Source organism: Python bivittatus, unplaced genomic scaffold, assembly GCF_059951505.1.
Source record: "Python bivittatus isolate LINGU-HERP-01145 unplaced genomic scaffold, Pbiv_v1 ctg000980_np1212, whole genome shotgun sequence".
Taxonomy (NCBI): Eukaryota; Metazoa; Chordata; class Lepidosauria; order Squamata; family Pythonidae; genus Python; species Python bivittatus.
In genome coordinates, this window is record NW_028277125.1 from 15,220,138 (window position 1) to 15,277,371 (window position 57,234).

Genomic DNA, 57,234 nt, shown 5'->3' on the forward strand with positions numbered 1-57,234 from the left:
AGAGGAACAAGTTTTACCTGACATGATTGAGACTGATTTGGAAGTGGATTTAAAAATGACAGGTTGCAAGAATGACATGGAAAAAGATGTTACACTGGACTTACAAAAGAAATGGGCTGATGTCTTAATAGTTAAAAGGGATACACAAGTAACATACAGAGAGAGTGACCTGGATAATTTTCCTATATTGGATTTACAAAAGAGGCTTGTTAAAGTTCTGAAGAATTTTGTGAGAAGGGACAAAGAAAAAATGAAAAGAAATCAAGTTCTAGGACATTATTTGAAGGGACTAAAGATCAAGATTGTTAGAAATAAAAGGAAGCAATATAAAATTGGTTTATTTGATCAAGGTTAAAATAGATATGTTATCTCTGGTAACATTTAATGGACTTTTGCTGACATCAGAATGAAATGATGAGGTTTTATGGATTTGTTTATAGATAAGAGATGGGGATATGGGAAGAAGAGATCATTTGTTGTGTTTTAAGAGAAGGTGATAAGTTACTAAAATTGTTTATATTTGTTGTGATGAAGGGGGAAGTCTTCTTTACATATTTCTTTACTTTTTCTTTACTATATTCTTATTTTTTCTTTCTATTTTTCTTTCTATTTTTCTTTTCTGCACCTTCTTTTATTTTTTTTTTGTTTGGATTCATTTTTATTGTTGTAATTTGTAATATTTAATAAAATTACTATAAAAAAGGAGTCAGCAGGAATATTAGATCCACGTGATACTGAAATATAACAATTGGGAAGGTCCATGCTGTGTTATTAAAATTATGAGACAGAATTGTGGTTAGTGGACAGATCTACAAAAACTGGATGTCTTGATTTGAACGAAGAGTTTTTTAATTTTTCCCAAAGGGCATTCCTGTAAATTGAGTGAAAGGTATGTTTAAAACCTAGAAAGGCCATGAAGGAGGATGGATTTCTTTTTATGAGTGCATTTTTGTGAAAGATGGTAGAGCACCAGAATGTGGTCTCCTGTTGGCCTCCCTTCTCAGAATCCTGCCTGCCGATCCTGGACTATGCCCTCTGTCTCTATCCAGTCTTGGAGCTTGTGATTTAAATTTCGCATATAATTTGCTAGCAACACTCAGAAGGCTGGTAGGCCTGTAATTGCATGGATCATCCTTTTTGCCCTTTTTTATAAATTGGGACTATCATTGCCAGCCCCCAATCTTTTGGAACATGACCAGTCTGATCTATGAATGCAAATAGAGATGCTAGCAGAGGCACCCACCAGCTGGGCTTCTTTTTCATTATTTCAGGCAAAATACAATCAACACCTGGAGCCTTGTTCATCTGATGGGATTCAATCAATCGGGTTACCTCCTGCACAGAGACAATGGTCTCTGATCTCACTCTCATTTATGTTACTAGCAGGGTCCATGTACAACCCTCTAAAATCCCCGCCCCCCCAGGCTTGAATTGGTACTTGATGGGGGGGGGGATGTAGCAGTTTTCCTAGTCCTGTGATAGTTTGCCAGAAGAGGGAAGAATCCTTCTTCCTGACTGATTGAATTCGTTTCTGGTCCTTCAGGTCTTCCACTGATGTACCTGTTGCTGCTGTAACTGTCCGAAGTAGGATCATTTGAGCCTGGTCATTTGTGCCTTGCATGAGAACTCTGGGTTGATTGGTTCAATGGTCCATTGGTTTGTTCCCTGTTCTATCCCTGGTATTCTCCAGATGGTTCTCCAACACAAAAGTTCAAAAGTGTCAATACTCTTCCTATCCTGCTTCTTCAAAGTTGAAGTTGCAGAACTTGCTCAGGCTGGGGAAGGCTGAGCAAGTTCTGCATCCTGCAATAGGACTATAGCAGCACACAACATACTCTGCATAAACTAATAGCCAAGTATTAGTTTCAGAGTTTTACAACTAGTGTCTAAAATGTGGAGTGGCGTGAGATACATGTTTTAAATAGTAGCGATTAAAACACCTCAGCAGGCAGCACCATCTACCTGGTTAGGCTTGGATGCTAACCAAGGCAGTCTCGGTTGGTACTTGGATGATGGGTAAAGGGGCGCCTAGGAATCCCAGAGCCGTTGCCCAGGTTACAAAGCTGAAGAGCACCCCAGAACAACAAAGCACTTCTGCAACTCTGTGAAGAAAACCACACGAATGGAGTTATGCTCAAGTCCCGGCTGTTGTTACCTTACCCGAGTTTGGATGAAAATAATTATAAGTAGCTCTCTAAAGGCCCTCCTCACTCTGTGGCAGGCAGTGAGAAGGGAAGATGCCTCTTTGAAGATGGCAGCCACTGCTAAAAATGAGCATACAGGCTAATTTAATAAATCCACTAACGTTAACAGAGTTGCCTAAAATGCCTTTAATTGGCTGACCTCCTTTCTCATGATGCAGTTTTATCCAACAAGACTAAAGTACTGTACAACGTTAATTCAGATTTGTTTCTATATATTTCCAGAGAGGTAGAGTCAATTACATTCTCTCTCTCTCTCTCTCTCACACACACACACACACACGCACACGCACACATCATCCCCACTGCAGGAATCCAGATTTAAGTATCCCCAACTGATGGCTGTTCATTCTCTGCTGGAACAACTCCAGCCAAGGCGAGTCCACCAACCCTGTCAGGGACAGTTCTGCTGTAGAACTGCTTACTGTTAGAAAATACTAATGTTCAGTTGCCTTCCCATAACTTAAATCCAACCTTCTGTGTTCTACATTCCGGAATGACAGAATAATCTTGATCTTTTTTCAGGTATTTGAAAATTTGCTATTCTCTCCCCCTAAACATGTCTGACTAGACTTGTTTCAAGTTGCTTATTCATCTTCACTGCCATTCTCCAAACCTGTCCTGGTTTCTCTGAATCCTTTGTAAACTGCAGTTCCCAGAACCGCGCATGATACAAAAGGTGGAGTCTGACCAAAACAGAATAAAATGAAACCAATACTTGCTGCGATTGGAAACTTGTGTCAGTGCAGCCTAAAATTGCATTTGCCTTTTTTGCAGCCAGATCACACAGTTGGTTCGTGTTCAGTGATTATTCCAAGATATTTTTCACAGTAACTGTTACCAAGCCTGGTATCCCCATCCTATACTTATGCATTTTTAAAAAAATTCTTAAATGAAGTACATTCCATTATATTAAAAATAGGCCATTCTATTTATTGTAGATACACTGGGAATATGTTTTTTGGCAATCCTCCGGAGCAGTGTTGCTCAACCTCAGCAACTTTAAGATGTGTGGACTCCAACTCCCAGAATTCCCCAGGAATTCTGGGACTTGGAGTCCACACATCTTAAAGGAGTCCACATACCTTTAATTTGCTGAGGCTGAGAAATACTGCCCTGGATGGACAGAGATATTTTTGGCCAGGATTCCACTACATGTGTATGCATGAATGCAGTTTATGCTATGCAATATTCTTGCCCTAAAATTTATGCAGATGGGATTCCCAGAGTCTTTAAAGTATGAACTAGGAAACTTTTAGGTAACACCAGAAAACAGAGAGAAGTGCCCCCCTCTGCCTTTTGTGAAATACTTTATAGAGAAAAATTCAGATGTCACATTTATATTTTAGGTCGATAGAGCAAAATAAAAAGAACAAACTTTCTTTGTTAAGAAAAGTGATTTAATGGATCTTGACACTGAACATCATTGTTCCAGGGAGTCTGAATAGGATGAGGACACCAGGTATTTACTTTTGATTTGGGAATTGGGGTTTTTCTTTTTTTCTTTTTTTTCTTTTTCTTTTAAATGTTTCTCCCTCACTTCTTTCTTCCTTCCCTTTCTCTCTCCCCTACTTCCTTCCCTGTGCCCTTCAAGTCACTTTTCACCAGTTCTTTTTTCTTAGCTAGATAAATATTTTTCCTTAAAAATTCAGCAACAGCTGGTGAAAACTCTGTGCAAGTCATATTAATGCGTCCCGTTTCCTAACAGCTGCCCTTTTTCTACCATTTTAGCTAGCAATTTTGAAAATGTAGTAGCTCTCCACCAAGTCGACAAAGGTAAGGGGTTAGTTGTTCTTAATGAATCTTTTTTGCATTTTAAACTTAGTATATATGTAAAAAGTGATATTGCTTAGATTTATAGGGAAGTGTTTTTTATTTACCCTGATTAGGAAATTATCCTGAGTGCATTCCAAGAAAGGATTTTATCGCTAACCCCTTAATGAACGTTTTTATTGGTTTAAATGTGTGTCAATATGTTGAAAGACCTCAGGCCCTTTTCAAATTTCCAGAGTGAAAGCAAGCTATGCAAGTGAATTTAGAACAACACAACACAACATTTCACGTGATTGTAACTGGTGATTGGTTTATGTTTCGACTTTTATTTTTGATAGCAGGAATAAACATTCAAATCACATTTTCTTTAGGGATGTTGATGTCAGACCAGCAATATATCTGAATGCTTTTATAACACTTTTGATAACAGTTATATATTAATGCTTCTGAATCATAGCAAGAGAGGGCAAATGCTTTGAACTTCATTGCATTACAAACGTTGCAAAGTTTCAGTAGATTTTGCCCAGCTGGGGGTTCAGCTGCTTATGGGGATAGCTTCAAATGCATTCTGTCTGATGTATCTGTGCAATATTCATGTAACTGAGGTGTTGCTTAATAAAGGTCCTAGAACCTGTTTATGCAAATTTGTCTACCATCATGCAAAAATACTTTGGACATGAAAGTTTATCGTTAGTGGTAGACAAAAAAGAAACAAGAGCCATATATTTTTTATGTACCGAAAAAATGCCCTTCTGAAATGTGTTGTACCTGATCAATTAAGTTTTCTTACCTGACATTTGGGACTCTATTACCTCTCCTCCACCCACCCACCCACCCTTTTTTTTTTTTTTTGCTCCAGAGGTTTTAGATCCTGCCTTCTTAATAATCACATATCTGCACATAGCCAGTGTTTCTATATTGTTCCTCCACCCCTTGACTGCAACTTGCTTTCTTCTTAGGCAACTCAGTTACAGTATTTGGAGTGCTATAAGCCTCTTTAGAAATTTAGCCAGTAGGTATGCTCCCAGACAATAATTTCAGGAATAGAAGGAAAACGGGCGGGGGGGGGGGATTGCCACTCCCTCTGCTAAAGTTAAGGTCATATTATATAAATGATTTTAAGTTTCCAACATAGTAACAGTTGGTCTTCTGTAGCAAAACCAAGAGAGACTTGTGGCAATTACTACAGGTATGTGGTGTGTCGCATTCAACCATATAGCAATTATTTGAATCCAGACTTAGGAACTACATCCAATTTTAAGTAGATGGATTCTCCTCATTGCTTTATTCACCACTTCTGCTTGCCCCAGATCTGTCCTACGTCCTCCAGTCCTCTAGAGCAGAAGGTTTCAAAGTTTTTCAGGATGCAGAAACTGTTAAAAAAATTTCTCAGAACCCCTGATCAAGAGGCAAAGTTTTATTGATAGAAAATTGGCTGTGTGAACCTTCCCCACCCCATAGCCTCTCATGGAACCCCATCAAGTTCTTGCAGAAGAGTTTGAAAAACTCTGCTCTACAGCAGACTTGGGGAGGGTACATCTGCAATTAGTGGAACAGTCTGTTTTCCCTAGTTAAAGATGTTTTTATGCTAGGTTCCAGGTTAACTGTGCCAGTTGTCTGAAGGCTCGCTGAATGTGCTATACTAAACCTACAGCAAGAGTTACAGCTGCATTGCAGCAGGACTTGAGCAACCCATGTCAACTACGAATTTAGGCTAGACAGAAAAGAGTAGTAGCTGCCATGCTTATGTGAACAGATCCCCTTCCATTATATCCAAGAAAATAAAAAGTTGTGAAAGCTTTACTCCCATTGTAAAACACCGACATTGCTTTCTCCTTCCAAAAGTAGGATTTGATTGTTTTATAATTCTCGACTATAGGTGAATGCTTTCATTTAGCAGTGGCTGCTTACAAGGGAGCATTCCAGGGAGCAATTTCAGCCTGGATTTGTGTTGGAGGATTGTGCTTCAGGCTACAGATCTGTATCGACTTTCATCACCTGAACACTGTACTGTCTGTTCATGATTTAATACAGAGCACCCAAAATGTTTGTATGTACAGAACTGTAAAATTAGGTTTAACAAGAGCAATAGGCCCAATTACAGTATGGAGTGCTTGCTAGCAGTTTGTATTTCCAAGCAGGAAAAGCTGTGGCTGAAGAACAAAGGCATGGGTTGCTTGGCATCTCCCCTCCAGCAAGCGCTTAAAGGCCTTGACAGAATGTGAACAAAGTTTTGCAAGCTCTTTCATCTGTTTCCTTTATATGTACACTATTTATTGGCTGTTTAAATAAGTCTCAGGGAAAAAGATTATGCAAATAATTATAGTTGGGGAGTAGTGAATAAGCAGCACTCATCATCAGTGTGAATTTCTTCTGCCTCAGCTGAGCAAATGTACTGAGATTGAAAATACATATTTTGTATAAAGGTAAGCGTTTTTAAATAGCAGTGTAGGGCAAACTTGGGTTTTCAAATGGAAAATCTTTAAATAGTGCTAAGACAAATAAATGGAATTTGCGAGTGTCATAAAAATGCTACCAAGATGAGCAGAAAGTATGAAAATTTGATGTTCAATGACAAAAAAAAGAGGTAATAAGCAAATCAGACCACATTTGTGAATGGTTTTTATCAATGCACACATAAAATGTATATATTTGCACAATCAGAAAAATTAACATCTTCAGTCAGAACACTGTTGACGGAAAAAAAAGCAGATTTTCAGGGAAAAGAGGAGATCTGTTAAGTCAACTGTTGAAAATGCAAGCAAATAACTAACATTATTGCCTGACAGTTTGACAGGAAAGTACTGAATCTGTATTCATAATTTCAGTTTCAGGCTGAAATTCAATGATTCAGAGGAATGATGTAAAGCCTTAACTTTAAAAATGTTTATAGAACTAAACACACAATGGTCTCCCAAGTCAGTAAAATAAAATATGTGCAAGAGAGAGAAAGAGACTAATCAAGCTCCTTCAAGATTTCAAGAAATTATTTGGTCTTGGTTACCTTTTGTATGAGATTTTTTTTTTTAATCTTAAAACCTATTCTTCTGGTGAACACTCTCTCGTGGCAGTGTCAACTCATCAAATACAGTACTCTGTTGTTTCAAGACAGAAAGAAAAGATTAACATTAAGGCATTACACCGAGCGGCACTGTCTGCATTTGTGAAATCAGAATTAGTTTACTTCAACTTGAATACATGGAATGTTGGCACAGGAGCTGCAACACACACAGCTACCGATCTCGCCGATTCTGTGAAATTGTCCTTACATACATACATTCTGAAATGGCTTTTAATTATACAAATTGAAAACTGGATAAAACTTCCAAATAATAACTAACAGGTAAAATAGGGGTTTGCTTTATTTGTATGTTATGTACAGAATACATTTCTTGTACTATGATGGGGCAGGTCAAGTCAACAGCTATAATCTCTAAATTATGCTGGTTTTTTTTTTTTTAACCTGCTAGAGATGATGCGTTCCAAACCAGATGGACAGAACAGACTGGATTTCCTAAGTTGGTTGCACACAATTAAAAAGATTCTTAAAATCTACAGCCAAGTCAACAATTTGTTGGTCTTAAGAAAAAAAAAGTTATCTTCTTAAATGAAAGCATTCTAACTAAAGTCTTACAGCTTTATGAAGATTAATGACAGTTAACAGTAGGTGAACTGAAAAATTTGTTTTAAGTACCAATCAAATGAATCTGCTGAGAATAAATTGAGTTTGTCATTCAAAATTACTGTGTTAAATTACTATTGTAGAAATGTTTACTTACTGAAAACATGCAACCTCTCAAACTATTAAGAGAACTATATTCCTCTATATGTTTGATGACTCAGTTAAACAAAATGTCTACTGACTGACAAGTTGTTAAACTTGTGAAACTTTTATAAGTGTACATTATTTAAAACTGATAAGAAGTTATAGTTTTCTTTAGTTTGTAACTCAAATTATGAACTATTTTATAAAGATGTTTGGCTAAGCTGTATACTTCAGCAAATGGGGGAAAACGCTGTCAAAAGAGTGCACCACCCAACATAGAAAATCCAATTGTTTCTGCACAATATTCAGTCCCAAATGATAGTTGAATTATGATTGTTCATGTAAAGGCCTAGTTTCTTGTTCCTCCTCTTCATCTTCTTCACAATCCCCTTCATCAGTCTGCTGGTCAAGTTCCTCTTTTGTGATCATTTCAAAATCATTCCCATTGCCACTACTGTGCTGGGACCGGTCATCCTCCCGCCTGTCACTGTCTGTATCCGAATTCCGCTCTCCTCCAGAACCTTCTGATCCCAAGCTCCCCTGTACATCAGGTTTGACATCCTCCTCTTCCTTTTTCTCACTATCAGATTTCTCTTCACTGTCAGATTTTGACTGCTTTTTGGGTTCTAGTCGCTCCTCTTTCTTGGAGTCAGCCTTTGGTCCTTTGTACTCATGTGTGTATAGGGGCCGGAAGGAGTCAATGAAGCCTACATCAGCGGTCAGGTTGGGTAAGAACCAGAAGTGATGCCTTCCTCCGGTTATCAGCCAGATGATAAGGAAGAGGATGCAGCGGGCTGCAAGAAGAAAATGCCCAAATAATTAAGTTGTTTGTAGGATACAGCTGCATTTATAGTGGTGCACAGTCCAATGAAATAGGGAGCTGAGAGCAAGAAAACTCTTACTCTAAATCCAAGAATGAAAACAATGGGGGAAGGGGGAGCACCCCAAATAGAAAATAGCAGCAAAATCATAGTAGCATTATTATTTAATGTATTTTTTTATTGCTCACTCTATAAAACATTGCAAAGCAGTTGACAAAATACACAGTATCAAACTGGTAGCTGCCCTTAAGTACTTTAAGTATCTTGTCTATAAAGTATCTCATCAGCTCCCCCTTCCCCCATTGTTTTCATTCTTGGATTTAGAGTAAGAGTTTTCTTGCTTTCAGCTCCCTATTTCATTGGACTAAATAACACCAAACAATGAGAATATTCTTCCTGTACAGGAAACTGTTGCTGGGAAAATATGGCTTAACAACTGGAGAAAAGTTGATTCCAAGTGCCTGAAAAATGATTTACAGACATTCAAGGAAGAGGGCTAGTTCAAATCTTATTGTGTATATATCTACTATTCACCATTGCCCTATATATAAATGGTTTCCCATACAGCCTAGATTTTATCATGAATGAAAAGGAATATTTCTATCTGATAAATAATTAAATGTGTGCTTGACTGAGACATTATTGTTTAAGAAACCATAAATGTAGACAAAATGGAAATAAAATAGAAAGTTTACTTCTAATTTCAAGAGACATTTTGAAACCACAGATTTTTACCCACCCTATAAACTGCTCGATTCTGTAATGTATTGATTTGGTCTATGGTCACATCATATAAAACAATTAAATGTGAATGAATAAAAGAGCAAAGGAAAGGGGAAAAAAACAAAGGTGTCTCTCTGTGTGTATGTGTTATGGGAAAGTTGATTGAGTTATGTTAGCCAGTGCAGTTGTCAAAGGCTGTTCTTGTCAGACCCAACATCTTCTAATTATGCCTGCAATGCCACAGAATCAACTTACATAGTGATTGCATGGACTCATCTCTTGACAGAAAAAGCAAGATTTCTGCTTGGGGCTAGTCTGAGCATCTGCTGATACCGGCGGGGGGTGGGGGGAGATTGCCTCTGTCAGGCCTGGTACAGAGGGCAGCTCAGGGAACATGCACAACTGTCTCAACCTCTGGGTCTGAGCAGATGCCAAGGTGTTTTTGACAAGGGCTATTATTGAATTGTCCCTCAACCATCCAAAGTAGGGCATTAAATCTCACCTCTGGGGCAGAGAGGGTGTTCTAGAGGTATTTAGCACAGGGAATGTGAACCAAGGCAATATAGTATGGAGATAAAGATTTGTATCCATCATTTTGTAAGTCCGAACTGAATATGCTCTGCTTGATCTTATCCATGGGTTTTCCTAATCCCAAAATAAGTAGAATATGGCTTGAGAGTCCATAGTGAGCCTGTGGGCAGAAACTGCTTTTTCTGTATACTGTTAAAGATGTAATTTTGCAATAAACACACCCAAAATAGAACTGGCAAACTTTAGAGAAAGGAAGTTAGAGCCTCAAACCATATCTTACATGCCTTCAAAGGACATTCTGAACGTTTGTTAAAATTGCTGTAAAAAACACAGAAAGGTACAGTTTGCTACTGTTTGCTAAGGGTTATAGATCAAAGCCATCCATTTTGTTTGCCTGGGAGGCTAAAGAAAGCTACATCTAATGCATAAATATTTAGAATGAAACCTGATCTCACAAAAAAACCATGTTTACTGACTTTTGATTGTTTGATACATTCATTGTCCCCTTTTATTAATCTGCACACTGCTTTTATTAATTCTGCACACTGCGCACATTGATCAATAAAGAGATTTTTTTAAAAAATTCTGTCTCCCCTGCTGTTTTTCCCCCTTTTAGGTTTTTGAGCTTTTAACTTCTAAGTTTTACTTTAATGTCAAGTATAGATTCCATTTAAATTGATCCACGGTGAATTGTTTTGAGCTCAAATAAATAAAATTATTGAAATGAAGCAGCAGACAATGGTTACAGAACTGTATAGTTATCCCCCAACAGCACCCCCAAACTTGGCTGCATAAAAAGCTAGTTCAGGATTATGAATATAGAGCAGAAAATACAATAAATGGATATGCAAGCCACAGTTCTAGCCTCTCAGGAATGCCAGACCAAACACCCTTTCTGCGGTCTAAGTGCAGTTAATTGACAACAAGAGGGGAAAATGTAAATTTTTCCTAGAACAGCAGCAAAGCTAGGGGAAGAACAGTCCTAAAACAAGTCATTGTTGCAAAAGCAATCAGAGAACAAGCAGGCAAGACTTTTCTCCTGGGATTGGTGCACTTAGTTTATCCCGGGAGACAGTAAAAGCAACCGAGTGTATCCGAATTACCTCTTATAGCCCGAAAGAAGCTCATTTGCAGCCAGCTCAGTGCTGACATACAGTGGCCACTGTGCAAACTTTCAAGAGGCTGAGAAGTTGTCAAGAGGGGCCACAGAAAGAGAAGAGAGAAGCAAACCAACGCTTACCAACAGCCAGGAGAAGGATGCTTGCCACAAAACAGCCTGCGCCTACACTCAAGTAATAAACTCCCACACGCATCTCTGCAGGCCAGAGTGGGAAGAGAGTCGCAGCTATAACAGCAGTCACTGTTAAAAAAAGAAACTTAAATTAATTTTGATTAATTTTCTATTTAACTTAATTAAAACATTACATGAGAATTACTGAGCAATTTAAATTTGATTTTGGAGCTTTCTATTTCATGACTCATATATATCAAGGATGTTCAGGAACATGCTACTGTGACTGGTTTTAACCTGGTATATTCATTGTATTATTTGCTTTTATTTGCAAGGGGAAAAAATCCCAGGACCTCACAATTGCCTTGAAATGGTAAATGCTGCGTACATTTTCATTTCAATGGGACTGGACCAAGAGAACTTTGTGGAAGGGTGCCCTCTCAGAACTGACAAGATCTCTTCAATGATTAGAAGCAAGAACACTTACACCATTTTCTGTAATTTTTCCTGGACCTCAGTTGTTATACTTTTGATCCCTAAATTGCTACTTAAAGTTCTGTGAAAAAGTGTTTGCCTTTTTTCAGATGTTCTGAATTTTTGCATATGTTCACTTCTGGAGATGAGCAGAACTATCTGGGTCTTACTGATATATAAATAGGGACTGAGTAAAAAAACCGACAACCTTGCTTCATTTATTTCCTACATAAAGTCATCTGACATGCACACGTGAAAACATAATTGCCTCCTTAGATTCAGTAACTGGTTGTGTCATCTCTAGTTGCAGTAATTGCAACCAAACACTTCCAGTAATCGGTGATCAGTTTCTCACCTCACTGTGGAGGAATTCTGGCCCATTCTTCTGTGGTGAACTGCTTCAGCTCAGTAACACTGGGGGTTTGTTAACATGAATTGCTCATTTTGTGTCCTGCTCCAATATTTCTGATTATGGGCCCTTCAAATCTTTGTGTGAGAACTTTACTGTGATGAGGGGAGCCTAAGTTTCTGACATTTAAAGAGAGCAGGTCTGATTCTGGTTGTTTAAAGAAGTACTCACTCAACTGGCCCTAATTATCTCTTTAATTGAATTGATTGGTTACTTTGTCACATACAGATTGCATTTTGGATAACTTTGTTCATGTAATGAATGAAACAAGCACCACATTTTGGTATGATTTTTTTTCATTCATATACTCTTTAGGACCCCTATGGACCTCTGAAAACATTCTGTTGCAAAGATACACAAAAATTCAGAAAACTGAATGGGGGCAAGGGAGACAAAGTTTCTATCGCTCATATCCCATTTCTATATCAACCTTGCGATTTACAGACTATTGGTGTAAGGCTTTAGATTGAACAACCCTCACCCGTGTCTTTAACATTCAGCAAATCTGGAAAGTGGAAAAGTGTTTCTGCAGAGATCTCTGAAGATTATAAAGAATGCTATGATAAATTTTTCCTAAAATAGCTGTGTTACATGCATACATTAAATTATTATTTATGTAACTACGTAGCTAAACTACTTAATAGAATTCCTCACATCTGAATAATTTGGTGAGAAAAACCCTTGCTACTTTCAGAAGTATACTTGTCATCACACTAGAACTCTCTCTTGCAAATATCATACATTTGGAAGGAACTAACAACAAAATTGGGGCACGCAACTTACTAGCTCTACTATACTGAAATATTCCATTTAACAGATTCAAAACTATATTTCATATTCTAGTATTGATTTCAGACTCTTAAAAAGTTTACTACCAGCTTGTGGAAGGTTTTTCTTTCTTTCTTTCTTTCCTAGTTCTGGGATCCTGAAGCAGGTGGTACAACATAGTTTTGATGGAACAAGTAAACACTTTAAAAAATGGCCCTTGGGAAAGACACAGATGTGTTAAGAAGCAGACGGCTTGTTTATAGGTTTGGATATTGAACTCATTAATGCTCCTTCTTACTTACCAAGTATGAGGCCCATTGCAAATGTTTTAAAATGAACTGGGTCATAGATCCATACATATACCTGAAAGGAGAATGATTATGCAAATATTAAACCAGATCCTGAAAGGTAAAGAGAATAGCTTATGAGAAAGATATTATATCATTTTCTAGCATTAGTTTTGATAACTTCTAGAATGGCAAAGAACACAAGAAAAATTCTATTGGACAAGACCAAATTCCAGGCTAATCAGGCACTCTGTTTTCCATAGGAAAATATCATTTTAGGGTCACCCAACATACATGAATTATTTGGATTACATAAACATAACCAGGCTGTTTGGATTCTGTCCAAACAGGATAAAATTCAGACTAACTAAATCTAAGTTATGCAAACAAGCAAACCTCCTCCAACTTCATATATAAGTGCATTTAAATTGACCCTGATTTTTCAGGAAAGAGGCATTATTAATGATATCATTGCTAGTTCGGTGAAAACATTAACTAAGGGTGAATTTATAGGAAAGGAACCATAAATTTAAAAAGCCAGCCTCATAATACCATTACATATATTGATAATGTGCCTTAGTGTCATGCATTGTTCTGCTTGCCCATGCTCAAAAAATAATCATGAGGTTCCAGCTGATCATGGAGCACTTTATAAAGGAAATGAGGGAAAGTAACCAATTAAGAAGGGGCAAGATAAAAGTCTGTAAAATTAGGGATGCCAAATAAAAATTTTCTCCTTTCATAGTACTGGAAGAGCTAGTCAGCTGAGGAGCAGTAGATTCAAGGCAAAGAAAAATAAATCAAACAAGAAACAACATACATTAGACTGGTATCAGATGTATTCATGAAGAATGTCAATTCATATTAATAACAATAGCAGCTGAACATCCAGATTCAGGGACTTTACACATCTGAATACCAGTTCCAAGAAGTCAAATTGAAAGACCCCTTCCTCTGTGCCAGTTTCTTCAAATTTATGGAAAATCAAGCTCTGAAGCTGGCAACAACTTTCAGTTAAAACCAGACAGCAACAATTCCTCAAAAATAAAAGCTAGTAATTTTTAAAACATAACAGCACATACAGAACACCTTCATCAGAAAATTACAAAAACTGTACTGGGCAAGAAATGGGGGCGGGGGGGGAAATACATGCAACAATGAGTATACCCTAAATGAAGAAAACTTGTGATAATCTGTCACTATAAGAGGTCATGTAGTCTCCAAAACATGTAAAAGGACTTCCACAGCTTTCCTCTGCAATTCTGGGACAGATGCAGTCTGTTTTTCAGCATGCACTGAAACACTGCACTGTCTAAATATTATTGCTTGCTTAATGAATGCAATTCAAGCTGGAGAGAAAATTCTTTAAGCAAAGAGAAATTTAGCAAATGCTGATATTGGTGAACTGTAAGACACTTCCTAACTGTAAACTTACATAAAAGTATATTTAAGAGGATATAAATGACATGACAAATGGGAATATCAGTGTATTGTTCTAATATACTATTATCTCTCAAAGACTGCATTGCCAATGCCTACAGTACCAACTTTTGCTAAACAGAAATATTATTCTAATGAATCCTTAATATACACCCATTTTCTGCATGTTAAACTTACTCCTAGAAATATATATAAATATTTATATAGCATATTTATTTATTTATTGGATTTACACCCATTGCAATTAAGAGAGACCCTTGGCAGTTACATAAATATTCAATAATATATGCACAGTATGAAGACACAATAAAATAAATGCAATTCGACACAAAACAATCTACATCTATCACCTTATATGTATGATATGTCCACATCCCAAGGGGTTATGTGTTAAACACAGGGATACATAGGAAGGATGAAAAATCAGTCATAAGCAAGTAGGGAAGAATGCATGATTATTTCAATTATGCACATGATATAGGAATTAGGAGTATGAGTAAATGTTTATTGGAAAAACTAATTTTAAGACAGGGTTGAAAGAAAATGAGATGGCTGCATGCAGGCATTCTGGAAAGCATATGACAAGTGATTAGTGTGCATATTAGATTTCTTTTATTGTTGCCAGATAACGAAAATGTAACCGTTTTGCTTCAACAGCTGTCTAATGGATATGCTAAGCTTATGGTAGATGTAATACAATTTTAAGAATCTGACAGAGTTATTCCTGAAAATACAACTCTTGAAATATAAACATTGATCGTATTTAGATATACTTTTGTTGACACAGAGAATTCACCTTTATATTTACGGACAAGCAGCCTGCTATAATAGCAACATCTTGTGCGGTGACATGTTGGGTGCTGCAACAGATAAAAAGGGGTCACCAACAATATTGGTGATCCAGCTCAACAGTTGTAGAAAATAATTGCCTACTGCTTTTATATTATTATCTATTATCTGTTTATACAGTACTTATTGTCTAGCTGCGTTAACATTCATAGGCTAACCTATGACCCTTGGCCAGAACAAAGAATTCATTCATTCACGCAGAACTATACCTTCCAGTTTCACCTACTGCTTATCGATCTGCTACTAGCACATCAAGAACAAACCAGTTAGAGAATTCTAGAGAATTCTCCATATTTCGCATAAAGGTTGAACACCAGTAAAATATTAAGTCTTGGTTGAGGGAAGCTTGACTTCTAGTGTCAACACAGAGGAATCCACGTTTTCTAGGCAACAATGGTTGTTATCATGGTTTGCCACTGTGTTTTAGGGGCACAATTCTCATCTAGACTACAACCTTGGGATTTCCTGGAGGTTTCTCATCCAAGTTCTGACCAGATCCAACACTGCATCGCTTTTCTGAGTTCAGCTAAGTGCTGCCACTGGCTGTGACAGCAAACATTACAGACAGTTTCAGAATAGATGCCATACCTCATTTCCATCCAGAAAGACTTGATCCTCATGAGGCTCAAGTTTAAATTTTCTCTTTGTCTCTTTCTTCTTAGGTGTGCCAGGGGTCTCATCCTAAGAGTATATATTGGAAACATCAAGAATGAAATAAAGTTCGTAAGTGTATCTCTGGTAAGACAAAAGTATTCAAATTATTTAGAGGTATAAAAAGCCATCCTACATCTCTCTACTGCCAGTTATTTGCCTGAAAAAGCTAAATTCAGGATAAAGACCAGATTCAATCTTTCTGCCAGGATATACCTTTAAAATTAAATGCCCTTAAATTCATAATTTCCCACTGCATTTCTTCTATACAGATCAAGGAACTTAATCTTAGTTAGAAATAAACACTGGATATTTACTATGCAATCTTATTTATTTATTATATTTATATTTATATAGCTGCCCATCTCATACAAGGTGACTCTGGGCGGCGTACAAAAATTAAAAAAATAAATACATAAAAATAGTAAGAAAGATAGCCACTGATTGTTCTGCCCACGGAGTCTCTTCTTCTCCTTAGAACACAATATTATACAGTATGGTGATCTCTTATTAGTTGAATATTAACAAGAACCAAATAGGATTCCTCTGAAACAACAAATTGGCTGTATTCACTGGAACAAAATTTGAAAGAACTCAGATGTTTTGTTCTGACCTGAAAACAAGGCTTTCAAAGCATACAAGCTTTATGTCATGCTTGGGATATTCAGAATGGATGTTTCCTAAGATTGGAATGCTTGAAACATCACCACTCAAAACTGCCAACTTTTGTTTCAAGGTCTTGCTCTAAGTTTTATTTCAAACTGAGAACACTCAAAATGGCTGCTTCAAACTCATTTTGCCTAACTCTACTATGAAGTCTCTCAATACTATATCACCAACTACCGTTTACCAAAAAAGGATGATGATTTAGCACTTGATCTAGCACTAGTTAAGCACTGATATGGATCATTTAAAGCAGGGAGAACCTGGTGCCAGCCAGATGTCTTGGATCTAGTGTTATTTTTGAAGATATAATGATATCAGGGATATGAGTGTCTTAAAAATACTGTGACCAAACTAGTTATGTCAAGACTAAAACAATTATGTTACCTGTGTACAGTAGATTATCCTTTAATGCAACTTAGAAATTTCAGCTAATACAAAATTATGCTGTTAATACACTTGTAGGGCAGTTGAAGTTTCATTATACTACATCAATTTTTCATAGCTACACTGGTTAACAATTGCGTACAAAATGTTCCATCACAGAATGCACCACCTCAGAATGGCCTGTTCAAAGTGTTCCTAAAATGGCTCATCCCAAGTATTATCAGAAATGGTCTGATGAGTCCAGGGTGAGAAAGTTCCATCAAATAAAATTTTGCACATCCTTGTAAGTTAATCATTTGTTTTCAGGAGTACATTTACAGTGATGCTGCAAATATTTAGAGCTCTAAATAGTGCTGTCTAAAACTGTATTGCTACATGAACTTGAAAAGGTTGGTTACATATACTATAAAATCTCCCCACTATATCTTCCAGAATCTTTTACTGGGAATCAGAGCATATGCATAGGATTGGGTTGTAGCACAGGGAGGGGTGGCATTGCTGGTGTTATGTAGAGGCACTTGCACAACTGATTCTATCTCTATCCATTTTTTGCCAGTTTTCTCATTTTCATATTATATCCAAGATCTTTCTTGAGATACGTAAAGAATACAGGGAGGGGCAATAAGGAGGCAAAAGACGAGCCACATGGTACAGGTGAGTTGCTCCCTTAACACTGTAATACACCCCATTGTTCCAATAAACAAATATTAACAATCTATGAGTTTATCTGAAATTTAAACAAAACTTTGAACTTCATCATTTCTAATGTTTGTCCAATGTTATTTATCATTTCTGATGTTTGCCAAATGTTATTTAAATAGCCAACAGTTTGAATCCGAAAGTAAGTTAATTTAAGGAATTTCACAAAATTAGTTCCCCATAATTTTCCTCTATTATTCACCTTTAATACAGCCTCCATTACTCAAGAAACCAAAAATACTTTTTCCAGGGAATAAATGCCTGTACAGAAAAAAGGATGGAAACTTTTCTTCCATAAAATTCTTTATCTTGGGATCCAAATCAGAAATTTTGGGGTTTGTGCACATTCCAACCAATATCTAACTCCATACCAGTTTTATAATTTCTTCCTTAGGGTATGCAAAAATGTTCTCTAAACATAGCTTACATTATTTTTAAGGACCTACAATCTTTTTCAGCTGGGGATGAAACCATCAGATTAAGAAATAAGTATATCAGCAATGTTCTCCTTAAAACATTAAACTAACTGAATGTTACTCTGATATAAGAACACACTTTATTTACTACTGAAATTGTACTAATGGCATTTGTACATTAGATGATCATCAATTTGAAGACAACATAATACAAATATACCCCCTACAATGCAGATTCTATAAGTCTGAATAAATTTTAATTACAAATTTGTTATTTGATAGCATAAATCCTTGTAAACTGAAATGTAAACTGAGTATTTCACTGTTTATCTAGGTGAAAATATGATGGTGTATCGAGATACTTGCTCTAATAGTACTGATACTCTTCTGTACTTGTACACTACTCTTCTGTGTAAGAGCTCAAATCTATAAAATTTATTTCCCCTCTCCCTCATATGACTAACAAGGATCCCCATATGTTAATCAGGAGCATAAACTGTATTTGAATAATGCAGTAACTTTTATAAGCAATGAGTCGGGATGTGCTGATATTCAGACCTGAAGCAGAAATATGTTTTGGAGGCAATGTGGGTGAGCTCACTGCATCTGTTGGTGCCTCCTTAAGGCCACGTTTTCCAGGACTTGTGCAGCAGGTTCACAATACCAGGAAAATACATATATGAATTAAGGAAGCAACAACAGGAGCGGTAAGTGCATCTGTTCAAAGCACCTTTTTTGCAATGAACTTCCAAGAAAAAGAAAAAACACCAAGCAGAACTTGAAATATATTCTTACTTGGAAATGTATTACAAAAGATATACTGTTCTTTCAAAATATTAGTATTTATTTATTTATTTAAATTTATGTGGCCACCTATCACATTGTTGTGACCCTAGGCAACAAACAAAAATTAAAAATATAATAACTTAACAGTATATTCATAACTGGCAACCAGGGTAAAACTATAACAAACATCCAAAATCCAGTATCAATATAACCATCTCACAGGCTCTGCTATACCTTTTGAGCCCCATACCCAGTTACATAGACATATCTGGCTGTTATCCATAAAGCCCTACATGGCATAGGGACTGGTTCCTTGAGCAACTGCCTGCCTCTTGTAACATCTGCTCAGCCAACTCCGGGTTCCTTCGCTTAAACAATGTCATCTCTCAGGAGCATGGAAGCGCACTTTCTCTGTAGCAGCACCTGCACTCTGGAATGAGGTTCCCCCTGAGATCCAGATGGCCCCCACTCTACGGTTGTTTAGAAGAACTGTGAAGACCTGACTCTTCACCCAGGCCTTTGGTGAGGGAGAGAGACCCCTTGCTGCATCACACTTGCCATCTTTTTTTTTTTGTTTTATTGTAATTTCTTTGTTTGATTGTTGTGAGCCACCCAGAGTTGTTGAGAGATGAGCACCATACAGATTTAGTACATCATCATCATCATCATCATCTTCAAGATCTTACAAAAGGCCAACAGGGTTGAGGTAATCTAATCTCCAGGGGGATGAAGTTCCAAACAGTGGGCGCCATGACAGAAAAGGCTCTCTTCCTGGGTCCTGCCAAACGGCACTCTCTATGAATAGGGCCCGCAGCATGCTTCTCCTGCTGGATCTGATGGAATGGGTAGATACAACAGGGGAGGGGCAGTCCTTCAAATAACCCAGCCCCATGCCATGAAGAGCTTAACAGGTAACTACCAGCACGTGAATTGAACCTGGAAGCACACTGGCAACCAAGGCAGCTCATGGAGCAGAGGTATAACATGCACTGACTGAGGAGCACAGGTATGCTGCTGCATTCTGAACCAGCTGCAGCTTCCAGATTCTCTACAAGGGCAGCCCCATGTAGAATGCATTGCAATAGTCCATTTCGGAGATGACTAATGCATGAGTGACTGTGAGCACAGCCTCCTGGGCCAAGGACGGATGCACAATGAGAAACCTGCAAAAGGCCTTGTGGCCATGGCTCTCACCTGTTCCTCAAATGCGAGTCGTAAGTCCAGGAGGACCCCCAAATTGCACACTGGTTCTATTTGGGGTAGCGAAGCCCCATTCAGAACTAAAGATGGAAAGCCCCTGGAATCTGAAGGCATTAGAACCAAGAGCCACTAAGTCTTGCTAGGGTTGAGCTGAAGCCTGTTCTTCCCCATCCAAATCCCCAAACCCCACAACCGCCAGACACTGAGAGAGAACCTCCAGAGAATCACTTAGATGGGCTGAGATGGAAATATAAAGCTCAATCTATGCCATTGGATGACATATATGTTAAACAGGAATGGAGAGTGTGCTGAGTCCTGTGGAATGAAGGGGCCGCAGGCCAGATTTCCAGAATAGTTTTAGGCTAATATTAGACTAGTAGGGTTTTGTTCTCTCCTAGCACATAAACAAGGTTATAATAATAGGCTGTAATAATCAGTTTATTTGAGGCATAGCATTTTCTGTGAAGATAGCAATTGTACAGTGGTACCTCGGTTCACGAATGCTTCTGTTCACGAACAATTCGGTTCACGAACAGCTCTGTTCACAAAATTTTGCCTCCGTTCGCGAACACCAGATCGGGTTACGAACAGGATCCGCGGCCATTTTCCCTCCCGTGACACGTGGTCGCGGCTTCCTATAGGGAGGGGGACTCTCCCTCCAAGCAATATCCGCCTCCCCACCCATCTTCCTGTCCTTCACGCCAGAAGTCGCATCAAGCAAGGTTAGCTTTCTCTCTCTTCGTGCTGTACTTTGTGTCATATTTTTGCGGTTTAAAAAAACAACAACATATGGTTCAGAATGGATTAACCGTAATTACATTGAACCTTATGGGGAAATTTGATTCGGGACGCGATCAAAAATCGGTTGGCGACCAAATTCGGAGGGGTCAGAATGGATTAACCATATTTACATTGAACCTTATGGGAAAATTTGATTCGGTTCACGACGAATTCGGTTCGCGACCAGAGTCACGGAACGAATTAAGTTCGTGAATCGAGGTACCATTGTATTTGATTAACCTAGATTCAGGATTTAGCAGGTTCTATGTATGAGAGCCAGTTTGGTGTAGTGGTTAAGGCACTAGCTTAGTAACCAGGAGACTGTGAGTTCTAGTCCCGCCTCAGGCACAAAGCCAACTGGGTGACTTTGGGCCAGTCACTCTCTTTTAGCCCTAGAAAGCAGGCAATGGCAAACCACTTCAAAAACGTTGCCAAGAAAACTGCAGGGACTTGTCCAGGCAGTCCCCAGGAATCAACACTGACTCAAAGGCACCCACACACAGGTTCTGTGAACCTAATTATACAGTAGGCAGAAAAAAATCAAGTTAGGAAGTCTAAGTGCATAGATGCATATTTAGCCTTGGTTTTACTTTAATGTTTTTTAAAATTAAGGTTCCATTTTAACTAAACAAATTTCTTACAGCATGGCTTGATCTCGGCTAAATGTAGGGAACTGCACTCACCTTCTTGCCCTCTTCTTTTTCACCATCCTTTTTTTTTTCTTTCTCTTTTTTAGTCTTTTCTTCTTTTCCACTATCCTTTTTGCTCTTCTTCTCATCTTCCTTTCCACTCTCAGTCTTTCCTTTCTCTTTTTCCTTTTCTTTCTTTATGTCCTTGTCGGGTTTCATTTTCATCACTTTTAGTGCTCGGTGAAAAAACTGTTTCTTTAGAAGTCTTTAAAGAGAATTAAATTTGCATTTCATTTGAGATAATGTACACTGGAATTCATTTGAGATAACGTACACGGGCAAAAGGAGAAGGGGACAGCAGAGGATGAAATGGTGAGACAGCATCACTGAAGCAATGAGCATGAAACTGAGCAAACTCTGGGAGGCAGTGAAGGACAGGAAGGCCTGGGGTGATATGGTTCATGGGGTCACGAAGAGTCAGACAGAACTTAAAAAATGAACACCACCACCACCACACTGGAATTATATGGTATTGTAGCTTTTGAAATAAAACTCTGACCAAGCGAACTGCCAATTTTTATTCCTATTTCTCTTGGTGGATTCTCTAGAAATATAGCAAAAGACATACAGTGGTACCTCTACTTACGAACTTAATCCGTCCTGTGACGCTGATCGCAAGTCGAGTTGGTCGCAAGTCGAAGTAAATTTTCCCATAAGGTTCAATGTAATTACCGTTAATCCATTCCGGCATCCACGGACCAAGCATCAGGGGCGGAAAAACGGCCGCTGACCACGCGGCAGGGCGGAAAAAATGGCCGCGGACATGTCAGGGGTGGAAAAATGGCCGCGGACCACGTGGAACGGGCGGAAAAATGGCCGTGGACTACGTGGAACGGGCGGAAAAATAGCCGTGGACCACATGGAACAGGCGGAAAAATGGCCACGGACCACATGGCACGGGCGGAAAATGGCCGTGGACGTGGCACGGGCAGAAAAATGGCCACGGACCACGTGGAACGGGCGGAAAATGGCCGCGGACCACGTGGCATGGGCAGAAAAATGGCCGCGGACTACGTGGCACGGGCAGAAAAATGGCCGTGGACCACGTGGAATGGGCGGAAAATGGCTTGTAAGTTGAGGCGAATTCGTAAGTAGAGGTAAATTTTTGGGGCTGGAGCTGATCATATCTCGAAAATTTCATAAGTAGAGGTACCACTGTATATGCTTAAAAAATTTTTTTTAAAGGCAATTATTGGAACAGAATTTGAGCTTGTCTGCACTCTGGCACTCTTTATAAATCATCTTGGAAATATGATTAAGAAAAAAATCTAAAAATATATCTATCTTCGTATAGTTTTATATTTACTATTGAACATTCACCTTTCCAACTAGTTACTATTTTACAGTTAATATGTGTGTGTATTAATAATTACATTTATAGGGTGGACAACATTGGAAAAATCAGACTCATTTTACAATGGGTCCTATTTTGACAATGTACCCTAACCCAAGAGCAAGAGAATTTCTCATAAAACGTGATGATAAAAACCAATCTCTTCAATACTGTCCTTTATGAACAGCTGATTTTACTTCTACAAGACATAAACGTTTAAGTAACAGATTATTGAACACTTTTTTAAAACTAGAATAATCTCTAAAAACTCTGCCTTTGGGATGAAATTACCAACTGAAGAATATCAGGTGTATTATTTCTATCACAATAACTTTTTTGTAGCTTAACTGAGCATAGTATAATTAAAACACATTTCAATTAGTCTGTTTTAACACACTCTGGATTCAATTCAAACATGTCTACCCAAAGGTGACCACTGAAGGAGTAAATTTTATAAACCCAACTTTTCCCTTTGGAATATCCCCAGAAGCTGTCCTGGAGGGTCAAGGAGATCCTGAAAATGAAGGCTGGGGGCCGCAGGCAGAGGAGGAATTGATGGAAATCACCCTTCTCATCTTAGACAGCATGAACCAGCTAATGTACTAAACTGGGCTTAAGGGGTATCTGAGCAATGCCCAATATACTTGGCAGTATTCATGACACGTACAGTAATTTTACAATACCAAGATCCTACCTGTTACAATAATCCACTACTGATTCTCGAGTTGTAAACAGAGCTTCTTCTCCTTTCTTGGCTTTTGCCCACTTGGAATCCAAAAGGCAGTCCACAGCTTTTGAGGCTGATTGGGATAGGGTGAGGGAAAGACACACAACGTTCAAAAGAGTGCTAAGCACAGAAACCTGGTTGGTCTTTAATGTTATTTGATCCCAGTGCATGTATTGGGCTAGCATTGAGGGCCTTTTGTTTAGATCCTGCTAGATTGGGCTAGCAACCCTATCAAGATCAGCACCTAAATAATTATAGGGAAAGCTCCATTTGAGCCCAAGCACAATGCAGAAAATAATCTGGGTTATTTGTGCAAAATAAAGATTTGAATAAAAATCTTTCAGTGGTACTGGTTTCAATCTGAACAAACCACCCATGAAATCTGGGAGCATTTTTATAAATCTGGCATTATGACGAGTTCTGTGCTGATTCCCATGGTTCGGAAGTTATGACTTTACAGTTCTATTCTTCAATTGTCAATTCTGAAGAAAAACAATTTTGGTTGAAGAAATGGGGAGAACATTTTGGCACGAGGTATTCCTCCTCCATGGCAGCCATTTCCTGTTCCCATTCATTACCTATTCTAAACTTAATCTAAAAACAGACAGATATCCTGGAGTATGTTAAGAAAGCGTGCAAGATGCTGGATAGTGCATTTTCTCTCTTTTTTTTAGAAATTAAACACTGAATAATTTTAAGACTATGGTGCTTCAGGAGTGCTTTTAGAATGCTAGAGAGAAAGTAAAAAATGGTAACCAAATCAATTAGGGAATTAAAACAGCTCCATTATGAGGAAAGACTAGCATTTGTGGCCTTTTATCTTGAACCAAAAGGGAGAGATATTAAAAATATATAAAATCATGGCTGGCATGAAAAGTGTATATCAAGGTTTTTTCCCCCTCCCACAACAGAAAAGAGTCACCCAGTAAAATAAAAACTGGGGAGAAAAAGAAAGTATTTCTTTACACGAGGGGGAAAAAGGATGTCTGTTAAAGCAGCATGTATATTAAATGTGAACAGAATTTTGTGTATTTGTCTTTTACTTATTTAATGCATTGTAGGAATTACACACAAGCAGAAATGCCGTACGGACAGAGGCTGTTGTGTTCAAAGTCCAAACAATTTAACCTAGTTCCATTATATCAAGCTTTTACTGTAGCAAAACTGAAATTTGTTGTTATTGCCTATGATGATAGCCACCAATTTATATGGTGGTAAAATAAGTCAGCAGCAAGTGTCTGCATGAAACAAAGAAATGTCTTGTTTCATACTTAGGACAATCCACTGTGTGCCGGGGTCCTGTCCAAATGCTCTGAATTATCCAAGACTTACCAAAAGCAAACCCAAAAATCTTCTGGTGGTTCAGGTTTTGGACAAAACAAAATCGGGGTGTGAAAAGCAGGGCAAGGCTGCTATCAACCTTCCCTCAACAAAAAAACAGAAGTGAAAGTAAATCCAAACAGGCATTTAACAACACAAATCTCTATTATATTTATTGTAAACAGTAACGATTAATGAAGCTGTTACAAAAGAATTCCAGCTACTGCTCTGTATCAAATGCAAGCCATATTTATAATAAAATCAAGATTTAAATTCTTCTGCCTTTTTCTCCCATCTGTGAAATGCAATGGGCCTGAAGCAACTCTCTTTTGGGCAGCAGGGACATTTTCCATCTCTCCTTTGTTTTGGTAATCGACTAATCTGGTTTCAAGCTGTTTGCTTCTGGCTTTGTGAGTTGGAGTATGTCTCCCCCACTGCCTTCAGAAGCTCTCAGCATGGCTCATACACTAGTGCATCTATATGGAATGTGCAAGTGACCTTGGAGGGGGAAAGAGATACTGCCTAGGGAACAATCTGATAAAAGGGGGAGGAGACCCCAACTGAGTAATGTACAGAGAAAGAAACTTAGGAAAGACCCGTCCTAACTACTCAAGTGTCAAATAGGGCAGGAGATATGTGCTTTCAGACTTGCAAGATTCTGTTAATGTAACCTATCAATAAAGTAGAAGTAGCTCATCTGGTTGTGTTTCCTGTCTGGTTTACCTGGGAAGGCTGACATCAATTCCCCTCCTGCCCTGGTCTTCCAAGGTCATTCTCACATTCCATTACAGCATCTACCTTCAATTTTCCCAGTGCCTTCCTTTTCCTCCTTGTCTTCAGCTTCTGCCTATGTCCCAGCACAGCATACTTCACCAGCCCTTCTGCCTCTGATCTTATATAGCCATTCTTCCTTTCTCTCAGTTTCACCACCAATGTCTCAATGGATCAAGTCCCATTGGTCTGGCTGATCCTGACCTTCCTAGTATCTTCTTCCCTCTCGACAGCCACTGTCAATTCCCTGTGTGGCACATCCCCTAAGGTGACCATTCTCCAGTCTTCCTAGCTGCTGATATTTTTGGCTTTTTTCCATATGCATAGTCTATACATTATTTTAAGATCAGAATGCCAAGAGTTTTAGAAACGTAATAGCATAATCCTGCATATGTATAACAAGTTCCACTGTGTTCAGTGGGGATTACTCCCTCATAGATTTGTTTCTAATACTCAATTACAGAATCCCTTAAATAGTACAATTACTGGCAATGAGACAGCTTCATTATTTGGTTATATGTAATAATCAACTTACCGATGAAATAATCAACTCTGTGGCCCATCATGTTGGTAGACTTGGTTGGACAGTTGAAACGCAGATATTTAGCAACAGCCTTCTCTTCTTTGAATGGTTCTCCCACTTCCTATAAAAAAAACAGAAAATATGCTACAGTAGAACATTTTCATTTGAATTCAAAATTTATAAGATGTCTTGCTAATTTTCATAGACTTCATGTATCTATGAAACATAATTGGTTTATAAATATTGGCCAAGATTGATTGAGAAAGCAATGGCTTTGAGCTTGTCAATCAACTATAATGCCTTTACTTTAGGGTTTCAATTGTCTCTGAAGCCTAAATGCATTCTCTGATGTAGTCTCTGATTCAATGTGTCCTTAAGATACATACTTAAGTCTTCTCCCTGTTCTGGCAAATCCATAGTTCTTTGTTCCTCCCCTAAGGGGTCAAAACTGTGAAACTGCAGAACCAGTCTTTTTCTATTATGAACTTAATAGTGAAATTCACGCTGTGGAATTTGGACTCAACTGCCATTGTTTGATCTTCAGATAGAAAAACCTAGCTGTTTCAAAGTGTTGCCAGGTATTTTATGTTTTAAGTGCCATAGATTTAAATTTAGTTATGAATTCTTTACCTGGCTGCATTTTTCTTCTTTTTTTACTGAATGCTTTACAAGTTATAGGAGTGTTTTATTTATATTTTAATTTATTATTGTGATTTTGATCTATAAATCACTTTACTGCAGTCTAGAAATATCAAATAAATAAATGCATTTAAGTAAAAAAGCAAACTGGAAGCTAAGTACTTTTCCTAAAAACAGTTATGATTAAAACATCGCATTCTAAAACAATAGCATTAATTTTTTTCCCATTTTACATTAAAAGGGAAGTAAAATAGCAAGTAACTGAATGGTAAAACATGTAAACAAATCTTGTTTAATTGAATGGCAAGTTGATAAAGAGACACAGAAATTCTGTCAAAGAATATCCTCTACCTTCTAAAGGAAAGAAAAATCATGTGAAACAAGTTTATTGGTGATAGCTACTTCTTTCTCTTTGTAAGCTGATAGGACTCCTTTTAATACCACATAATACTATTGTATAAGGACACAAATCCCATACATTATATTTAACTAGTCAAAGTAATCATTTTTCAAAATTCAGCTTCAACACATAAACATTACCTGTTGGTCACTGAATTAAAAATTGAAGAATTCCCTCCTCCCCCCAATTACTTCTTTAACATAGAACAAACTATGCAAGAGAAGTTAGCCTCAGCAAGTGTTATGTTAAGGATTTGGGAGGTTCATAAATAATTTACTGAGCAACTTTATTCCACAAGGTATTTCCAATTCTATTGAAAATATCTAATAATGTGAACAGTGCTAAAAGGGAATCTGATGAAATCTCTGGACTAAATATTCTTCCTAGAAACTTGTTAAACTTGTTTTATATAAAAATAAGAATACAGCTGAAGAATACTGAATTAACTAGAAAAATACCACTTTGTTTATATAAACACTTCATCAGTTATTTCTACTGAAACCAGCAGGACTGATATATTTTGTAATTATTACTGAAATAGCAGTATAAATGTAAATGGCACTTACTTATAAAAAATTTAAAAAATGACAGGTCTTGCCTCAAGTAGCTTGTAATCTAAATTTCTACAACAGTAAGACAATACAGGGATGAAGGAAGATGTAGTGAAACATTAAGAAAAAAATAATCTGTACAAATTTAATCACTTATATTTTCACTTCCCCACATCTTGAATGATGGACCTTTTTTTATATGGAATAATTTTCCAACATATAGGCCTCAGACTTAAAATAGATTTCTATCTCAGTGAGAATTAGATATTACTTTTTAGTAAGACATAATGTCTAATTAAGACTGAATCAATTCTATCAAAAAACAAGCAAGAAACCCTACATAAGCAATTCAAACCAAACTTCCACCACTGCTTTAAATAGACTTTTCACAATACTAGTAACAGCTGGCAGAGGAGATGAGATATTTGGCATTTGATCTGCAGGTAAGCAATGCTCCCATTCAGAGTTCTGACTACACATTCACACTGTGGAAACCCTCAAGAATAAAAATCTGCAAGAGAATCTACCTACTGGATCATATGAAATGCCAACTTCAATTAAGACCCAATACTCCCCACCACACAAAATTACTAACCAGCTCATTTTGACACAGATCAGAAGGAAGCTGTGGACTGTACAGGAGTATATCTTCAGGACTTTCACCTTCAAATTCCCACATGAAGACTTTGTGCAGAAGTGAATCAATGGAAGAAAATGAACACGTCCAGTATAAATACAAACTATTATACCTTACAGTTGCAGAATAGGTAATGATAGTACTAGCTGACTAGCAAACTATATCTTTCACTGTGCAAGCCAGCACTGATAAGGAAATACTGTTATGTAAAATAGGAAGGAGTGTTATCATATCTTAACATTCTTACAAATTCATCTCAGTATGTTAACATCCTTTTTTTTTTTTGGTTAGAGGATTGTTTAGGAATGGTGTAACAGGAAAGGATTACAAAGAAAAGTAGATCTAGGTGATGTACAGTCTTGGAAGACCTGAAGACTTAATTGCCATTTATTTCACATATCTGAAAGTGGTTGAATCTATTGCTTGAATGTCAAAAGATCAGAATCATGTTGCATACAGATGGTCATATTAAAAATATTCATGATCGACATATACATTGCAAGTATTTCCATTTACAAGCCATTAAGGATCAGCCCAAGGCAATCTGCTGCTTGAAACAAAGAATGAGATGCCGTGCTCTTTTCATGAGATGGACAGAAGATGATCAGACTGGCAATTGATGGAAGCCTTTCTGCAGAAGGTTTCTCTAGCTACTTTCAAAGCAGGAAGCTATTTTAGGGAGACCAAGAAAGTTACATAATACACTCTGCTCTATCCTCATTTGGAAATTCAGGGGAACAGCTGGCAGCAGAGTCTTAGACTTTGCAGCGCTATGGTCCCTTAAGATAATAAATGAATTTGTATGAACCCTCCTCCACAAATAAAATGAGCAATATAATTGGACCTGTGCGTGCAAAACCAGAACTCTGTCATGCTGTGATCTGGGGATTCCTTCCCACTCTGCTTGGACAAACTGGTTGCTGGTTTGTTCCAGCAAACTAGAAAGGAAAGCTCAGATCGCTGTCTGACAAAGCTCTGGCTTTGCACTGCAACCCTAAAGTAAATTCTGTACATATAATATCATGCTGTATGGCCTGAATGTCCCAAATCAGCACCTACACCAGCAAATATTTTCAACACTGAACTTTATTTTAGAAGCTACAGCTATTTCAACACCAGTAATGTATGCTGTCATTCAGAGAGAGAGAGAGAGAGAGAGAGAGAGAGAGAGAGAGAGAGAGAGGAATGAATGAATGAATGAATGAATGAATCAAAAACATGCAAGAAGAGGGGAAAAGCACAAAGTAAATAAACAAGAGATGTACAAGCTTCATAAAATTGAGCAAACTGAATACTTTTCAAAGTAACATTTAGTTTTATATATTTAAATACCTTGTGTCATTAGATCACTATAGATCACTGTTTAAATTAATATGCAAGTATCGATAGTAGAATCAGCTCAGCATGAATATGTCAAAATGAAAAGTTACAGTAGTTTCTATTTAGTCGGTAAGAATCTTTCCTTATTTAGTGGAGCATCCAAGCCTTGAATGTTAAAATTTTATGTTAACAGAAACCCAAGTTTTCTGTTATTTGAAGCATTTGCTGGGCCACTGATAAGTAAGGTCCAGCAAATGCTTCAAATTTTGTGTTAAAAGATTTTCAAACTCAGTCAAGTCTCTAGGTGCTTGATTTGCTTTCATAATTCCTTTAGGACTATACGCCATATGTGAAAATACTGGAACTGGTCAGCTGGTTCTGATCATTTGAAAGAGAAAATCTTGAAAGATTTCAATTTTGGCTTGTTCATAATTAAATTTTGCAATTTGTATAATTTAGTATTTCTCCACTGTCTGAATTACTTTGTATACTGTCTCCATAAAAAAAGAAAAAGAAAAAAAAACTCCTGATCAGAGAGCAATGCCTCTCCAGATGGGAATGGTATTCCCATGGGAGGCAGGGCAGGGGACTTTGACACAGAGGTGGCCTTCTTCCAGAGCAAACCAGCAAGATGGAACCTTAAAGCTGAAATCAATGGACAGCAGCAGCTCTTTATACAGTGCTCAGATCTCAAGGCACATGTGGCTGCCAAGGACCGGCTCTGCTGATTGCCCCAGGCAGAGGCATCCACACGGGGTCGGTCAAGGCCAAGCAAAAGCAGTGCGTTTGGAACTACCCTGCCATGGCTGTGCCTCCAGCTAGTGCACACAGGCTGGAGCCTTGGCAGACCATGTCCAGGCTCTTTCCTTCCGCTCTATCCGGATATATTTTAAAATCTGCAATCCTCTGGGAATTGCAACCTACAGTTTGAGGAGAACTGGACTAGAGGACTGCCACCCCAAATATCTGCCATCTGAAATGGCAGTCTCATGCTGCTTTATGAAGCTGCTTCCTACTGCCACGCGACCGATTACTCTTGTTATTAGCTATTCACCAGAACAGCTTCTGTTTCTTTCAGAGTAAGCAGTCTGAAAGATTATTTTTCACATGTTTATTTGATAATATAAAAATAATAAAAATAACAATAACATAAATAATAAATAATGATTTGTTTATTTATCATACCATGCATATACTAGTAATGAGATTAAGTCAAGGTAGTCAGAAGTGAGCAAAGTTGAAGCAGGATTCTTTTGAGAGATCATCTGAAAATAATTAGAAATTCAAAATGGCTGATTAAGGCTACAATCACTAAATTATTTTGAAATACTTTATAAAAATTGTTACCAGTTACGGCATAATAAAAAAGCGCAATGGATTTTTGAACTCCACATATTTTTGCACATTGAAAAGAAATGCTGCATCTCAAAAGGATTCATACTGTAATCAGTATAACTATGGTATGCTCAATCTAACAATGAAGCAACATAGACAAATTTTCTAGCATCCTGGGGTGTGCATACTTCTCAATGCTCTTCAGTACTAGCCTCAGCAGCTCCATATATGCAAAAGGTATGAATACAAAGATCTGCACTGGCTCTGCAGTGATGTTAAAGCTCCTGCCTGCGTAGACACCCCCTCCCATGCAAAGAGGGTCTGCATCAACGAGGATTGATATGAAATGAACTGACACGAAATACATATCTATTTTATCAGTAAGTTGAGATCCCCTTCATTCTTTCTGAAAGATGGATTTTTTCTCAACTCTTCCCTGAAACACGCACCAGAGGTATACTACATATACATATAGGCACACAAACATAAAAAGTACATTAATATATTATATGTTTGTTGATTAATGTTCAGTGGTGAGAATCTGTGTATCTTTTTTTCCAGTATCCAGACTATTTGTAAAATGTTTTTTTCATGGAAAGGTTTTCTTCTTATATGCACTCTTCTTTTCCTGCCTTACACATTCTTTATGTGAACTGGTATTTGTACAGAACAGCAGAGAATACTTGTAATATCCAGAATATTTTCTTATATTCTATGAGATCTAATGAAGCTTTTTGGCACAAGCTCAATTTTTATACATGAACCTGTTTATTTATATTTATTTTTTATATATCAAATTTGTCACCGCCCATCTCATTAAACAACAACTCTGGGTGGTTTACAGAGAAGTTAAAATCAATTAAAAAAGAGAGAGAGATTTGAAAATATAATGGTAAATATTGGATTTAACTGACATTCAGCTAAGCAAAACTAAACAGTGGTCCAATGATTACATATTTTCTTAGAAGTAAGCCTCACTGTGCCTAATAGAATTTGGTCTGAGTAAACAGAACTGGACTACCTCTGATAAGGAGAAAAAAATAAATGAAAATGTGTGAGCCACTGGATCTAGTTTTTAAATGTTTCTCTAAAAAATCTGTGAAATATTTTTAAAATATTCAAATTAAAATAACAATATATTATTTTCCATTTCTACATGCTAACAATATTTGACAAATCACATCTATTCCTATATAAAATCTGTAGTTTTGCAGATTCTCCTAGATTTCTGCTTTTGTGCCTCACAATATCTTATCACCCTTATTGCCAATGCCTTGATTTCACATGTAAAATATTTATTGGCAGTTTTAAATAATTATTGCCTATGTCTTGTCATATATTGCATAGTCATACCTCCTGTAAGGTGAATTTTGCAGGTGTTGAGTTAATTTTGTTCCTTATTAAAAAATATTAGGTTTGGTAAGTCAAATAATATTATTTCTTTCTTTTCAAGAGTCTTTTTTTTTCTACATTTCCTCATTTATTTTTCCAATGTTATTTGTTGTTTCAGTGTTTTGCCCTGGTTGTCCTATAGCACTTCTAGATTAGCACCAAATAAAAAGGATGAATTGAAATTCTACAGTAAAAACATCAACACTGGTATCTATAGATTGTCTACTCACTCAAGCTGGTGCTTCAAGACAATCTTTTAAAGCAATAAAAACTATTTTTTTCTCTGAATACTCTATACTCTCATTAACTTAGACATTTAAACAGAAATCTGTTAAAAACAAGTCAACTGCATATATTGCATTTATCTGACTTTATCTGGACTTCATTTTTTAAAAATTCTTGAAAGAACAGAATCTATGACTTAAGTGATATCTGACTCAAATATCAAGTCACTGAAGTCCAGCTGCTTCATGAACTCTAATTAATTTAATTAAATGAGGAATTAGAAGCAAAAATATCTCTGAGAACAGATTGTGCTTCTTGTATGGATAAATGCATTACACTGACTTAATCTTTTTTTAAAAGTGCCTTTAGAGAAACTACAAGAGTAGCTATATTATACAAAACTGCTTGAAACTGGTAACTGGCTGCTTTCTGTTGCTAAAACCAACAAGCGATGGCATTTGTTAGCAACCTGATCTTCATCAACCCAATCCCCCCAAATTCCGCACTGATTTATCAGACTTTTTAATGAGCTAGGATCTATTTGTATCTTATTTGTTAGTTAATTAAGGCCAGCATCTACATAAAGAAGTACTAGTGATTGATTAAACAGCAGACTTTTTCATTTGCAAGATGGTCAACTTCCTCTTATACAACTGATTATCACAAATAGGATATTATATAAAGTAGAATGTAGCAGTTTTTAAATTACAAAATTGTAAAAAACATTTAAGATCTCTGTAAGGTTCATAAAGAAACTGAGATGTATGCTTAACTGATGCATGTGTTCTGTAGCATTGTGCTGAATTTTGTTCATGGATGTTTTATTTAAAATAGCACTTGACTGGGGGGACATTAATCCTAAAGTAAGAGTAATCCTATTTTAATGGAGTGGCATAAGAAATTATGTACTGTATACATAAAACCTCATTTTAATGGACTAATTAGAGAAAGGCATTCAGGAATGTCTATTGAATAATTAAGCAGGGAGTCATGAGGATTTATGTCATTCTCATCAATTTACATCAATTGTATAAACATATCATTTACACTGAGTAATGATTCTGAGTAATTTTAGGAATTGTTGCTTATGTTGTCTTTAATCTCAGGGAGATTCTACAAGTCCTGGACTCCATAATATCTGAAATAATGTATGTCTGCAATTTATGGGGTGGGGATTTCTTTATTTATTTAATAAAGCTTCCTATCAGAAACACGACTTGGGGAGGCTAACAAAATTTAAAAACCAGACAAACCAAATAATAACCAAAACCAAAGATAAACATTATAGCAACCAAGGAAACCAACAACCGACCCACTGGGCTGAACTAACCTCCTGACATCCATGCCTGGGAAAATGGCCACACTTTAAGGGCTTTCCAAAAAGCCAACAGAGTCATGTTTTACAGGACCAGCACTGCGACAGAAACGCACACTTCATGGGTCCTGTGAGATGATGTTCTCTAATTTCAGATGTATGGAAATGAAGACCACAGAATTCTTAATCCATCTTTTAATAATCTAACCATGCTTGATTTTCAACAAAAGAGTGTATAAGACAGATGTATGTTCCCTGTTTTATTATTTTCCTACTAGTTTTTTATTAGTACTTCTTTGCTACAATGCTCAAATCAATAAACAATAGCATTTACAAATGTATGGAGAGCAGAGACTAAGCAGATTTAGAATCACAATTTATAGGTACTTTGGGACTTTTGGAATTTTGCAAACATGTGGCTAGTTCAAGTACATTAAAAAAAAAGTCAATAACAAAAGAGAGGAGGGGGCATATTGTTCATATTACAGTTTGTTCACAATCCTCTAAAAAATGGTTTGGAGAACTGCAGCCTTACTCATGAAGTTAACAGGAAGCAAGTTTGTTGAGATCATTTTGAATTATATTTCTCAAGTATTTATTAGCATATTTATTGCAACCATGTATATGTAATGCATACTTACAGCATACGAATGAAATTATAGCTATTACTGTATTCTGATATAATATTCTAGTTGCTGCCGAAGATTAATTCATGTGTATTACTAACTTATATGTAAGCATGACCAAACACATTAGATAATATTCTCAACATGTGGCACACTTTTCATGTGAATCACATATGGGAAAAACACTCAAGTGTCTTAATTTTACCACTTCAGCAGATGGCATTCTGCTTTAAATTTTCTATTAAACTAAATAATAAATTTATTTTAGAAATAAGAGTCCTTTAAAAATGCAAAATCCATACATCATTTAAAAAGCACATACATATGTGACCTTCATAACATGTTCATCATATGGCAGCAGGCTTTACAGCATTGGATTTCAACCAAGAAAAACATCTGCTTTGCCCCTCTCATGATGATAAACTAAAAATAATTACTGCAAGTGGTGTAGGAAAAATCACTCATTTATTGGTTGTCATTGCATCAAGGAAGAATTGTTCTCCACACAAGTACATGTGAGGATGTACATAAAGGTAAGGAAAATTCAGGAGACCGAATGCATATTGGACATAAGAAGGTAGGCTCAAATCTCCATTCAGTTGTAAAGCTCCATGGGCAACTCTGGGTCAGTCTCTAACCAGCCTTACGTGCATCATACACTTGTTGACAGAATAAACTGCGGGTGAGGAGAGGGAACCATAAATGTCCCTTGATAAGCTCCTGAGATGTGTGAAAGGTTATACATACAATACATGAATAACAGGGTATTTAATCACACATGCTAGGATGAGTAGGATTAAGAAGAGATGATAAATGGTTATTTGAGTGCACACTGAATCTAGATAATAAAACCCAGATGGATTGTGCTGACCAAAAAATTTTAAAAAATATCTTAGTAATAATTGTGACAGGCAATCCTGCATCACTATAATGTGGATGAAGACTGTCGACTGAGGAATTCCCTGGAAGTTTGGAGAAAATATTTAGCAGTAAAGTATGAGGTGAGGACCTCTAGTCATGGTGCAAAAAGGAGATGCTGCCACCAGAAGGCGAGGTAAGCAGGAGGGGAAGGTGCAAACAGATGTTACAGGTGGAAAAGGTGGAAACAGGGAAGATGTTTACATTGTTAGCAGAGTGAGTTCGAGAAAGAGGGTTGGATTGCAAGGGCGACACTCGAGAAAAACTGGGGTTTGTGCTGCGGGATAACGATGGGAGGCAGAGCAGGAAGAGGAGGAAAAGGGCTTCGCGGGGGAGGGCATCAGAGAGCACCAGGTGGGCACCAGTGGCTGACCGTGCGGGGCTCGCGCGAGACGCGGCCCGGAGGAGGGGGCGTCGCAGTGAGGTGCTTGACGGTCTCGCGGCGGGTGACGGATTTGGGGGGGGGGCGCCCGCTGCAGCTGGGGGGGAGCGCCGGCGCTGAGTCCGGGGCCGCGAGAAGCCGGAGCTGGAGGGGCCGCGATCTCTCCCTGAGGAAGAAGGCGTCGGAAGCGGCCAGCCCTGTGGGAACGGAGGAGGGGACCGGAAGACTCGCAGAAAGAGCAGGAGAGATGCTGACGGGCGAAGACGGCGGGGGATTGTGACGGGGCGGGGAGGGGGGGAGAGAGAGAGAAGAGGGAAGCTAATCCCGCAAGCGGTTGCGAAAGGAGGGAGGAGATAAGGCAGCGCGGTACCTGAATCCGCTTCCTGTGTCTCCTCCGCTCCGCCATGTTGTCCCCGTCTGGTCTCCTGGTGACGTGGGGCTGAGCCGGAAAGGGGGGAGGGGGAGACGGAGGGAAGGAGGGAGGGAGGAAGACGGAGCGGGCGCCAGCCAGCGGGCTCGCGAGGGGCGGCAACCTCGCGAGAGGCCGCGCGAGCCATTAGGTAACGAGGAGGCGGGGCGGGAGCGCGGTCCGGCTGCTGGGCTTCCCTCTGGTCCGCCTCCCTCCAAGGGAGTGGGGTGCTCGCTCAACACGCGCGGGGACCCATGCGCCCTCTAGACGCTGGTGATTCTGCAAGCCGGGCGCTCTGTCTGGGTGAACAAAAGATCCCCCCCCCCCCAGGTTGGACATAAGCACCCCCATTCTGAAAATGTAACCCAGAGTATTCGAGCCGGCCCGTCCAAAAGAACAGTCACATTTATATGGTCCACTACTTTCTCCCAAAACTTAGTAAGTACAGGACATTGTAAAAACGTATTTTTAAAGAAGCATTATCTTTTTTATATCTCCAACAAAATGCTTAGACACTCCTTTTCTATACAAATGTAATGGAGTCCAACAAATTCTAAATATTATTTTTGGTTGTATAAGTCATAGTTTAAAGTCCATTGACACGCTTGCTATAGAAGTTATGACACTCCCATTGTCTAGGTAATATAAAAACCTTTAATTTTTTATTCCACTCCTTTCTTAACATCTGCGTGTCAAATTTATTTATTGGTAACCAATATCTATGAAAGCTAATTGTAGATTTTTTAAAGTTTTTTTTTTTAGTTTTAAAGGGTTTAACAAGTTGTTCTAGTATCTCAGGTGTCTCAGAAGCTGAAAATGCTGCAGTCCAAACAATGTTGTTAACAAATGTAGCTGTAAATATTGCCATTGGGTTATATCTGGTAGATGATATTTATCTCTTAACATAGCATATGTTAAAAATTCATCATCATCTATCAATTGATCCAAAGTCAATGCCCCTGCTTTCATCCAATTTTTCAATATCTTTTTCCTAATTTTTAATGTTGGGCTTCCCCATAAATTCAATTTAGCATGGAAATAAGGATCAAGTCTTTTTTTGTTAGACATTCCATTCCATAGTTTTCTAACTGATGTAATTGTTTCCAGAGATACTAGAGTCCTGTTGTATTTAGATCCTAATTCTGTCCATCTATCCAAAGGTGCTATATATGTATATTCCAACGTTGCCCAAATTGGAAAATTAACACCACTTGTTGGCTCCAGTATTTAATACTTCACAATAGGTAAGCTTGATGATATAGCTCCAGATTTGGAAACTGAATCCTCCGTCATTAATTGGTAACTGCATTTTCTGTAAAGGTATTCTCGGACTTGAAGAACCCCATAACATTTTTCTAAACAAAAAAGTTATTTTCTGAAAATATTTTCCAGATATTTGAACAGGAATTCCTCTCTCAATATAAATTAACCTGATAATATAGAGTCGATGATATTAAAAAATAATCAAGCCTAAAAATTTTTTGGTGCACACTTGAATAAAATGTATATTCTCTTTTAGTTGGCTACCTCTCCATCTTAAGTACTGCAAGCCATGGCCATTATTATAGAACCCAAATATATAAAAAACATTATTGTCTGCCCTCATTAGTCCTATTAATTAGTAAAAAAAATGTTCTGCCTTAATGTTTTATGGGAATATAGGGTAGTTCCGCTTTGTGTGTTCAGACAACAGTTGGATTTTGAAAACAAGAAGATTGTTCATTCTAAAGAACAGTATCAATAGAACATTTTTAAAATATTGTGCCTAATCCCTGTAGTTATTTTGTAGACATATTCATATGCTTGAGGTATATTGCTAATAGGCTGATTGTAGACTAGTAAGAATTGCAGTCTATAACTGAAACCACATTTTGGAGAAGTGGTTTCAAGCACTTACTTAACTAACGATAACCAACAGACCTTGATAAATAATTTACATGATGCTGCAAAACTTAAGAAATCCTTGGTCATATTCCCAAAGAAGAATAATTCTGAAGTTTACGTTGAAGTAACCAAAAAATGTTCTTTAGAAAAAAAAATGAAACCATAGCTATATCATCCTTAGCAGTTATCACATACATAATAGACAGTTTATAACCTTTGCCTTTCTGTATTTATGTAGAGGAAACAGAAAGGAAGCTGTTCCATAGACAGACATTGACATTTCTATATTAGTGGTTTCCTGGGCCAACTTATTCATCTGTGAAGCCATAGCCTACAGTTTTAGAGTGATATGGGGTTTGCTTTGGCTGATCTTGGGTGGGTGGTGATAACCTTGCAGTTGTTCAGATTAACCAAACAGAAACAACAGTCTGGGCAATTTGCCTTGGAGCAAATGCCAAGTTGTCTGAAGATAAGGGTAAAGTCGGCATTGAAATGGTGGATGAAGAAGATAGGGTAAGGAAAGGGTTGTGCTGTTCTTACAAGTGGGCTGCTTAGTATCCATACTTGCTATGCCTCCACAAATGTGATAATCCTATAACACGTGAAATGTAAAAGGCATAAGATTTTTTAGGGTTATGTTAACGGAGTCCTGACAGTCAGAGATAATTTCAAGAAGGAGTTCACTGCATGACCTTCTGTGCAATTGAAGAAAATGTTCATGATGGTTTGTAGTATAGTGAACAAGATGCCTTGCATATATTGACTTCAATGTATTTACTACTATTTATTATGGACTGAAGACAATTGAAAAGAACAAGCTAAGATGTGGCAAATCATTGTATTGGTGTATGCTGGATAATTTTTAAGTCTGAATGGATTGAAAAGTCACATGATTTCAGTCTAAAAGAAAACAATGTTAGTCAGTTGTCTAAAACTGTGAGGTTTGGTCTCAGGAAAACATTATTTTCCAAATCAGCCTGACTTATTGCAGATTCAGCCTGTGAATTATACAGACTTTGTACATTCTATGTACAGTTATCTTTATAAAGTATTGTTGCATTTTGGTTGCTTGCTTAAGCTGCCAGCAAAAATGTTCCAATCTCATTCATAATAGTTTTTTACACATAGCATGATGATAATTTTGGGAAAGTTTTACATAACAGGGTCATCCATGATGTCATCTCTACTATCTCACTGTATGATTTGTAGTAAAAAAAAGTATAAATTTTGCATATTCTTCACTAGGCTCTCAGGCAGTTGGGGAAGCTGCTGAGACTTGCACAAAGGCAAAATAAGTCTATCCTTTTCATATTTGGATTTGGATTTGTCAAGGTATGAATGTTTCACAGTGAGGGGAGGGTGGATCACTCCTAGCAAGAGGTGGTAAAAGTAGTTGCATTGCAGTGGCTGAGGGTGATATGGCAGGGAGCATTGGGTAGGCATTCCAGGGGAAGGAAGGTCGCCAAGCTTGTGGTGATCTTGACTTCCAACCCAGTGGCCTCATGACGAGGACCTCAAGGTGTTGATGGTTAACCCTTGCTTTGTCTACAGTAGATCACCTTCCTCCATGACTTAGTCTTGGATAGGGCATGCCTGACATGTATTACCAAAATCTGAATGGGCAAGGGCAACCTCTGACAAAAAAAGAATCTTGGTTACAGCATACATTTAAGCAATTTTGGGGGGATGTTTATTATATTGCATGGCATGAATAGCTGTAAGCCATCATGATTCTGGTCAGATGGAAAAGCAGGATATAAATCTGATAATAGTGATAATAATAGGTCAAACAATAATAGATCAAAATAATTGTAAAATAGAGAAAAATTGAACAAGTACTTGGTAAATGCAGCCTTTTTGAAGCAGAAGTTCTTCTAGTCATGGAAAGGATTGTTATTTAGCAGAAGCAACTGATCACAGAAGGAAAGGATCTAGGTTTTACTGATTCTCCCATATCTCTGGATATACCCAGTGTCCTTTCTAACCAAGCCGACTTTCAACATTGTTTTGCTCTGATGGGCTCTCAAAATCTCAAAACGTGTGATACGGGAAATATTATGAACTTCCTTATGGTGGGGGAGGGTTGCCCTCTCCTCAGCAACCCCCAAAAGAGAGTGAATGGGTGAGGAGCATGGGGTTGCTGCACAGAGTCATCTTTTCATATAAATCAGGCCTCTGTGATCTTGTATTTTCATAGTTAGATCGATAACAACAAAGCAAGCACCATTAAAAAAAAGAAAACCAAAATCCAGGGCAGAGGGATAGTTTCATTATCTCATAATTTATATTTTAGTGAATTCATATTTATTCAATAAATAATACTTGTGAATTTCACATGTGCCATATTTTAGTTTCTTTAACAGTAATTTTAAAAACAATGGTTTTATTTCACATGCTGTGTTATATCCTTTGCTGGCAGATCCACCAAATGACCAGTTTCAGGTTTTTTGATAGCGGCTCCTCAGATCCAGCTAAATCAGATTATCATCTCTGCTTTCTGAAATTACTCGCTCCACTGTTTTTGATGTTTCAGGATCCTGAGCGCAAGGACTGGACAGAACGGTATGAGTACTGTCACGAGGAAGATGGAATGCCGTATCATGGAAAGGATCAGGAGATATGCCAGTTGCAGATGGAATGGGTGTGGTCCATGGAATATTCATCATGTAGAACACATTTCTCAGGCACTGGGACACCTTTAGGGAAATTAAGTACTTTTCAAAATAATGTTGCTGTCTTAAACTTACCTATAAATACTGTAGCATCTATATATGACATCCAAAGCTTTCTTGTCTGATTGCTCTCATGGGAACCCATTGCAACTTGAACAGCAAATCAACTGGGGATTTCATCTTATTATTTTCCCCCATTTTCCCCACTCTACATCTAGCTGTGATTTCTCCAGAAATAGTTTGACACCTTTGATAGGAAGCACGGAAGAGTTGCATTTTGTTATTCATTCACTATATCCCCATGAGCTGCAGTTAATTATTCTTACCATAACTGATGGATATGATTAGATAACCGTGAGAAGGACGGATAAAGAGAGGAGACAGAAAACTGCTCAACAATTAAAATGAAGAAGAAATACTACATAAAAGCAAGATACAGGAAGTTGATCCAAACTGCAAACTCAGGAGAAAGACTGCATAGTTTATGTGCGGTTGTTTACAGATTCAAAATAAGAAAACACTGAATATGGCAGGTGTTTTCCCACCCTACAGTGTCTGAGTCTTTATCATATATCATTATTCCCCCCTTTATTCTGTAGTAATAGTGAAAGAAACGGTTCCATGCAATATTTAATAAGTGAAATCCATGAAGTCAGCTAAGACAGGATGATGTGAAAGAAATGTCCTTCAAGAGCAATGGTTTGGACCATTGCTATAATTGTTTATCATCCCTATTTCCTGTCCTGTTCTATTGGCAATATGCTACCGCATATGGTAGCATCGCTGCTTTAACATTATGATGGCATTCCTGTTGCTTGTGAATTTAACTGCAACAAAAATAAAATGGTATTTATCATGAAGTACCAGATAAAAAAAGCAAGGTAAAGCTAGTTTTTAACAAAGCCCAAATAAAAAGTTAGTGACAATTAAGTACACACTTGAGAGTGTGCTATGGTTTTCATTTCCTCAGTGTTTGGAATTTCGGAAGATCTATGCACTTTACCTGTGACTGAATCCTTAGAGCAGGCCCGAGTTTTAACCCCATCATGTCTAAAAGATGTTCTTCTGTAAGCAGCGGTAAGGTTTCGCCATCAATGATATGATCTTTAAATACCTTTAAAGTATATAGTGTTATTAAAGCAATAAACACGTCATTGCAGTGTCATATAGAGGGCCCTAAAGAGGGTCTTAGATCATGGCACCATATAGTTGAAAAGGGTCTGACAGGTCACCCAGTTCAACTCTGCTTTGTGCAGGATCCACTCCCAGTGCTATTTGTTATTCTTATTTCTCCAGAGACTTCGGGCATGTACAGTATATCCAAATGCAGATTTACAATTTTGTTCATTTTCTGAACTAAAAGGTTCACTCATAAACATATACATCCTCTCATGCATATCTACCTACCCCAGGCTGACTAGGCTGGATTCCAGAAGAATCAACATGGGAAGGCCACCACAACAATGATCCATTCTATGTGATCTCTCCAAAGTACAATTCCCCTCTACTTTTATAACTTCCAACCAGGCTTGGCTATTCCCACCTTAGGACTCTCTCATACCTCCTGGTATTTCACATAGGAACAGTCTTTTATTTTGACAAATGTTTTGTGTTTGAGAACCATCTTTTGTTGACTCTTCCTAGAGCATCTTCATTCTGGTATTTTTCCATGTGCTCTGTAAGCTTAAACCTTCCTATCTCCATGGCCACCTTTGAGTGGATCTCATGTCCACTGTACTTCATAAATGTCCATTGATACCTTCATGCAATGCTTAGTACAAAACTAGATAGCATTAAGAATAGACAACTATGGAGTCCTTGGGGTTCTCTGAGCTTGGCTGTTTTCTTGCAAACGTTTCATTACCCGGCTAGGTAACATCTTCAGTGCTAAAATGGGATGGGGTTTGCTCTCTGTTTATATACTGTGGCATGCCCTGCCAGTGTTGGTGTGGGTGTGGGTTTTGTTTTGTTTTATTTTTCCCCTCTGCTAGTTCCTTAATTAGGGTATTGTTTACTGCTGATTGTATGTCTGGTGGTAATCTTGGTGTTAATCTCTGCTTATCTGGGTGATGATTGCTGGTGAGGAGATGTTCTGGTCTTTTGTTTTCCTTTCTATTGTCTCTTTTGTATAGTGCGTAGATGTTGTTTATCTCTAAGTGCCTGTTGATGGCTGCCTTGTCTGAATACCAAGCTTCCAGGAATTCCCTCGCATTTTTGGATTTAGCTTGGTCTAAGATGCTGACAGTTTCCCAGCTGAAACTATGATTAAGTCTGTCCACGTGTTGTGAGATTAAGGAGTTTTCATCATGTCTTCTGACTGCTAGTTGGTGTTCATGGATGCGCTCTGCCAGCCTTCTGCCTGCCTGTCCTACAACCACTATGTTACCTAGCCAGGTAACGAAACGTTTGCAAGAAAACAGCCAAGCTCAGAGAACTCCAAGGACTCCACAGTTCAACCCTGAACTACACATATTCTCTTCTATTGGTAGACAATAGAACATCATGGCATTAGATAATAACAACAATGTTGTAATATACTGGCATTATGTGCTAGCATTACAATATACTGGTATATGAGTAACTAACAGCAGCAACATACGCAAAATATATGGAATAAAGAATGGTAAAATGGAATTAGAGTATTATTTAAATTAGAGACAGGTTAAATATAAGGAACTCTTTCCTAAGCATTTTGCAGATATTTATAATTACCTGAGCATAGTCAGAACACCCTGGGAGACTGTTGATAAACCTGTATACATCTTCAACAGTCCATCTGCGAATATCTTCAGCAGATGAAATTTCTTCCCCATTTAGAATTAGTCTGGAAGTGGCTAGGAAAACAAACAAAAAACCCGGTTTTTGTTTTTAGTGACTAGCAAAGAAGTCAGAAAAAAATTCTAAAATAATGATGGATTATTGAATCTGCAATGGATAGGGAAGGCCAAATTAGATAATGTACTAAGTCCAGTAAAATCCTAATGCTGCTTCTCCTCTTCATGAGGCTGTATTGCAGTGAAAAGTTGATTTGCGCTGGAAAAGGGGCTTTCAACCTTGTCCTCTCCAATGCCTTTGTCTGTGCTACAGTCCTGAGGTTTCTTTGCAAGTAGCATGTGTCCATTTATGATCAGCACACGTAGTTTCCATGAAATATGTAATGTGGCTCTCATGCCCAGGCTGTATGGCAGACATAGAGAATCTATAGTTCTCCAGGTGATGTTTTCAACAATTCCTAGCATCTTTTCGGCATGTTGGGTCTGCTTGGGGCATAGTTTAGCAATATCTGGAGGGCCATGACATCCCCTTGCGTGCCCTATTACTCCATTTCCTGTGTATCTATAATTGGCACATTTCCTAAGGACTTTGGCTTACTTTTTTAAAAAGCAAGTTTCTAGTCCTCATATTATAAGCATGTAGGCAGTGGCTGAGAATGTCTCCATTCTTCATCTGCAGTATGCATCGGTACGTGCCTTCAGTCATACTGCAATCTCCTTGCAACTCCCTAATCTGGGGGGGGCGCTGGGGAACGGGGACCCGCTACCTTCTTCACATATGTAACGGTGTGGATAATGAAAGGAGGGGATACTGACCTCCAAACAGAAGCGTTAAATGTGGCAAACAAAACTTATCCGGTTTTTATTTTAAATGCTTAATAGATTCAGTATGTTCTGTATCTCACATAAATACATTATTTTCTCGTTTACCTTAAAGTAACCCTTAAACTCACCCAAAGATAATGGAGGTTTATTGAGTATGGAGAAGCTGCTTGTCAGAGCAGAGAATGTGAGTTTTGAAGGATTTTCATGCTTTTCGTTAAAGACTAAGCAAGAATTGTGGGGATCTTTCTCATTTCCATTGTGGCTGTCACTTGCTTCACTGGGCATTTTGTGGTTACACAAGTTCTTTCTCAAGCCACGCTCGCATTCCTTCCCATTTTTTGTGACAGCAGCCGGTCGCTCCGCATGGACTTCACGTTCTGCATCTGCTGCGGCAGGCTTGCTTGGCGTCTCTGTTCTGCTTTCTTTTCTATCCTCTTTTTCTTCACCGACTGAGGCCGGATCCAAACCCCTGTCCGCCGCCCGGCTCTTTCCATGATTGACATGGCAATGAGCAGCTCTGCGATTCCCAGGTCTTCTGCTTGGTCGAGGGCCCCGTTCCCGTTGCAGCGGGGTGAGAGGTGGATAGGAGCAAGTGGCCATCAGCATGGCATTCCTGTGAAGTTCACTGAGGGTGGTCTGATGAACGTACAGGCCATTGGAGGGGTGGGCTTCAGGAATGTAGTGTCTTTCCTGAAAACCAACAGAGCCAGCTGGGACATCAGGGTAGGGGGAAAAGCCTCTGAGTTTTAGAAGCCTTTTTTGGTGAGCTTTTTCGAGTTCTTTTTGTTGAAAAATGGCACTCATTTCCATCCTAAGAAAGGGTCATAAGCATTACACCATAACTGGAGATGAAAGCTCTACCTACCAATTATTTATTTTCCTACCACAAGCAGGTTACAGTATGTGAGGCTTGGAACATTAGGCATTGTAGAGCAGTCCTAGACTATGTGATTTACAGGCAAAATGCCCCCAGTATTTCCTGGCATCTTGTATTTCCTGATAGAGTTTTAAAAAAGACTCCATCTGAGCCCCTGGAGAGCTACAGTTTGTGGAGACTAAAAGTGTTGGATCTTTTTCATCCAAAGTAACCTTCAGAGGGGCACTTGCTAGAAGTGGGCAAGACCAAGGTCACACACGCTTCATCATTCACAAATACACACACACACACACACACACACATACATACATACTGTGGTTAGTACTAAAATGCACCCTTGAATAGAGCTCAGCTCTTGATGACTACATGGATGCATCCATGAAGTTTTTTAGACTTTCCAGTTTAGCCTCTGGTCTTAGAGATTCCTGGTGGTCTCCCACCCAAATAGTAATCAAGGCTAGTTTATGAGCCCAGACAAAATGCTAGGTGCTGCTGTCTCCTGAGATACATACCACAATAATTTTACTGTATAGCGAAGTATGTATAAATGCAGCATGCGACAGATTTGTACATGGTAGCTAATAGACAAAGATAAAAATGTAGAAATAATGGCTATAATTTAAAGAGAAATACAGTCCGTATAAACACAGTTTGGATGACGGTAACTAGGTGACATATAAGCATACTGAGCCTTCTGACATGATTTGTTTAATCATGGTTAATTGAATAAACCACAGGTGTAAACATTCATACAAACAACAAGCTAAGTCTTAGCCATAAATTGTGACTTAGCATGTTGTGTGAAGTCTGATCATTGTGATTTAGTTCATTTTACCTGGCAATATTTTGTTTCTGAACCAGTTCTTGTCTTTTGGTTACAGCTTCCATTGATTCGGATTGAAGAAAATTATATCCTAGTAATTGAATGAATAAATAAATAAATATGATTGAAGATTAGTTTTAGCATCATTCTCTCTTTTATATCTGGATTAATATGCATAAACCAAACAAGCCTTCAATGCAATCTTATAGATGGTTACTCAGAGTTAAGTCCAATTCAAATCCATGAGGGTCACCCCAGATAAACGTGTATGGCTTTGAATCTAAGAAATGTATTATGATTGAGGCTGGTTCACCCTAGTTTCTTTATTCTACCTTTCACCTGCTCTGACATTGGTTTTCAGTATACTGATTGAAGAGCTACTAGCAAATTCTGAAGGAACAGGTAAGAAGTCTAGGAAGGGATTTGTGTTAAAATTTTGATGTGTATTTCTCTGTTCTGTTTCCCGTCTTTTATTTATTCATGTAGGCTCAGTAAATGGCATGTATTTTAGCCTTTTATGCATATCTCAGGTTTTGCACCAGTAAAAAGTCAGTTTATGGAGAGATTTTATCCATAGAATCACCAGGAATTGGATATGACTCAATACAACATGACAACAAATAATTTCACTTTAGAATTTCTGTAATTTGGAATAAGAATTTGAAATCCTGCTCCAAATTCTTTAAAGTGAGTTCTTTTTTATTTATAGCAGACTACCATTATCGTACAGTCTATACCTGGAACACTAGATTTTTCTTTAGTAATTCCTTTTCAATAATACTGTTTTCCCATGATTTGAACAGCCCTGTATTTATCTCATTTAACAGGGATTGCTGAATTTAATATCGAAGGTTAAAAAGAGTTACTACAGTTTCTTTTTTTTTTAAGTTTGATTTTGTGTTTCTTGTGAGATTGGTCTATCTCTCAAGGAAGAACTGACACCTGTAATTACATATTTTGATTGAACCAGGAGCTAGGAGGTAGTAATACAGGATCTCCCCCTCTTCTGCCATTTTTATCTTTTATTCACTAAAAAGACCAGATAAGGTGTAATGGGATGTGGGAAAGATCTTGGGAGACTGGGCGAAGAGATGCTGGCAAGGGAACAACCAGATAAAAGACAGCATAGCCTGCAGCAGGGTAGTGGGTGCGACAAGAGGCTCAGAAGAGACCCTCCCTAGTTTCTTGGATGGTAAAGGAGACAGGGGGAGGCGAATTGTACTTTTAGACTTGCAAGATTCTGTCAGTGTAGTATTACAGTAAAGTAGAATTAGCTCATCTGGTTGTGATTCCTATCTGATTTATCCCGTGAATAAGCATATTGCCTGTAATGGTACATGAGAATGACTTTGGGACACCAGAGGGAGAGATGCAGACTGGACAACCAGTGAGTAAAAGAAGGAGAGAGAGTGTGGGAAATTTCAGAAGGGACCCTCCCTAGTTTTCTGGAGAGTAAAAGGAAAGGAGGAGAGAAATGCTTTCAGTCTTGCAAGATTCTTTTAATATAACCTTACAATAAAGATAGGTCTGGTTGTGCTTCTTCTCTGGGCTACCTTGCAAGGCTAACATTGCCAAATCTATTTAATGCACAGAATTAAATCAGGGCCCTTTAATCAGTTTAGAGATTCAGTGGAAGTTTGCCATGTACATGCTTACTGTTTAGCTCAATCAACTCAGCTCTTCAAAATGATGATTCAGATCAAATCAGAAATTTGAATCAGGCCTTGGGTGATTTGACACCAATAGTTTTTCCACTGATACTGTCTTTTTACTTACTAAGTTACTTATGATCTTGCTCTTTCTTACCTGGTCCTTGGGAAATACAACTGGATAATAGGTTTGGGATGTTGCCATGTTGTGAAACAGGAGGCCCAAGAGTGGAAGCCACATGAATCTGCCTGAGATCAGCTGGTGCCAAGATTTCACATGAAGGTAACAAATCTCTAGGAAAGCACATAAAACAGCTAGTTAATGTGGGGTCTTATGTGCAAATGCTGAATGTCTGTGTAAGAAAAAACTCTAGAAAGGAAACTTCCTATATGTGAATGAGCAAAAGAATCTATCAGGCTCAGTATTCAGAATCCTGAAACATAAAGCTGTAGGTACAAAGATCTATCAGGCCATTTTCATTACTTGTAGCAGCATGGAAGCATCAGTGAAATGACTGAAAGCCATTAGTTGAGCAAAGAGTGGCAATCTTCCTGCTTTCAGTGCAAAAAGAAAAATAGCAGAAAAAGAGACAGTAATCAAGAGTTACAGGCTTGTTTTTAGCTATTTTATGGCAGAAAAATCAACTTTTTATGAGTTTATGCCTAGATGTTATACAACCCAAAATGTCCACATTTGTAGCACTGGGCTTCTGCTTCTGTTACTTCTAGTACTCTGAAGAAGCTTCGTATATCTTTAATGGACTGTGCACTTTTTTAGGCACTGCTTTAAGGAATACATTCCATAAATAACTACCTCAAAGCAACCTTTAATTTTCTTTGTGAAATCAAATTGGTCTTCCACTGGATTGGTATCCTCAACATTGTTGGACTATAACTCTCATGATTTTCAGAAAAAAGGCAGTGCTGGTTGGGAATAGTTGGAATTGTAATTTACCACATGCGAAGGACTTTCAATTAGGACAATCGCACACAACAATTTTCTATGTAGAAAGAAAGGATGGAATATTTTCATCTTTTCTTTCTACAGAGAGACTGTCACCATTTATAAGAACACAACTAATAAACCATACTATTGAACTTGATCTTAGGGTTATGACCGATTGATTGATTGATTGGGTGGCATACAGTTAAAACTAATACAAAAGACAAAGTAAACGTAAGAGTAGACCCAAACGTAACGGGAATAACATTCCATAGCCCAGCCGACATTGCAAACCAAATGGACAGGCCACATGTCAGATGACTTTTCCTCACTAGTCATTTAATATGCCACCCAGTCCTATACCATTTGGTGGGGGGGGGGGGGGAACCCTTCATTTCTCTGGAATATGGCCTCCATTCTGTGTTCATAGCACATTTATTTATTTATTCATTCAATTTATATAGCTACCCATCTCACATACTGCACGTGACATAGCAAAAAATAACAACAAAAACAATAAAATATAAATAACCCCAAAAATAAAACCATTAAAACCAATTAACTATAAAACATAAACCGCAGAAGAGTGCAACCCATACATCACACTCAATGTAACTATTGAGCAGGCTCTGTACCACTACCAGATTCCCAAGCACATGGCAAAACCATGTCTTCAGAGCCTTCTGGAAGGATTGCAATCCTTTCAGGCCAGTAACTGGTCTGTGTCTAGACAAGGGCAGGCTAGTGACCTAAACTGAATGATGTAACTCTGGTCACACCTCCAACATGTCACCTGACCTTGACAGCCCAAAAAAGCCCTGTTATTGTCCTGTGTAACCTACAAACTAAACAGGGTGGGCATACTCCAGGTCCTATCCCTCAGTTGTGGCCAGCTAGTGGGACCTAGGCAGCGTGCCTTCTCGGTAGTGGCCCCTGCCCTTCGGAACACCCTGCCCCCTGAGATCCAGCAGGCCCCTCCCCCCGGCCTTCCAGAAATTGTAAAGACCTGGCTTTTCTCCCAAGCCTTGGGGCAGCGTGAGGATGGAGCCCAGAGGAGCTCTACAGTTTGTTTGGATATTGGGGGGGGGGGTTGTGTTTGGGGCGTTGGGAAGGTTTGGATGGGTTTTGTTTTTTGTTTCTATGCTTGTTACTGTTTTTATTGTTTTATTGCTTTTATTATGATTTGTAATCAATCTTAGATTAGGCTGAGAACAAGGTGGAGCCTCCATTAAGTCTTCTCATGGGGCAGCATTTGGATTGCTAGGATGTTTTGGTGCTGATGCAAATTGCAAACCAGGAAAGAGCACAACTGCCTAACACAGTTCGTTTAAATGAGCATAAATATGCTTAACTTTCTATTGGGCTTTAGTCACAGGATTGGGATGAAAGTAGCTTGAGATCCATTATATGCTATGCTGTTCCTGTTCCTATTCTATATCAATGTTCTAAACTCTTAACCACCTGAATAAAATGCATGCCTGCTAAACATTACTGATTCATGCCACCTTGCTGAATTTCTTCAAAAATCTTAGTCTGTCAATGCCGGATTAAAAAAGTGATACTTCCTAAGTAATTCTGACCCTGTATTTAAAAACAGGTGATATATTTGAGATTTATTATATGTATTAAGGAACAAGTGTCTCATTAACCATTTTTAAGCATTAAACAAAAAAAAAATATCTATATTTGTGGTTTGACATTTTTTAAAAGTAACAAGTGGCCAAACGGAGCGGAGGCATCTGCAGGATCAGATGCGTGCATCAAAATGATGAAAGCACCTCATGTGCTGTTAGTTCTGCCCCTTTGGTACATGCTAGCAATGTCACCACCCATGTCCAAAAGTCATGGAGCTTGCATTGTGACAGTGTGCCCACTGCGTTTGTTATTTGTCCTCTCCCTCTGTGGTCCCCTCTGAGGTTGCCTCTGATGAGGAACCATATTCCAAATTGATGTCCCAGCTATGTATGGAGGGCTTCAGCATCCATGGCTACTGTTCACACAGGGAGAGGAGCACTCATTCAGCCAATAGGTAACCTTTTCTGGAAGGAAAGTGTGTCTATATTGAAGGAGGAAAGTGTGTCTATATTGAAGAAGGAAAGTGTGTCTATATTGAAGGAGGACTTTAAGGAGCGGGGAGGTATATTGACCATGTCAGCTGGTGTTGCCCAATACATTTGAAGGGCACAATTCAAGGAAAACCCTCTTTGCAGTTTTATCTTAAAGCTCTTTAAACAGCATGGCACCTGTAGGAGATTGGTCTACACGCTCTATAATATACAGGCAACATCTCTTCTTTCATCAGTTAACTAGGAATACCTTTCCACAAACCAAGAGTCCAATTGTGAAGGAATTGGCTGGATTTCCTGCTGGGCCATTAGTGGTGGGTTTCCTGCCATGATCTGGTTCCTCATTAGGATCTCTTGCTGCTGCCTCAGTTCTAAAACAAATCATACAATACCGATGTGCTAACAATGGTGTGCATTTTGTATAGGGAAGAGTTGACCTTGGCAAAGGGAAGGAAGGAAGGAAGGAGCTGTGAGGGGGGATGCTCGCAGAAAAGATTACTCAACGTTGAGAAAGAGGGAAGCCTGAGAAAGAACTCAAAATAACCCTGTCCTGCTTTTGTTTAATATAAAATGGGAAGGAGAGAAATGTTTTCAAGATTGATGTCAGCCCTTTGAGGTAGGCCAGGTCAAGAAAGAAGCATGTCAGAGATTCCAGGAATGCTCTTTATTGCAATAAGATAGAATATCAGAATCTTAAAAGCCTGTCTCTCTGTTTAAATGAGTTAAAAAATTATGGCTCATGGAAAATGCTGAGGTTAGATCTCACTCTGGTTTGTGCAGTATAGACTACTGTATGACAATGGTCCTGAAACAATTCTACTTCTGTTTCGCTTTCACTTTGCTTCCGGGCCTCATTCATGGTGCTGGTTCATATCGCTTTAATGGTTTGGGGCCCGGATATCTGAAAAATTACTTCTTCCTGCATAAACCTGCCTTTATCTTATAATCTTTGATTAGATATGTTGGATATTGCATCTTTGAAAGAGATCAGGCTGGTTGGAAGACAGGATGGAGGTTTTTTTATTCCACTGATAGCTTTCAAAGCTGAAAGTGATTTAAAAAGCCTGTTAGCCCATAAGGGTGGGAGAAAGATGCCAGATCTGAATCCTGGAGCTGACATGCTAGATTAGAGGCTAGGCTACCCAAGTCATAATGTATGATTCTGGAGCTGACATGCTAGATTAGAGGCTAGGCTACCCAAGTCATAATGTATGATTCTGGGCAGCATACATCAATAAAAAAGGAAGGAAGGAAGGAAGGAAGGAAGGAAGGAAGGAAGGAAGGAAGGAAGGAAGGAAGGAAGGAAGGAAGGAAGGAAGGGAGGGAGGGAGGGAGGGAGGGGAGGGGAAGGGAAGGGAAGGGAAGGGAAGGGAAGGGAAGATAAAAGCCCAACAAATATAAATCCAGTAAAACAAACCACAATCATGCATATAATTGCATATATTGCATAATTTAAAAAACAACGCTTATTTATCCTTAAAGGAATACAACTGTTAATCTAGAAGAATGGGGTGCCCCAGTATTATATGCCAAAATTTAAACTCCTGTCACAATGCATGTTTATTCCATCTTACCACATGGTATAATGCCACTTCCTATTTTGTAAAAGGTCCCATCTTCCAAACTTCTCTGCTTCCCAAGGATTATTAATTTTCTCATATGATCCTGAGGAGTCATGCTGTGGAAGAATGTAACTGATCATCAGCAATAATCAGTGGACCTGGAATGTGCTAAGAGAAAGCAAATACATTAATCACATAAATCATCAGAGGAGTATAAAATAGCACAGGCCTTACATATTTCATTGTTCCACAACTCTGCGATTGATGGGACATTTCTAGAGTTATTAAAAGTGTCAAAAAAGAGTAAGTTCCTTGTTTGTGCCTTATACATGCAACCCCGTGGCATTTTAGTCTGCAGGTTGCAAAAGCATTCCATAAAAATAGAGCTGTCTTCTATTAAGGCATATCACTTAGTTTTGACTGCCCACATGTTTTTCCAAGCCTCAAGATAACTTCCAGTCCTGCAGTATAACATCTTTTACAGTAAAGCTGACAGGTAACTGAATACAGATCTCTTCAATGTTTCTTGGCTGTTCTCTGTATGAATTATGAAATAGCTAAGAATTTTAAAGTAAAGCAGTGTTTTTCAACCTCAGCAACTTCAAGATGTGTGGACTTCAACTCCCAGAATACCCAATCAGAATGCTGACTGGGGAATTCTGGGAGTTGAAGTCCACGCATCTTAAAGATGCTGAGTTTGAGAATCATTGAAGTAGAGTATGAAAAAACATAGGCACCAGCTGTCCAGGCCTGACCATATAGTAGTCTTTACTAATCCTATTCTGCAAATCCTAGCAGTGCAGCACATTATAGGGATGAAATCAAGTTAATCACTACTTCAGAGTTTTATCCTGAACAAACCCTTCCTGGCAGCAGGCAAAACCATTCATCCAGTGGTAATTCTGTCACAGTTGATTAGGCAAGGAATGGAAGTACGGCATCTTCACAGACTAAAACTGCTTGCGTACACTTAATCATGTTCTGCGAGCCCTAGAGAGAATGTGTAGGCTGGTGCATGTGCAATCACCTGTTACATGCAAGTAAGGTCAGAAGTAAAATCTTACATTTTTGAAAAGCTTGTCCTCCAGTGATAATAGTGTGCTTGGCTGTTGAAAAACATCATTCAGTTCATCTCTAGCCTTATTGTTGTGAACTGAAATCTCTCTTCTAGGAAACTTTAGAGCTAACATTCCCAACCTGGTGATTTCCCACTGTGATGGACTTCAACTACCATAATCTTTAGCCAACAGCACGCTGGGTCAAGAGAGATTACTTAGAAGACTAAAGTTCCATTGATAAAGTTGTAGGGCAATTCCTGGTGGTCTACTGGTCTAATTCTCTTGGTCTTTTTCCTTTGGAATGAATAATAATTAGAATTAGAATGTTTAAAGGACTCCCAAGATCTGCAGGATGGTTAGATTGGACTTTGAATACTGTTCTGAGTGCTACATTTCAAAAAGTGAGTGTGGCCAGGACAAAATTAAATTATGTCTAACAATATTAAGTGCAGTTGGTCTACACATGCACACAGATGCACATAAGCAGTGCTTGTACTGATATACTGTATGTTTAATCTAGTCAGACAGTGACTTAGCACACTCATTCGCATAATATACTGAGGTTTTTCTTGGTTCCTTCTGTATGAGGGTAGGTAACCTTTCTTCTGCTCAGAGCTGCATTGCCTCAGAAATTATGTGTTGAGGTTATGCCAGGAATGGATAAATAGCTCTTACTAGAAATCTGAACTAGCCTCTTGCATAATAGAAATGAGCCTAAAGGTACATTAAATGAATTCAGAGGCTAGAATTGCCCACTCTTCCTCTCATAATTCAGTGCTTAATTATCTGGAACTAAAATGAAACTAGTACAAAATACTGTAAGGGAATAGGTTTTATGTGGAGGAGAATATAGGTATGTAGGTTTGTAAATTATGAAGTTTTTAAGAAGTTAATAACCAGATGTCTAACTGGGACTTGTGAATTTCCAAAACCGGTGGAAATAAGAGTTGGAAAATTAGAATGACTCACATTGCTTGACAATGGACTTTGCAGGTTCCTAATGAAGCTAAAGACAAGAACAGTCAGTTGGCTGTGTTTTCTTAAGATGGGGCAAAGAGAAGATGAGAGAGCTACTGCTGCTTGCTCAGACAAAGCTGAAAGCCTGGATTTATTGATAGTTTTTCTCTGTAAAAGAGGTGTTTAAAGGTTGTAAAGGACTAGAAATAGGGCAGACCATGGGCTTGTATTCAGGAAGCTTATGGTTGAAATTACTGGAGCAAACAAGAAGTACTAATTACTTACATTAAACATAGAACAGGAAGATATAATTACCTTATCAGAATTAAGATGGTGGGCAAGGAAAGAAGAAACTTACAGTATTGTAGGAACCTCTCTGTAGAATTACTTCTCTAGGTAGACCCATCTGGCACTTACCTCAATGCTTTTTCTACAATAAGCAAAGCTCATATTTTATTCTCTTTTTATTTCACTTTTTTTAATTGAAAGAAATTCCAAATCCTTGCGTTCGGATGACTTTCTGTACTTTTACAACCCTGTAATAACTTTTTATAGAGGGGGCAAGTAGAAAATATTCCAACCAGGACTGTGCTTGTTCAGATTGTCTTAGATTTATAGTTAACATCCTTAAAAGAAAACTGAAAATTAACTGCAACAGGGAATACATCAGTCACAATTAAAACTGATGTCAAAATATTTTGAAAAGTGGCTTTAGGCATACACTTTAGTTGTATTGCTCATTAATGGGCCAAAAGACTGATAAATATTCCTTTAGCCATTCAAGATCCATGAGTATTGCAATATACTCCAGAAGTGTACATTTTTAATGGCAGTTATTTACATAGCATGCTTATTATAAACCACCATCAGAATTTTACTAATGTTCCATATGTGATGCAAATTTAAAATAACCATCCTATATCTTAATTTTTAATAACCTTCTAATTTAGAACTATTCAACTAAATATTGATGTTATGAATTACCTTTTATAAATCTTAGACAAATCTGCAAACTGGATTTGCTTGGCTCTCTGATTACATGCTGGATTTATTGTGTTTAAAACTGACTCTAAACCACTATAGCTAGAACAAAATCCAGGATAAATTACGCACATTCAAATTTAATGCCCGGTGGAAAATGGTCATCTGCTACAATGAACAAATAACCATGTAGGCATTTATTTAATTTATACCCCATTGTCCATTAGCAAGAGTACTCAAATTACTTTCCAATAAAATGAAATGAAATGAAATAAAATAAAATAGTTGGATTGTTAATTATTAAAACTTCCCTTATCAGCAAGATGGCTTAAGCACTAAAACCTGAATAAAATATATATTTTCATATATGCAGAAAAACAACAGCAAGTTTATACTTCTTCACAGGGAATTCAAAACCCTACTAAAAGGAACAGAGGTTTGGAAGAAATGAATTTGTATAGAACAGACAACAGTGGCTTGTAAATATTCTCAGTTCTAAAAAAGGTTGTTTCCAAATAGAGTGTGTATAACCTTTCATTTGTTATTTTAAGTTAAAGATTAGAATTAAATGATTAGGATAGCTAAACTACAAGCATAAATATAGTATTCATAGATGTGTTTTGCTTGTGTTAAATTTAAATTCCCATCTTTTCACATTTGATCAAGCTAGTTTACATCATGAGACATAACAAATACAATTAAAACAAGGGCTACAAATATATCTGAAAGTATAGTAATTCTGTTCGTCATCTACCAGAGATCATTCTGGCAGACGCACGGCTATATCAGTTTGCTTAATAAATAAATAAATATCAAAGAAAGATTCATGTAGTTGAAATGCCCTTCTGTCATAAAGTCACAGATGTGAAACAGACTTTTTCCTGAGACTATATTAAAATTACTGATATTGTAATTACATGGCTGTCCCACATGTAAGTTATGGTTGATTGCATATACTTACAGCATTTGTCAGTATCTTCGTTTTGAAACAAGGCAAATGTACATAGAATATGCTGGGTCTGTGCCTTCACTCTGGTTGACACTATTGAAAAAGCATTGCCAAGTCAAAACATTCTGAACAATGACTTTGATATAAACCCAAATTCATCTTATTTGGATTACTCTCTATCCCTACCTTTAAGTCCTCTTGATTCTGACATCAGAAGCTCTTTTCCCGCATCATCTTAGCCAGCAGAAACAAAACAATGTAATTACAAGTCAAACATCCCAGTGATCTGATAAACCTATTTTGATATTTAAGCTGTTAAGCTGTTAACAGCCGTTAAGGCCCTTGATGCATTCATTGAAAATACTACTCGTTGCAGAAATTCTGCATTCAACCATGGAACAGTGATCACAGTGGCTTAGACTATTATTTGTCCTGCACAAATTGCTCCCTAAAGAAAAACAATGTAGTTTGTCAAATGATAAGTCTGGTACCCTAGATTTATATATCCTGTTCAGTAGGAAAGATGAAAATCATGTTAAGTACACTGAAAGGCAAACAGAGCAATCAGATTGCTTCATTCCTGCTCTTTAAGTCTTACTGCCAGTTGGTTAACACCTCTCTGAAACGTCTGGGTGCCTCTTCACAAGTGATCAGTTTCTTCAAATAAAAGAAGAATACATAAAAAGATTCATCAGAATTTCAAAATCCAAGGTTAGGCAGGAATTACACACAACCTGGCTATCATGGGAAGCTTATCTATTCAGAAAAGACCCCTCTATCAGGTGTATCAATACTATCCTGGTAGGATCTCTGGTGATTCAGAGGAGAAGGTCATGCCATATTATTT

General features: G+C 38.0%; 2 protein-coding genes and 1 long non-coding RNA gene across 5 annotated transcripts; 1 reads left to right on the plus strand and 2 right to left on the minus strand.

The window, feature by feature from the left end:
- Positions 1-6,583: 6,583 nt before the first annotated feature.
- Positions 6,584-36,485, minus strand: SEC62 (SEC62 preprotein translocation factor). Of its 3 annotated transcripts, none has more exons than XM_088132644.1 (8): positions 36,329-36,485; positions 26,231-26,339; positions 23,572-23,677; positions 21,539-21,749; positions 15,862-15,954; positions 13,000-13,060; positions 11,056-11,175; positions 6,584-8,534 (listed from the first exon to the last, which is right to left on the minus strand). In XM_088132644.1, the coding sequence occupies exons 1-8, from the start codon at positions 36,362-36,364 to the stop codon at positions 8,068-8,070; spliced, it is 1,203 nt and encodes a 400-aa protein (XP_087988770.1). In that variant the 5' UTR covers positions 36,365-36,485; the 3' UTR covers positions 6,584-8,067. The 3 variants fall into 3 exon arrangements, with proteins under 3 accessions (XP_087988770.1, XP_007440896.3, XP_087988771.1); XM_007440834.4 differs by lacking the exon at positions 36,329-36,485 and adding an exon at positions 28,404-28,502; XM_088132645.1 differs by lacking the exon at positions 36,329-36,485 and adding an exon at positions 27,824-27,892.
- LOC148213544 (uncharacterized) lies at positions 15,934-23,558 on the plus strand. The gene is made up of 3 exons (XR_015794504.1): positions 15,934-16,011; positions 17,531-17,628; positions 23,365-23,558. It is a non-coding gene; the product is annotated as an uncharacterized LOC148213544 (long non-coding RNA).
- A 3,908-nt stretch (positions 36,486-40,393) lies between the features above and the next one.
- Positions 40,394-52,557, minus strand: SAMD7 (sterile alpha motif domain containing 7). The gene is made up of 8 exons (XM_025174797.2): positions 52,455-52,557; positions 51,131-51,251; positions 48,029-48,165; positions 46,235-46,313; positions 44,651-45,333; positions 43,636-43,757; positions 41,927-42,037; positions 40,394-40,947 (listed from the first exon to the last, which is right to left on the minus strand). Exons 1-8 carry the CDS (start codon positions 52,555-52,557, stop codon positions 40,723-40,725), a joined length of 1,581 nt encoding a protein of 526 aa, XP_025030565.1. The 3' UTR covers positions 40,394-40,722.
- Positions 52,558-57,234: the final 4,677 nt, after the last annotated feature.

Coding starts and splice junctions, on each gene's coding strand:
- SEC62 (XM_007440834.4), bottom strand. CDS start 28,487: ATGTGGGAATTTGAAGGTGAAAGTCCTGAAGATATACTCCTGTACAGT. Junction 21,750..23,571: donor GTAGTGGATTATTGTAACAG/GTAGGATCTTGG, acceptor TTCTCTTTAAAG/ACTTCTAAAGAAACAGTTTT. Junction 8,535..11,055: donor CATCCTTCTCCTGGCTGTTG/GTAAGCGTTGGT, acceptor TTCTTCTTGCAG/CCCGCTGCATCCTCTTCCTT.
- SAMD7 (XM_025174797.2), bottom strand. CDS start 52,557: ATGACTCCTCAGGATCATATGAGAAAATTAATAATCCTTGGGAAGCAG. Junction 48,166..51,130: donor GACTCTTGGTTTGTGGAAAG/GTATTCCTAGTT, acceptor GTGCTTTCCTAG/AGATTTGTTACCTTCATGTG. Junction 43,758..44,650: donor TAAACCTCCATTATCTTTGG/GTGAGTTTAAGG, acceptor TTGTTTTCCTAG/CCACTTCCAGACTAATTCTA.